The 72089-nt window shown below is 32.2% G+C and overlaps 1 long non-coding RNA gene across 1 annotated transcript; it reads left to right on the top strand.

Moving 5' to 3' along the window:
• The first annotated feature begins 44555 nt into the window (after nt 1–44555).
• Nucleotides 44556–49413, top strand: LOC143078230 (uncharacterized). Its single transcript, XR_012979119.1, has 3 exons — nt 44556–44679; nt 45600–45775; nt 48913–49413. It is a non-coding gene; the product is annotated as an uncharacterized LOC143078230 (long non-coding RNA).
• Nucleotides 49414–72089: the final 22676 nt, after the last annotated feature.

Genomic DNA, 72089 nt, shown 5'->3' with positions numbered 1-72089 from the left:
TTACATACTTCAGTATTTGATATATATTCTGATGAGATGCATTCAATACTTTACCACCGAATGGACCTTATTCCAACGAAGCGGAATATCTTTTGACACTTGAAAATATTTTTCTGGTGTACGGGAGACAACTCTAATAACAACAAACGTCAATTTAAGCGTTTTCCACTTGAGGCGTTCATTTATTTTATCACTGACCTTAAATGTGGCTGAAATGTTTACCACTTGAGAAAGCAACTGGTAGTACTGTAGTCTTTAGATTGCAATTTATATGATTTATTGGCAGCCATCAATTATAATTTTCAGCAGATAAACAATACCTAAGTACTTTGGTTTTCCTCTTATGCATTCACACTTTCTAACAAATTGTTACAAGTTCTTTATTTTATTTATGTCATAGATAAGCTTAATTAATTTGAAAATCAAATGTCTCTGTGCACGTGTTTTCATCAGATGTTTTGTTTACTCTCAGATTGGTAAATTTACCGGCATGATATATTTTATAACCCAACCAGTTTGGGTTTATACTGTGTCGTTTGGTTGCAAATGTATTTTTGTATGCCTCACATTAATTTAATTCATCAATCCCATCACAAAATGACATAAACGTTTTCTGGTTTAATCACTCTCATGAACATGCAAAGTGAACAAGGAACATATAGGTGCATTATACAGTAGTTTATCCGTCTGAAAAAATATTCACTCCACTTTGTGTATCAACTAAACATTTTTAATATTTTTCATAATTTGATAATTATTCATTACACAAGAACATGATGGAAGTATGAACTGCTGGTTCAAGAGTATAAATTATCGTGTGTTCTACACATTGATATGATAATCGAATTATATCAGTCGCGAGCAACAAGGTCAACCTTTTTTGCGAGTGAGCGCAGTGTGTCGAGTGACTGACATTTTAAGATATATGTACGAAAAAAAAACAATTAGCTTTTCCCACTCCCTGAGATAATCACTGGGGGAATGCAGCCTGTCATATCTTCCGTAACGGACTGCCCAATATGGCAGATGACCGTTCCGATTAGATTTTCTATTTCTTAAATACTTTTGAATAAAAGCATTATAGATTGAGAAAATTGATAATTGTCTGTATCATATGTAGGACAACACGAATACCAAGCTTAATGAAAATAAAATAACGAAAATTAAAATGGTTTATATGACGTGACTTTAAGAAAGAAAATTAAAAAGTTGTACGTAACGGATTTTATGACCGTGCGTAACTTACTTATAATTTCATTGATTTGTCAATGGTATACCGAAAACTGATTTAAATTAAACATTATTTATGCACATATCGTGCTGTTTCCTAAATACGGACAAAATCATGGAATACGGATATAAAATACAATAATATAGACCGAAATTTCCGGTCATTGATAGGATTAATGTCCGAGACAAAATAACTGTAAATGAATAAAATTTATACATATTTCTAATGAGCTGAATCTGCCTTTACAATCTATACACTTTTCTATTTATTTGTTTCTATTTGCCTTCCTAATGTCCAGCCCTTCTTCTAAGTTATTGACACTTTAATTGAAAATTTGCATATTTTTTTTTATCCTTTGGGGATTTTGTAATATTCTAGCAAATTAACCTGACGATATCGGGATATGGGTATTTAGTCGGATCTTAACACGTACTTGTGATTTGTTTAAAACCGGTTTTAACGAAGAAATGTCGAAATGTTCAGAACTTAATTAAATCTGTTTTTGGGTAAGATGGTGCAAGCATACGATTTTTATTGCGTCTTACACTTTGAGAAGCGAATAATCTTTAGCTACTTTATTTAAATATTGTGTAAAAACGTTAATTATGAGCTATGAAAGTCAAGTGGCTCAAGCATTTTACTGAGGAAGTTTTCAAAAAATGCAAAGAAATATTTTAACAGTGGGTTAGATTTCATTAGTCTTTACTATCTATAGATTAACAACTTTTGGTTATATTTATAATTTAGAATCATCATTGAAGGTGGAGCGCGATTGCACAGTTAATTAATTATATTGATGTGTCATCTGTATGCAAGAATGACATTCCGTTGTATTATGTGCCAATTCGAAAAAGTTATGCGAGTATTTTCTCCCTTTAACAGGTTCATTATTTTATAATTAAGTTTAGGTTTCTGATATAAATTTGAATAGTTACAAAATGTATCAATTCAATATATTTCAGTTTTTGTTATTGGTGTATCAAAAACATTGATGTACGAATATAATTTCATAAATTTGAAACGTTTAAAATGATTACATACCAATATAAAGAACCGTTCATCATTTTTGAAAAAGACTATGATTGAAAATCGTATTAATTATCTTCCCTTAATGATAGATTGATTGGGAAATGAACCAAAGTTCTCTACAGGTAATCACAGAGAGGGACTAGAAAGCAATGTTTAATTGTAGCTTATTTAAGGTTAAAACAACTTTCCACTATAAACAAATGTTATTTTATACAAATATAAGGACCTTGTTAGCTAAATCTACAAATTTTATTAGATATTATTAATTTTTATTACAATAGATTAATATGCTAAATAATCTTCTCTATTAATTTTCCCCAAATCCTCTTGACGAAATAGGATCGAAAATGTATTCTACAGACAAAATGCTAGATTATAAGCCATACGTTTTTCACTAGAAAAGATTGATAAAATAGTCTTAGATGCATGATTTTTAAATTTGTTGTTGTTGACTTTGCACTAGATGTCTTGAATATTTGTTTTTCGTTCATTTTTCTGTACATGAATTAGACCGGTAGTTTTCTCGTTTGTATTGTTTTACATTTGTCGTATTTGGGCCTTTTATAGTTTACTATACGGTATCAGCTTTCCTCGTTGCTGAAGGTCTTATGGTCGTCTATAGTTGTTAATTGGCAATCATATAACATCATCTATTTTAATCAAACATGAATGATACATGTACCATCATGGAAGCCACATATGCTGCGGTAAATATAGCTTTGTCTTGTAATAAGTAAAACTTTTATTCATATAATGTATATATTTAATAAAAATTCTGAACTTTTTTTTATAGATAAATGTTTTAATCTATCTGTTAAAATTTAAAATTGAAATAGGATCAGTTTCAGTTGTATTTTCATTTTTTTCACTCTGATGATATGATACTTATAATTTTAATATGTGAATATAAATAGATTACACTGTTTATATAAAATGTATCGTCTTTATTCCCTTTTTCAATAAGGACGTCTCACTGAACAGCATCCAGGGCCAATACCTAATGCTTAAATACGGCGTTTGTAACGCACTATATTAACTGAATGTTTGTTTAGAATTGAACTGTAGTCTTATTATTCACGGATTCTAAACATGCTATAGATATAAAAGAAGATCTAGTATGATTGTCAATGAGACAACCCTCCACAAGAGACGAAGTGACACAGACATTTACAATTATAGGTCACAATACGACCGTAAACAATGAGCAAAGCCCATACCACATAGTCAGCTTTAAAAGGCTCCGATATGACAAATATAAAACATTTCAAACCAGAAAAAAATGTTCAGTTTGTTTTATTTTTCAAAACGTATAAATTCAGTTCAGGTAGATCTAATTTCAAGGTCTCGCGTAAGGTTTAGAACGAATTGTCTACTCCTTGGTGGTTTTAAGAGCGATGTTTTCAGCTTGGCGGAGTCTTTTCTAGTCATCTGAATCTGATGCTAGTTCGTTATTCTCGTACTCACGAACTGTGGTCCAACCAGCAGGAGATTTATCGGCTATTCTGATGAGGTTATTTCTTTTGTTCGACTTAAAGATATGTCCAGAAAATTTATAGAAACAAAATCTTCCTTCGAAAAACGTGTTTGCAGCTAATGATGGTCAGCAAGGCCTTCGGAATTGAAAGTTAATTTGATTTGATTACCTCCACTCTTCAGTTTCATCGACGCTCCCTTTTTCAACTAAGTTGGTTAGGAGACGTTGACCGACACTAACTCGTTCTTCAGTGCAGATATTTTAGAATCGAATTACGACGTAAACATTTGAAAGGTGCTGTCAGTTATTTGTTGCTGTGGCGCTGTTTGCTGGGTTGCACTCGTCGATACTAGTACATGCAAACTAGAGAATGCAGATTCTCTGTTTAGAACTAAAGGAGCAGTAGACTCGTGTAGAAGTACTTCGTTTTCGGCACGTTGGTCGGTCAGGCAAGGAAAGTAGTACGGAGTATGCTACTCGACGTACGAAAGAACTGAGAATAATAACATTATAAATTTCATTTAATTAATATCAAACGGCAAGCACGAGAGAAACACGAGCCAAAATCATACAATAGACAAAATATCTGTTTTAAATTTGCAATACGACAATTTTATGCAATGGAATACATTGTAAACATTACAAGTATTCTAAAAAAATGTGTTAATGTAAACAACACACGTGTTTACCAGAACAATTACATGTACTTCCATACTATTATTAAGCACATTTTTTTGTTCATCCTAGGAAACCAACAAGTCAATAGCAAATAATTGATGTAAAATAGGCCGTCAATGCGTAAGTAATATTTTTTATCGAATGTTTGAACTGCTTATCAATCGCGATGTCAACAAATATCAAACGTGTTACTTGTGTTGTTTGAATTTTGTCATATTGTGTATTTTCAGGTTGAGTTGAAGAATCATTTTCACTAAAAAGTTACAGCCTTTGGCGAATCATCTTAATAGAATTCTTATGCGGTAAAGGCTTTGAAACTGATGCTTTGAAGTTTCGTAAAACAAATATATATCAAAGAATGGAAATTTGATATGGACCATTACTTAATTTAAATTTCGATGCGGCATTGTTAAACATACGAACTCCCCGAACGTCTAAGAATTTATACGTTCATTTTTTATACCCTTCCTTCAACGTTTGGTCTTCCACAGAATTCATTTTCATCCAAACCCATGTGAGTTTATACTGGTACCATTCCAAGTTATGTCTCTATAAGATGAAACATAGATATCAAATCTGGGAACCAGTACGTAAAGAAAACAAAATATATATGAATTTAATATAACTCCACACAAGAGGCATGGTTTTATTCTTTTACGATTATATAGATAAACGCAACAGTAGTATACCGCTGTTCAAAATTCACAAATCGATTGCGAAAAAAACAAATCCGCGTTTCAAACTAAACCTGATGGAAACACATCAAATATAAGAGAAGAACTACGAAACAACAGAAGCACAATACTTAAATGTAACACACACAGAAACGAACTATACACACAGAAAAAAAGTTAAGCACCCCCACGTTTTTTTCGAATTGACAAATATTACGATAAGGGACATGAGATCCTGGGATAATTGGTGCCATAATTAGTAATGTAGACTGTAAGGACATAACATAAGCTTTAAGAAATACACAACGAATTGCAATAAAAATGATGATTTAAGAATCGATTGTCTCAAAACCATAAGTCAAGTTTAAACACTAAAAAGTGTCAATTTTAAGTATGGACCTTCTGAGTTCGTTATGCATGATGCATATGTCATTTCACTTAGAAAACGTTTATTATAAGTCTGTTAACGTTATCCATAGTTCAGTATTCAATATCGGTTGAAACCACCACGTGATTGGATGCAGGCGTCAAACCTGCGTGTCATCCCTCTAGTTAGTCGTCGGATTTCCTGCTTTGGTATTTACCGCCATTCCCGGTGCAACGCTGCTTCCAACTGACGTGATTTTGTACAGGTGGTTCGGTTGTCTGTACGCGACGACCTTACGTGTTCCAAATATACTCTATCGGATTCAAATCCGGGCTCATGGTAGGTGATGGAAGAGCACTTACTGCTTCCCCTTGCAGAACTGCGGTAACCGCCCTTGAACGATGCGGCCTAGCGTTGTCGTCCATAAACACAGGTCTTGCAGCTAATTGGTAGTTATCAAAATGAGGTATAACTACGTCCCTGATGTATTAATCACCATTAAGGTTTCCTATATAGTGACCGAGTCCAATTTGCAGTTACGAGAGATACATCCCGATACCATCAGAGCTTCTACCGTTAGGGACAGTTGCTTTGATGTTCCTTGAGGTATATGCTGTGTTTCTGTGTCTCCAAACTCTCAATCTTCCATCTGTTACATGCAGAAGAAACCGGTTCTCGTCTGATCTATGAATCTTGCGCCAGTTCCTACCAAAACGAGCTAAGGACCATGCCAAACGCAATTGTTGATGTCGGTCAGTTAACATTGGCCGTTTTATTACCCTTCTTGACTTCAGTCCTGCTGATTTCAACCGGTTCTCAAGGTTCTGGTTAATATCTGTCTATGAGGTAACCGTTCTCTTTTAAGTTTCAAATTTGAAGCGCGGGGAAACTGCATTTTGTAATTTGCATGGGAGGCATGGTTCATGTGCATGACACGTCGATATCTTAGTAACCGGTCAAACCTGTATGATCACATATTTTTAAAGGAACATTGATCTTGTTAAAATCTATATTTATATTCAAATTAACATTTTGGTAAAAAAAAATATAATACAATATATCAGGGGGTGCTTTACTTTTTTCTTTGTGTATATAATATAACAATGTCCATTATGTGACGTATAAAATTATCTGACGTCAGACACTCAAATCAATGAATGTGTTTGTAGATAGATGTTTTTGTTTTCTGTTAAATAGTTCCTCTTAAAATTGTTGTACGATGATGACTGATAGTGGAATTAACTATTTGTGGACTGATGTACCCATATTTTGACTATTTATTTATTGTGTCTGTTTAGTTAACCCATCAATGTAAATATAACGGAATTTGATGAGACTGTCATCAAAGTGAGAGGGTTAAATCCACCATTTTCTACATTTGAAAATGCCTGTACCAAGTCAGGAATATAACAGTTCTTGTCCATTCGTTTTTGATGCGTTTTGTTATTTGAAATGTCCATGTGATTATGGACTTTCCAAATTGATTTTCCTCTAAGTTCAGTATTTTTGTGATTTTACTTTTTCCTGACTTGGTGGGTTAAACCTGGATTTGTGGGTAACTAAATCTCCAGTTTTATGGCAATGTTGAAATAACATTAAAATGACAACCTTACATAACAAGACTACAATACAAGTAAATGGTAGAACATAAGGGACAGAGAAACACACGCATAATAGCTATCAAAATGTACCAGGTTTATAATTTGATACGTCAGACGCGCGTTTCGTCCACACAAGACTAACCAATGCCGCTCAGATAAAAAAAAATCGAAAGTACAAAGTTAAAGAGCATTGAGTACCAAAAATTCCTAAAAGTTGTTCCTACTACGGCTAAGGTTTTTTTTTTTCAATCCAGCCTTTGCCTCCAGTCCACATCTTACAAATATACCATCCAATCATGAACGTCACAGATTTGTATTCCTATTACTATCTTCCTGGTGAAATGTAAACACATAATTGGACAATTGTTACCGTTAGAGCTATCAATAAGAAATATACAGTCCCTGATACATTCTTCCTGATGCGGGACTTTTCGTTTTCATAAAAGCAAATCTTAACTCCAATACATTTGGTATTTTATGCCATTACCTGATTATTGGCTAACGGAGTAAGTATTAACAGTAAATATAACTACCGACGAACGAAGCGAACTACCACAGTTTACTTTTAAATTCGCATTTTGATGTTAAAAAAACTTTTAATTGGCGTTATCTTTTAAAGAGAATTTGAACAATGCTTTTGTAGTAGGTTTATTTAATTATGTTTCAAAGGCGGACCTTGTTTGACGATTTAATCAATACCACCATTAAATGTTTCCTACCGCTCTTGCTATTTTTTAATATCTTGATCTTTTTCTTTACAGCAAACCCTTTTAGATGATAAGTACAACTTACCTTTTCTAGAATATCTCCTGAATTGAGGACAAACTGTTCTTGTATGAAATTGATGAAGAATAATAAATTTGACAGGGAAAAAATGTCAGTCATATTGTCATGTTAACAGTTGTTGCATTATGATTGGGCAACACATTTCCGAATGCCACGTGGATCTCTTAAATCTTTTGTTTGCAAAAGTTGTAAAACATAATGTAGGCGGTTAGCTATTCTCGGGCATATTAATCGATTCCTGGTTCATTGCAAGGTGACCATTTTTTCTTGACTGTGCATGTATGTGTTTGATCACATGCTCTTTGATTGTGTTCAATATTACCTTCTTTTGTATAATCACTGGTATCATCCCTCCACCCGCACCTGTTGTTTGATATTATAAATGTTTTTAGGGAGGTGTAAATTCCAAATTGTATCAAAGATGTTTTCATGCCGCAAATTCAATCTAATAGTTTACCTTTATTTGTTCTCTTTTTGCTCAACTTAATGTATTGTGATTTGAATATGTTGAAGTAGCTATTGATATGCATGACTTTAAATTTATAACTTTTGGTCTATGCTTAATATGACAGTCTTTAATGTCGACACATCATGTTTTATCAGTAAGCTTTGTTGTGATTGAAAGAGTTTTTTTTAAATCAAACTAGATATATACACACAAGAACAGTCCTTGAAACAGAAATGTTTAAATGTATGTATTTTAGATTATTACTTTTTTATATTTTAGAAATGTCAAATACAGAATAGTAACATCCGCTCTGACACTTAATTGTTTATTCTTTAGTTTGCTTTGTTGTGTCATGTGTACTATTGTTTGTCTGTTTGTCTTTTTCATTTTTAGCCATGGCGTTGTCAGTCTATTTTAGATTTATGAGTTTGACTTTCCCTTTGGTATATTTCGTCCCTCTTTAAATGATACGTATATTACAGAAGTAAAAAAAAGGTCAATTCAATTCCTAACATCTTATATATTGTCAATTAAAATCAATTCAACCAGATTTGCTGTATGCTAATTAATTTGTAAGTTTTTGAATGAAACGAGTCTAAACTGGATTTCATTATACATGTCTGTGAAAGATCTGTATACTGGATTGGTTCAGAGGCAATCGCCTAGGCTTTTATTGATAGGAACCAAGGCACTACTGATGAATTATGTATATATCTTGAAAAAAATGAAAACAAGACGTTTAATAATTTTATGCGTCCGAAGCTTTTTTTTATAACGTCACTAAGAACGTTCAAAGCCAAATACTTAAAAGCTAAGGGTGTTTAAGTACCGACACAGTTAAAATGTTTATTGATAAAACATACCTACAAAAAAAAGAGCCAAATTCAACTAATGTCAACTTTGCACGAGGGAGTAAAAAACCTTAGTTTCTTTATTCATTCATTCTTTTTTTAAACGAACAATCTTAGAAAGTTGTCTTATAATTCATGTCAGTACCGACGTCCTCATTACTTAAAACAGACGAGTGGGGTAATATTTGAGCACAAATGTGGAGGATTTGGAAAAAAATTTTATTTCACAATCAACACAAACGAATCCATATAGAAGGTTGTAGAAGTACCAGTGAAATTATTGAAAAGTCATTGAACTGTTTTCAATTTTGCAACGGAAATAACATACGGAAAACATGTACAGCTGGGCTTGTTAACTTGATATGTTTTATGTTGTACAATATATCAGAGAATAATATCGTTGATAATTAATTTGTAGATAAAGATTAATAGATGTAATTGTGTATTTAAAGTATGCATGCATTGTTATAATAAAAAGTGACATTTCACTGTTTTTATGTTTATAGATTTTGGTTTTTGATTGTTTATCCATGCAGGTGTTTCATCAGTAAATTCTTACTATCCTACTGCCTGTAGATATTTTTGGCATTGTAAAAGTTAGTTCTTTTTTATTGAAAATTGTGGATGAGTTTCAGTTAAGTTATGTCCCCGATGCATGATTTTAATTGTTCTTTATTTTTGCGTGTGCTTTTAACTAGCTTTCTGTAAATGAAAATTTTCAAATCGTACTTTCGTAACAACTTGACCTGTTTGACATAATTTGTAAGGCATTTTTGTTCTTCAATGTTTACTTATTTTGTGTTATATCTGTTCTCATTATTAAGTTAGTACCACCTTTTATAAGTATTTAGTATGGCGATACATTTTCACTTCTGTTCTCGTACTTTGAGCATGTTGATAAAAAAAATAACTGCTTTCTCCCTAAAATTTTTTTTTTATACTAGTAAATATTTACCTGTTATTTTATTTATCACCATATTGTCCAAGGATATAGTTGTCTTTTTAACATAGTTTTACTTCCCCTATTTCTTTTTTATTAATATTGTATTTGTTTTGTGTCACATATAAAATTTATTTGTTCAAAATAATGTTCACTTATTTTGGTAAATATGTCTTTTTTGATTGAGGTCAGTTATTTCAATTGATATTTTAAAGTGTATCTTTCTATGATATTACAGCTATTTCAATTATAGATATTTTAAAGTGTATCTTTCTATGATGTTACACTAATATTTCAGATACTGTTGAAGCTTTGCGCCTGTTATAACGCTTAAATCTGCTGCATTTGTTTACTTTATCATACGTCAGAAATCTGGTGTTCAGTGGTTATAATTTGTTGATGTGATTCATATGTGTTTCTCGGTTCTCGCTTTGTATAAAGATAAGACTGTTAGTTGTCCTGTTTGATTTTTTTTTTACACTCGTCATTTTGGGACACACTTAAATAAAATTTAAGAATAAGAAAGCAATAAATGAGGATTGTTGCATTTAATACATGCTTTTTTATAAAGAAACTAAGGGTACCTTGTGTAAAGTTGACCTTGAGCGTCTAGCCTTTGTTAGTCTTGTATGATTTTTAACATTAATTTCGTGTGTACAATTAGGAGTTAAGTATGGCGTTCATGTTCACTGAACTAATGAATATTTTTGTTAAGGGGCCAGCTGAAGGACGCCTCCAGGTGCGGGAATTTCTCGCCGTATTGAAGACCTGTTGATGATCTTCTGCTGTTGTCTTTTCTATGGTCTGTTTGTTGTTTCTTTGACACATTCTCCATTTCCATTCTCAATTTTATTTAGATATATTTTGCTTTTTCGTAAGGCATTTTTTTGTTATATAGTTCTTCAACTGTTTCGGTGCTAATACATCTTCGGCTTTTAAATATTTGCCTTTGAGCGTTCCTGATTAAAGGAGATCCAGAAAAGTGATTCGGACGCATAAAATTATCAAATGTGTTGTTTTCAATTTTTTTCAAGATATACAAAAATCCATCAGTAGTGCCTATAACGATCCTCCTTAAATACAGTATAATAAAAGATACACACACAATTCATTATTCAGGCTCTGAACGGTAAAGCACTGGGCAATTGTCTTGGAACTAATTCAGTATACAGGTCTTTGACACATAAGTATAATGAAATTGATTTCAGAAAAATGAATTAGCTTGTAACAAATCTGATTGAGTTGATTCTAATTGATAATAGAAAAGGTGTTAGGAACTGAAAGGGGCTTCTTTACTTCTGTGATAAACGTATCATTAAGTGTGAGAGAGAATGTAACTATTTGTCTATATTTGAAAATACTAAAAAAAACGAAAAAATTGAGAAAGGAAATGGGGAATGTGTCATACCGACAATAACCCGACCATAGAGCAGACAACAGCCGAAGTCCACCAATGGGTCTTCAATGTAGCGAGGAACTCTCGCACGCGTAGGTGTCCTTCAGTTGGTCCCTTAAAAAATATGTATACCAGTACAGCGACAAAAGGTATGAATTTAAATACATTTAAACATTACTGTTTCAAGGACATGTGTTCTAGTCTATTTGTACACATCAACTTTGATAAAAGAACTGTCAATCCCAACAAAGCTCTCCAATAAAACATCCTGTGTCGACAGAAGAACTGTCATATTAAGAATAAACCAAAAGTTATGTAATGCGTAGCTACTTCAAATCGCAATAAATGTAGTTCATCAGGAAAGAGGAAAGATAAAATTGAGAATGGAAATGGGGAATGTGTGAAAGAGACAACAACCCGACCATAGAAAAGACAACAACAGAAGGGCACCAACAGGTCTTCAATGTAGCTAGAAATGTCGGCACCCGGAGGCGTCCTTCAGCAGCCCCCTTAACAAATATATACTAGTTCAGTGATAATGAACGCCATACTAAACTCCCAATTGTACACAAGAAACTAAAATTAAAAATAATACAAGACTAACAAAGGCCTGTGGCTCCTGACTTGGGACAGTAAACTATCAGATGGAATTCGCCGCATCGAAACATCTTCAATACAATTTTGAAAATACCCTCTCCCCAACAAAAATTTAACTTTAACACTTATAAAATCAGCAAACAGGTGCGGGTGGTCAATAACTGAAAGAAGGATACCAGTGATTACACAAAGAAGGTTATATCAAACACAATCTAAGAGCAGGTGACCAAAAACATACATGCACAGTCAATCAAAAATGGTCATCTTTAAATGTTTCAAGTTATTCAACGATCAATATGACCAAGAATGCTTAATCACCTACATTATATGTTTTACAACGTTTGCAAACAAAGGTATTAAGAGATCAACGTGGCATTCGCAAATGTGTTGCCCGATCGTAATGCACTAACCGTAAATATAACATGATCATATAAAAGACTGTTCTTTCTTGTCAAATTTATTATTCGAGCTTAAAGGATAGAAGAACAGTTTTTCGACAATTCAGGAGATTTTCTAGAATAGGTAAGTTGTGTTCATCATCTTAAAGTGTTTTTTTGTATGAAAAATATCAAGATATTAAAAAATGGCATTTAAAAAAATGCAATGGTGGTATTGATTAAAACATCATACAAGGTTCGTCTTTGAAAAATAATTAATAAACCTACTTGATCAATGCACACTTACGTTGTAGGTATGTAGAATAATGATTTACAAACAGTGTGTTGATACACATGTACATGTATTCCTATAGATACAAACGCATTGTCCTCTATAAAAGATAACACCCATTAAAAATGTTTTATACATCAAAATGCAAATCAAAACGTAAACTATGGGTTGCTTGCTATATACGTCGTAAGCTGTGTTTACTGTTCATACTCACTCCAGTGGCCAATTTTCAAGTAATGGCATAAAATACCAAATGTTTGGAGTAAGGTTGTCTTTGAAATTCATGAAATCGTAAATTCTCACATCAGGGAGAGTGTATCAGAGAATATATATTCTAGACTTCTTCTGCTTGTGATTAAAATGACAATTTTATGGAATGTTTTAACTATGAACTAAGAATACAGACAAACAATTATACCAAAACACGGACAGAAAACCCTTGGTTACAACAATTTCGGTATTGGTACATCTACCAACATTTAAAATAAAAAAATGTATCTCTCTGCTTGAATGCTCTAACTGTTACAAGTGTAATTATATTAAGTTCCTAATTATTTGTTAACATTTCACCAGGAAAATAGTATTAGGAATACAAATATGTGACATTTATGATTGGATTGCCTGTAAAATGTGTATTGGAGGCAGAGGCAAGATTGGATATTTTTTCTTGTATTGAATGAATAAAACCACGCCTCTTTACGGGAGCTTTATTAAATGCATATGCATTTTGTTTTGTTTAAGTACTGGTTCCAAGATGTGATATCTATGTTTATCTTAAAGAGACATTACTTGGAATGTTACCAATATTAATTCACATAGGTTGTGGAGAAATTGAATTCTGAGATAGACCTTACGTGGGGGAGGGTATTCAAAATGTTAATATAAGTTTAAACTTTTCAGCACAAAAAGTCATATACATATTGAAATATGCCGCATTGCCATTTGAATTAGGTAGTGTGCATTTCAAATTTCCATTCTTCGATTTAATATTTTTACGAAACTTGAAAGTAAAAGTTGCACAGTTTTAGCCGCTAAAGGAATATCTATTAGAAATTGTCTAAATTTACAGATGTAACCTCTAGTTGTTAATACACGAATGTTTTCATTAGTCAAGTACAATCATACACAGCTACAAAACTATTTAATAGACTAATTTGCTTTTGAAAAATAGTGTTTGCATATATCCTGAATAAGATATAAGATTGTAAACTTTGAAAAAGAAATAAAATTCTTTACATAACCAAGTATTATCCTCTCCTATATCAGCTTCCTCAACATATCCGTCAAACTCGTATCTAGTTAGCACGTGCAAGTGAGGAGACAGTATCAAGTGAGCAACAATAATATCCGAAAATATTGCCTTCTATTGTAATGGTGATAATTCAAAACATAAATTATTTTAATAAAATAAATCACACTTGCAGTACATATTTTACGATTGACCATTTCTTGTTTCCTAAAGTAACTTTACATCGTAAAACGAGATGTTGATAAAACTGTGTCGACGGGAGTCTTTATAAGTTCTGTGTGGACTACTTTTTCAGCACGAAACTGTTTGACCTGATTCGAACTATTGATCCGACATGTATTGAGATCAATCTATCGATACAAATGTCAAAAATGCGGGGTTGGCAGTTTACATTATTACAAGAAATGTACAGTGAACATAATATTCACAGTCAAACTAGTATTAAAAATTGATTAATTAAATGCACATGTAGTATGCACTCTAGATTAAACGTTTTATTTTAAATAATAAAATAGCAAAAAAAAAAACACACAATACAACAACCCTGTTGCTGACTATGCTGACAAGTCTAAAGTACTGATTTTTTCTGCTCAAACAAAACAAAACAAACATGAAAAAGATGGCTACTGCCAAATGTAATGCTTTATAAGACCAATCAAACAGGCATTGTTGACTTCAATTCGGGGGAAATTCAGCAAATGCAAGTGTAAGTTAAACTGATGATGATGCAATATGGGAATTGGAAGATGACACAAATGAACTATGTTAAAGGGAAATGGATAGCCCATTTTGTAATTACTGGTTTTTTTTCAAATCTAGATCAATTGAGCGGTATAAAAATCTTCCTGTAAACATCCCATCCAATCAAATTACACAAAAACAGTAAGATGATAAAGTACCCTCAGTCAATCAAGTTGAAGATATCGCCACAAAAAAATCTAACAAAAAAAGCAAGCAATACTTCAGAATCAGAAGGATCAGAGATGTGACAGACGCTGAATTGGAATCATGCATAAAGGTACAAGAAAGCAAAGATACCTGCAGAAAAAACAAATCTGACCTTAACATCTTTCAATCATATTTGAAAACACTAAACATAATGAAACGAGAATCATTGATGAAATCCCTTCACATGAATCGGACTGCTTTTTATGTTTCCTTTTTATCAGTGCAAAAAAAGACAAACCAATTGCACTATGGAATACGAACCAACAATCCATTCAACAAAGCATCAGTCGGTATCTGAAACTACCAATGCAACATCATTAGCGATGACGACATTTATAAAAGCAGACAAACTTTGAGTGCAAAATTTGAAAATTTAATGTCTATAGGATTGGGAAATAAACCAAATGCTGCTGACCCATTATCAGATAACCCATGAACAAGTTCTACTCTAAAAATGAAATGGGTGCAACAAGTCCGCGCTCTCCAATAAATACGATATATATAGAATCATATTCGAAACAGTGTGGTTGTGGCCATTGATTGACGACCTTAATTATCCCATTGACTGGGACAGATTAGGTGAACGCTTGTCTGTAACGACCACTGCTCACAACTTACTTATTATAGAATTTAAACTGTGGGGTAACCAAAGGTTCTTAACGCCTTCAACAATAAAATAATTCGAAAAATTAATCAGGAATAACCTTTATGTTTTGATTTATATTATTGATATAAATCATAACATCGTGTTATACCTGATTAATTTTTCGAATAACTTCATTTAGGTGTTGAGAACCTTTAGTGACCCCACAGTTTAAGTGTCTTTAACAAGTACATAGTGAGCAGTGGTCGTTACAGACAAACGTTCACATAATCTGACCCAGTCAATGGGATAATTAAGGTCGTCAATCAATGGCCACAACCACACTGTTTTGAATATGATTCTAAATAACAAATACCACTTTGGTCTACGGGGGTTTACAGAACATTACAATTTATGTTCGGGGGATATACCAATGAAGGTGGACACAAATGGAGATGAATATTTCCAGTATTGTTGTGAACGACAAACAAAAAACAAGGCAGGGTGAAATATTTCCAACTTACGGAAGACAGAACCCGCTGCAATGGAGAATAAGAATGACCACGTGCACACTAGATGTCCAGTATTTGCATATAAACCTTTTACACAGAAAAGACCAGACACAATGGAAATGATTTTACTTTTTAAATGCAAGCACCAACATTTTAAGATGATAATTATGGTTCAAAGTTACTGTGGTACAAAGGTCAAAGACTAGGTACAAAATCAATATCTAAAATAATAAAAAAGTATGGCAACGGAAGCACTGTCTAACAACGACAAGTCTCACAGATCACAGTGCAAGGAAAGAGTCAATACAAAAACAAAGAGATGCAGTAATTCAGGACACCGAAAGCGTGCAAAGGACACGACATAAAAATGTCTAAACCTAGCTTTGAAAAGCAGAAAAAGACACCATTAATGCTATCAACAACAAGTAATCCAATAAATCATCAAAAATGTCAAACAGTAAAACAAATACTAGAACTTAACCTGTAGAAACAATAACACAGTCTCAGTGAACAGAAATTATTCGTAACGGTAACAGTAATCAGTCGATCTATCATGATAATCTTAATTTTCCTAACGTGCATACTGCAGTGAGTGGTCTTTTTATAAATGCAACCATTCATGGTTGAAATTTTGACTTTACTTTTAATAATGGAACATTATCCGATCAGCAACCTTCTGATAAAACAACAACTCGAACAAAGTGAACAAACGACAACGTACTTGCTTTATTGACAATGATAGTGGTAACTTAAACCTAATTCAATCATGAACAATGGGTTTTACTGTACTTTATATTTCAATTATGCATCAATATAAACACTGATAATTTAAAATACTTTGTTCAAATCTGAAATTAAAGTGGTATCAATACATTAATTTAATTTTCACCTTACTTGGTTTCTATGATTATCATTTTGCATATATACTTTGTCAGATTTTCTACATATATTGATATAAAATATCAGCTGCAAGAAACAATATGAACCTGTTTTTTGCCAAGTGAGTGCATCACTTTTTCAGTGTATATAGGTAAGGATTGGAACCTACAACTTTCGCGTTACATGCTGCTCTGGGCCCTGAACTATCTAGTTAAATACACTGATAGCATGTATCCCTAATATCAAATTATTTGTGCCTGAATTACACATATCAAGTTTTCTCAAATTGCTTGTAAACAATGAAAACTAATTGTTTCATAAAAAGAAGCACACATTACAACAATTTATTAGCATGTTCACTTCATATTGAGATATTGAAATATTTCACACAAAGTCATAATTTAATGTTTTTGTTGTGAAAACTGTTGTAAATCATAATTATATTAGCTATATGTACATTGATAATTCACATGAGATAGACTAAAGTAGGTCAAACAGTTAATGATTAATACATGTTGAACATGTAAAGATTCCATTTAGTATCTACTGTTTCAGTGTAACTAAGTTAGAATTTGAACCTAAGACCTTCTCATAAAGCGATGCTCCGACCCCTGAGCTACCTAGTTGAAACTACACTGAAAGAATACATTTTTTTAAACATGACGTACCTTATTATTTCAACTCAAAAGTTCCAAAAAGAATGATTCATCAATGAAAATGGACCAACAGTATGCAGCGAACCAATATTGAAATACATTTCTAAAATTCTGGTGATCTGGTTTCTGTTATTATTTAATAATTTAATTTTGGATGTTACGCGTCTTCTGATTGGCTGACGTTATTTTGTTATGAGCCCATAGACATAATTTAGTCATGTGACCGTGACGTCATCAACGTTTTTCATGGTTTTCTACGGTTTAAAATGAAATTTAAAATTAAATTATAAGAAATGACTGTAATATTTTTTCTGTCTATTCGAAATAACATAAAAAATGTAGTGCACACTGTTAAACAACCCGCTACGCGCGTTATTCAGTGTGCAACATTTTTTTTTATGTTATTTCTTCATAGACAGAAAAAAATATCACAGTCATTCCTTAAATAGAAAAGAAAATACCCGCAAAAAATACGTTTTTCCATAATGATAACATAAGGCAAAGCACTTATAGGAAATCGTTCCCCAATACAGCCCCAATGCAATTTGGTGGGGTAGTCGATACCTACCTTCCGTGTCTTCTCACGTACAAATAGCGGGTACAAGATGCGAGAGGTCGAGGTAATTACAAACAAAAAGGACAATTCATCAATATCTGTCTTTCTCAAATTAATTTCTTTACACATTACGACTACCAAATACAAATGTACTCTCAGACTAGAAAACAAACAGCATTTTGAAGCGATATTTCTAGAATTTTTTGTGAAGCGTATGCATAAAAGTTGTTCATCAGTCGGCGAGTAGAAGTTTTCGTTTTCTGGTGATATGCAATACTTCGATCTTTCATTATTTAATTATAGTCTTGTTTCTTTTTAGCTCATCTGGCATAAAAGGCCAAGTGAGCTTTTCCCATCGTCGTCGCCCGTCGTCATTTACTTTTACAAAAATTTTCTTCTCTGAAACTACTGAGCCAAATTTTACCAAACTTGGCCACAATCATCATTGGGGTATATAATTCAAAAATGTGTCCGGTGACCCGGCCAATCAACCAAGATGGCTGCCATGGCTAAAAATAGAACATAGAGGTAAAATTTAGATTTACGCTTATAACTCTGAAACCAAAGAATTTAGGGCAAATCTGACATGAGGTAAAATTGTATAACCGGTCAAATTCTATCTGCCCTGAAATTTTCAGATGAATTGGACAACCGGTTGTTGGATTCAATGCTGCCCCTGAATTGGTAATTTGAAGGAAATTTTGCCATTTTAGTTATTATGTTGAATTTTATTATAGATAGAGATATACTGTAAACAGCAATAATGTTCAGCAAAGTAAGATCTACATGACCAAAATGGTCAGTTTAACCCTTAAGGAGTTATTGCACTTTATAGTAATTTTTTACCATTTTTTTGGAAATTTTTGTAATCTTTTACAAAAATCTTCTCCTTTGAAACTACTGGGTTAAATTTAACCAAACTTCGCCACAACCATTATTAGGGTATATTGTTTTAAAAAAATTGTTTATTGATCCAGCCAACCAATCATGGTGGCCACCATGGCTAAAAATAGAACATAGGGGTAAAATGTAGATTTTGGCTTATAATTCTGACACCAAGGCATTTAGAGCAAATCTGACATGGGGTTAATTTGTTGATCAAGTCAATATCTATCTGCCCTGAAATTTTCAGAAGAATTGGATAACTGGTTGTTGGGTTGCTGCCCCCAAATTGGTAATTTTTAAAGACATTTTGCATTTTTTTGGTTATTATCTTGAATACTGATATAGCTTTATAGTCAATTTGTAACAATTTTCATTAATTTTGTAAATTTTTGTTAATTTTACAAATTATTTTCCTCTGTAACTAAAGGGCCAAGTTTATTATAGATAGAGAAAATAGTAAGAAAGCAAGAATGATCAGTAAAGTAAGATCTACAAACACATCACCACCATCATCAAAACACAATTTTGTCATGAATCCATCTGTGTCCTTTGTTTAATACATGTATGCACATCATCATCTTTAATGTTTAAATATTATACTCCCATATATGCATTATCATGTACACAAAACATTTCTCTTTATATAGGTTATGGGAATATTTAACACTGCGTTTTTTGGCCGTAGATGTATCCGCGGTTTAATATGTCAATGACGTTTGTTGCCTTGTAATAACAGCGACACTCCGGTAATAACACTTCCCGCAAAATTATTAAAAAAAAAGAATTTTTGATAAAAACAATGCTTTGAAAGATAATAAAAATATCTAAATGTGGATTTGATAGATCTTGAAAAATGTCAGCCCGCTCGCCAGAATATGAAGATAAACGGCTCGTTCGCTACGCTCACTCGAAATTTAGCTTCATATTCTGGTTCGCGATAACCAAATAACATGTACTTAATGACCCTTGAAGGTTTCAAATTTTATACAATGATTAAAATATTTTATAAGACAATGACATATTTGTACAATGTTTCTCTCGACGAAATGGTTCTTGCTTTCAGTCATGTTAAAGAAATATATATATCTTAATGAGTTTTTTTTTTTTTTGATTTGGCAGGAACGCTCATAAGCTGAAAAATAAAAGGATAATGACACTTGTTTTTACCTACACCTTGTTTGTTTTGGTCCCGCTCATCTTGAACCAGCTATACGTAGATGCCAGTTATGGACTTCAGTGTATTCAATGTGATAATGACCACAGGGAGCGATTCTGTCGTGAAAGTACTGGTAAGGTTGTATGAGAAACACTTTTGTAACTGACAAATATGTCAAAAAAATAATGCTTGTTTTTTAAAAAATGATGGTAATTCTCCCTTAAAAAAAACAACATTTTCTTTTGTTTTCAGCGTCAAAAGCATTTTCCTGAGTAACCTTCATCCGTAACGCTTAACTCGAAACATTTCAAATCCTATTCATTTTAAATAGGCATTCGCTGTCAAATTCATATCCGCCGTTTAAACTTAAAAACATAGTTTTATCAATAACATACTTAAACGTATATACAGTTTAGAACAATTTACGATACATTCTTGATAATATGTATCAATATGTCGTGCGTATCTTAGGTTAAGCGCCATCTAATATGTCATAACGGTGACCTCCCAAGACTGCTAACGGTTCTTTAAACCGATAGTACCATAGATATAGGTACAAATTGATATCGAATACGCAAAGGTCATTTTGGTTTCATACTATAGGTAAAATATATGTAATTCATCTTTTATGTTATACTTACAAGAATGAGTTTTTGTGGTTCGAAATAGTCAATCAATGATTTACCCTTGCTTCACTTACAATATAAAAAGGAGGCTTGGTATCATTGCCAATGAGACATCTCTCCACCAGAGACCAAAAGAGAGAATCATTAACAGCTTAATAACACCGTATGTCCTATGTATTTGGTTTTGAAGTTATATTTGTTATTCTCGTGGTGTTTTGTCTGTTGCTTGGTCCGTTTCTGTGTGTGTTGCGTTTCGGTGTTGTGTCGTTGTTCTCCTCTTATATTTAATGCGTTTCCCTCGGTTTTAGTTTGTTACCCCGATTTTGTTTTTTGTCCATGGATTTATGAGTTTTGAACAGCGGTATACTACTGTTGCCTTTATCTATGACAATTAGCAAAGCCTATACCGCATAGTCAGCTGTAACAGGCCCCACAATCGCAAATATATAACAAAACTTTAACAGGCTATATAATGTACACAAAATTAAGACAATCAGTGTAGCACAACAACAAATAAAACGACAACCAATGAACTACAGGTTCCTGACCTGGGACAGGCACATACATACAGAAAGTGGCGGTGTTCTCTAACCTGGGACAGTGGTGTAACAGTACATTAAAAGAACGAGCTACGTGTATCAAAGTAAAAGGTTAAACTCTTTAGATAGATATAATGTTTACATGGTATTTTTCTTCTCAATAGCTTCACATGCGTCGTTCAAGCGTGCCCCAACTCTAACTAAGCAGTCAAATTGACGGTCACATGAATACGGATTTAATTAAGGGGGCTCCTGGGTATAAATCAAAATTTTGTCTAATATAGGATTTCGCTATATTTTTTTTATAAATGAACTTTATCATATACTTAAAAGTAAAATGAAATGAAAAAATAGGGTCACAGTTCATTTAAGCTCACAATCTGCCTACGGCAGAAGCATACATTGTTGTTAATGTCCTTTTTTTCTGTTGAACTAATAGGAGAAATGGAGGTAATATCGAAATAAGAAAATAACCTAATTACAGAAATCGCTTAAATTTTACAATTATTTACTTTATGTACAGTTTATTTGAAACAATGATAGAAAATATAGGTCACCGATGAGTTAATAAAGATATTTCAATTGTAATGCCAAAAATGGCATTTTTTCTCCAAAGGGAGATAATTTGGAGCTTTTTCAATGATATAAACATTTTAAAAGTTATCTGGGGCCAAACGGAATCGATTTTTTGGGTTGATTTTTGTACCATATCATAAAGTAATAACTAATAGTGTAATTAATAAAATTTGTAATGAAAAAATAAAGGTTTAATTTTTTGCTGAAATTTTTGTACCCACGAGCCACCTTAAGTTGAATTATTCTCTTGCAAGTGAAAAGATCTTCAGCTGTGTTTCTTAACTTGTTGTGACAAATTAAATCTAACTGACTAAAAGCGTATTATTCTATTTCACTGTTTCGCTTGCATTAAGGATTAAACACAAATATAATCATATCTTGTAGCTCATGCAAAATTAAAACCAATACAACGAAACGTTATACCAAAATATAATCAAATTCATCGAAGGTCAACTTGTTCTTGGAGAATTTGAAACTAGTTTTCTAATTTTTTTTTTAATTCATTGACTGCATCGATAATTTAATAATTTTTTCATTAACATCATCGCTGTACCAAAGCAATGACTACTAATTTAGAGATACACCCAGGGACTTACAGACCACCACTAATGCTATTAATAACTAAGGCAAGCAATTCCAGTATATAAAAAAACACTAACGACGAATCATTTTCCTGGATTCTTTTCTCTCAGGAGCACACGCATTCAAAAATTTGAAAGCCAATGATGTATACGATCTGAACAGTTTAAAACAATCCGACCAAAAGAGACCCCAACCACCCAATAGCAAACTAAATAAGGGTCAACTTTGCATAAAGGCGGTTGAACATTAAATTGTTGTAGTTGCAAAAGAATTTAAAAACTCTTACCTTCGGGGGCCGTACTATTACGGCTGTAAACAAAAACACCGATATTAGGCTTTCATGGCTCTCCATACTGTTTGCGACAACTTTATGACATCAATTTCGAAGTGTATGCAAGTATTTTAAATATGCCACCATTTACTGGCATGTTTCTTTGTTTTAATTTTCATTTGAGCTCAAATACGGACTTCAAACATTCAAATCGTATAAAATTGTTTTTTTGGAGGGATGTGCTTCCCTTGACACACAAAATGCTGCGGCCTAAAACTGAAGCTACGTGCATTTAACTACTAATCTTGTTTATTATTGAAAAACGCTTAGGAAACGACTAATAATTGTATCCATCTGATGAACCTTTTTCCACTGATTTTCAAAGTTAAACTGTTACACAAATATCCAAGTTATTGGACGTTTCGCGCCTTCAAACTATTTTAATCTCGCTGAAGGATGTTCAAATTCCTGAGCCTATAATTTAAAGGTAGAAGTACATTAATTAGTTATTTTTTCTCGTTTTATCATTTCTCATTTTCGTTTCTTTTCTAGCTGACAATGCTGTTTGGGTTTTACTCATTGTTTAAGCCCATATGGTGATATATAGTTTGTTTTAATTTCTGTGTTATTTTGAACTTAAACATATTTTATTCATTAAGATATGAAACGGATTGAGCAACAGGCACAGCCTATAAAAGCTCCCTCCATATTACATGTACAAGGTATAATTCAATTATAACAACTGTATTTAAAATAATGCAATATAGTGGAACACGCATGCTACTTATGAGCACACACGAGCAAATATATGTTTGCTTGCATTTCCTATCCTGATTTTCTTGATAGAGGGTTTTTGCTCACAAGGAATCCCAAGAGTTCCAAATGGTGAAGTTTAAATCATCACTTCGTAAATTTTACGGACGCCATCACGAGTTGGTTGACCGTTAGGGAATAACCGTTTCACAAATGATATCGGATATGTTCCTTACGTCGTAACTACAATCCCCTTCCCTTTCATGAATGTGACCATCCGAATTAGACTATTTACCGGACTTGTTATCTTATAAGCAACACGACGGGTGCCACATGTGGAACAGGATCTGCTCACCCCTCTGGAGCACCTCAGATCACCCTTAGTTTTTGGTGGGGTTCGTGTTGTTTATTCTTTAGTTTTCTATGTTGTGTCATGTGTACTATTGTTTGTTTGTTTGTCCTTTTCATTTTTAGCCATGACGTTGTAACTTTATTTTCGATTTATGAGTTTGAATATCCCTCTGGTATCTTTCGTGCCTCTTTTACAGTGTTACTTACTAAATGAAAAGTATATTTAAGTATATAGGCAATTACTCATCATTTATTCAAGAACCTTGAAACATGCAAATATCAATTATAAGTCATTAGAAATAAATATTATATAAATATGGCTTAAAAGAGACACTTAGCTTGCTTAGTGGATTAGATGAACTATTGTGTTAATAGGTCTCTGGTGGAGGTCTCATTGGCAATCACACCTCCTTTTATTATTTCTAAATCAAAAACACGACGGATGTCACATGTGCGGCACAATCTGCTTACTTTTCCGTAGCAAATTACTGCACTACTTGTGATGGGGGTCATGTTGCTTAGACTTTAGTTTTTCATTAAGTGTTACATGTACAGTTGGGTTTTTTTTTTCTTTTTCTTTTTTTTTTGCCGTGGCATATATATTCTGTATGTATTCGACTAATGAATTTGAATATCCCTTTTGTATCTGTCAGCTCTCTATAAATAAGATTATACTCTATAAACAGTATATATAACAAGTGTTTGGTATATATAACGTCAGTAGCTTAGCTAGTATGTTTTTTTTGCAAACTGTATCCATCCAATAATCCGTACTATGTAAGGTACCACCAGTCTAGCAGCCAGTACTAGCAATAAATACAGCTTTTGTGTTATAAAACATTGTTGTCACAATTTTACGAAAACATTTCCTTCACGTAAAGCTCTGATTCCTTTCCTGACTTTTAAATGAACTTTTTGTCATTTAGGATTTATGAGCTTTTCATTTGTAATAAGCTCCGGTTACTCAAGTTTATCGATCTCGAGTATCAAAGTATGAAATTCATGATGTGTAAAGGGGGTTGCTGATTATGTAGATAAGCTGAGTTTATAATTCTATATCATTTTGGATTATTTAAACTAAAAATTGAAACATTTGAAAAAATGAAGCGATTAACCTTAAATTCAATACAAAAGTAATATTTGTACGAACAGAACGCACTAAAAATATTAACGATATAATTTGAAATTTACCTAATTGTGTACAAGTGTATGCATTCCTAAAAAAGGACCAATAAGTAAAGTTAGGTGACTCAGATTTTAACGTCAAAAATACACCGAGCTTGATATAGATTGTATTCTATAGAACGTTCAATTATGTATACATTATATATTTTAAGAAATATTTTTCAGATGATAATGGTCATGCTCCATTTACTGCATTTACAGTCACTTTAAATCAGAATAGTATAAAATGGAGAAGAGGTGAAATAGTAAAATATACCCGTGTCCTCACTAATATTGGTAACACTTACAATACCCACACGGGTATTTTTACTGTTGCAACGGATGGTGTTTACGCTGTGTCAGCTGCTATGATAGGAGGCAAAGGCCAATGCACTCATTATACTCTCAGGAAGAATGGACAAGAGATGGTGTGGTTTTACACTGGTCCTCAGTTCGATATGGCAGCCCAAACTATCAACCTTGCACTGAGGAAAGGAGACAGGCTTTGGATACAACTGGATTGGTTACCCGTTCACATTTTTCATATTGTACATCCTTATCATCAATTAAGTGCAATTCTGATAAAGCCAGGGAAATTTTGAAAAAATAATAAAAGCAGATTAGTTTGATTGGTAGTTACAACTCAATTATGTTCTAACTTCATTGTTTTAACGGGTTGTTCCCTAACATGCTCATTAAATCTGGTTTTTGTGTCTTATAATACTTGAATGTACCTTTTCATAACACTAACATCATTTTTACCTGTTGTTCATAAATTACAATTTGTTCTAAACAGAAAAATTAACCACAAATACAGAAAAAAAAATTTAACGAAATAAAATACAGAAAACTTGACCAAAAGTACAAATAAAAAATAACAAACAAAAAATACAGAATAATGAACCAAATGTACAGAAAATATCGACCAAAACATAAAGAATTGAAAAAATGGCGTACAACAAATATAAAAGATGTCTATATCATTTGAAGGATAGAACACAAAAAGCTTCAAATATAAAGGATAGACAAAAAAAAAAACGTAAGATTTTAAAGCATCCAGTAAATAACTTATTCATTCCCCGATTATTTAGTAACACAAATTTGTTGATCTCAGAAAAAATTCGGAGAGCGACATGAAAATGTTCATATCAACCAAGATGTTTTATTTAATTTTAATTGAACAGATTACCATTATTACGTACAATGTACTAGTGTGGTTGATTTATATTCTTACCCTTTGAAAAATATATGGCCAACAATTTTAAGCTGTTTAGATTGTTTACCATATTGGAGACTGATGATCTGTTATAATTTGCTACACCAAAAGATATAAACTGACTGTCTGCCTAATATCCGTTTTCTTTCTTGTTGCCTACTGCAATATATCAGAGAGAAAATAACACTATCTAAAATCAAAGTTTCAACAGGACAAGTGAGATGTGTCACATTTATCAGAGCTGAGCAGACATAGATATAAGAAGATGCGGTAGGAGTGCCGATGAGTCAACTCTCAATCCAAGTCACAATTTGTAAAAGAAATAAATTATAGTTCAAAGTACGGTCTTCAAGACGGAGCCATCAGACCAAACAGCAAGCTATAAAGGGCCCTAAACATGACGAGTGTCAAACAATTCAAACAGAAATTAAGGGTCTAATCTATATTAAAACAAACAAATGACGAGAAACACTAATGAACCACATCATCAAAGAAAACTACCGAACATCAGGTTCCTGACTTACACCCCGTATAACCCCGATACAAATGAATCCGAACGTCGACGCGTTCGAAGCGATAATCAGAACAACATTTTGGATGACAACAATTTCGAAAGCCTCTCTAGAACTTATTTGAGTATATAAAAATATGTCAATGTGCAAATAAGTTTATTTATTCAATTCTACAGTTGTTGTAAGATTTAGATATTGCAAATAACCTTTGATAAAACTGCAAGATGCAAAACGCACAGACATGGTGCAATTTCATACGTTTTATGAGATAAACAATGCTGAATATCTTTTCGTGCATACACTTTAGCGTATTAATACCTTAATTAATAATAAATAACTATACGTTGACCTACTACGTGCCTTCAAGTGTTCCCTAGAACTCAGAATAAACGCAATATCATACTTCATAAGTTTTCTCTTACTGTATAGTTCGTCTCACCAAATGTGTCGAGTTCTTTGTGCGTTTTTCAATAATCACTGTACAGTTCGTTGACAAAAACCGTCATAAATCACTTTCTTATTAAGGTATCAGAGATGGCATCGGCGACATTTTTTCTGTATTTAGTTGTAAATTTTTATCTGTTAACTTTGTCGAAGTAGTTGAACGTAACATATCAGTCACCCAAAGCCTAAATTACAATGTTTAACCAGTGTACATCTGATAGGAATGTTTCTATTGAAAATTGGGACTTTCGACGTTATTCCAGATGAAACAAACTGTTAATAAATATATTCCAGAAGAAATAAAGTTTTAAAAAGTATAGTACAGTAAAAAAACAAGTTTAATGACTCTTCCTTTTCACAATTTGATGTTCTTCCGAATGCCGATATTTGTCTTAATTCGCCTAAACTAAAGCAACCATAGGAGCTCGTTGAACTTAGTTTGCCGAGTACCTTAGACGGCATTCCAACTGGGTTTTTTGTTGTTGTTCTTTTTACATATAAAACTTTATATATTCGGTGTGTTGGCCAGTGAGACAACTTTCCACCAAAGTTTAAAAGAAGTAGGTGTATGAAGCAATTTTTATAGTCCAACGTACAACATTCAACAATGAAGTAAACCTATACCGTATCGTCGGCTATAAAAGGCTCCGATATATATATAAAAAAAACATTGAGAAATTTGAAACGAGAAAACTAAGCCAGGAGATTGCAATTCAGTGGTTGTCGTTTGTTGATGTGTTACATATTTGTTTTTCGTTCTTTTTTGTACATAAATAAGGCCGTTAGTTTTCTCATTTGAATAGTTTCACATGATCATTTCGGGGCCTTTTATACATGTTATAGCTGACTGCAGTATGGGTTTTGTTAAATTTTGAAAGCCGTACTGCCATCTATAGTTGTTAATTTCTGTCTCATTTGCAATCATACCACATCTTCTATTTTTATTACATATATAACGTTATATGAATTATTTATTACCGAAAAAATATATGACAGATCTATATTACCAATGTACTACGTTATATCTCGTGTAATTGTGTTTTCCTACCAATTTACACTTTCGTATACATAAGGATTTTTTTTAACATATACAAAATACCTCCAAGAGTGTTTCGACAATACAACAGATATTATGGATTTGCTGTCTGCATGTTATCTGAGACAACGTTGGGCCAAATAACAAACAAATATCAAGTAAGACATATTTTATTTGGCAATAGTACAAAATTGTACGGCCACGGCTTGGCAAGGAATTGGACTGCCGAGAAACATAAATGGCAAGTCCCTACACTACAAAAGTCAAAAAGTCTGAAAAGACCAGTTGTTGTCTTGATTTTCATGAACTTTTACTCGACATTCTCCCAAAGTATGACTTGTGTCTTAATTTTTCTTGACAAATTGTCATTTATATCAAAGGACAAGGTACGATTATGGTCCCCTATGTTCTCATTTTTTAAATTCTGTTTTGGAAAGCTACTTATCACGTTGAAATATTCCCTTGGATTTGAAGTTTGTTTGGCTGAACTTCAAAACATTTAATTTCACAAAATGAGTGAGGTTAGGGGGGTTAAAGGCCACTAAAAACGCCAAAAGAAGGAAAAATAACGATTTTTGGTCATTGTTTCTTAAAATTTAATAGGGTGCGCCTATGTGACCCAGAGAAAATTATGTCGATTTAGACTGCAAAAACAGTGCTAATGACATTGGAATGAAAAAGTTCCTGCGTCACGTTGGCGCAGGCACATAAAAACTAAAAAAAATGTTGTACAAAACACCTGAAAAGTCAATAATAATTACAATATTTGAATAATAACAGAAAGTTTACCCCCCCCCCCCTCACCTCACCCAGTTGCTATAATTAGTGGTTTTGAAATTCATCCTAACAAACTTCAAGCATTTAGGAATATTTTAACATATAACAAAAAACAGAATTTGAAAAATGAGAAAATAGGGGGGCCAAAACAGGCCTTATCGTACTTTGTCCTTTGTATGAAATTTACTCGACATATTCTCGACATTCTGAATATGGTCTTAAAATTTCTTGACAAATACTCGACATTCTGAATACTGTCTTGAAATTTCTCGACATATTCTCGACATTCTTATTTTTTCTCAGTATGACTTGACATATTCTGAACATTTTATCTTTAGATAATATACTGTTGTTTCAAGTTAAACTTCTAAAAACAAATATGAAAGTTGGGCATTTAAAATAATTTAAATATTAACATGAATATCAATAATGGGGTCTTTTTTCAAATTTCCTGTTTACAAAACTTTGAATTTTTCGAAAAACTAAGGATTTTCTTATCCCAGGCATAGATTACCTAAGCGGTATTTGGTACAACTTTGGAATTTTGGATCCTCAATGCTCTTCAACTTTTTACTTGTTTGGTTTAATAAATATTTTGATATGTGCGTCACTGATGAGTCTTGTGTAGACGAAAAGCGCGTCTGGCGTAATAAATTATAATCCTGATACCTTTTGAAACCTTGGTTCTTTTATAAAAATATATATATCAAATGTAACAATCCCCATTTATTGCTTTCTTATTTTTAAATTTTATTTTAGTGTGTCCCAGAATGACGAATGTAAAACAATCAAACAGGCAACTTACTTTACTACATTGGTTAGAGGTATAGGGGGAGGGTTGAGATCTCACAAACATGTTTATCCCCGCCGCATTTTTGCGCCTGTCCCAAGTCAGGAGCCTCTGGCCTTTGTTAGTCTTGTATTATTTTAATTTTAGTTTCTTGTGTACAATTTGGAAATTAGTATGGCGTTCATTATCACTGGACTAGTATATATTTGTTTAGGGGCCAGCTGAAGGACGCCTCCGGGTGCGGGAATTTCTCGCTACATTGAAGACCTGTTGGTAACCCTCTGCTGTTGTTTTTTATTTGGGCGGGTTGTTGTCTCTTTGACACATTCCCCATTTCCATTCTCAATTTTATCTTTATACATAGCGAGAACCGAGAAACACATATAAATCACATCAACAAACGATAACCACTGAACACCAGATTTCTGACGTATGACAAAGTAAACAAATGCAGCAGATTTAAGCGTTATAACAGACACAAACCTTCAACATAACCTGAAATATTGGTGTAACATCATAGAAAGATACACCTTAAAATATAAATAAAATAGCTGTAACATCATAGAAAGATACACTTTAAAATATCAATTCAAATAACTAACCTCATTCAAAAAAGACATACTTACCAAAATAAGTGATCATACATTAAAGAAATAAATTTGATGTGTGACACAAACAAATACAATATTAATAAGAAAAAAGGGTACGTAAAACCATGTCAAAAAGACCACTTTAACCTTGGACAAAATGTCGTTAAATAAAATAACGTAAACAGGTAAATCTAGATAAAGTAATTTGGTTGTAGGGAAAAAGGAGTTATTTTTTATCAAATACATAAATCTGTTGTTCAACATGTTCAAAGTACGAGAGCAGAAGTGAAAATGAATCGTCATACTAAATACTTATAAAGAGTGGTCCAAACCTAATAATGTGAACAGATATGACACAAAATAAGCAAAAATTGAATAACAAACTTGCCTTACATTAATTATGTCAAACAGGTCAAGTTGTTACTAAAGTACGATTTGATATTATTTTCAGTTACTGAAAGCTAGTTAAAAGGACATAATAACAAAACATTACAAATCATGCATCGGGGACTTATCTCAACTGAAACTCATCCACAAGTGTCAATAAAAAAAGAACTGACTTGTGCAATGCCAAAAATATCTACAGACAGTAGGATAGAAAGGATTTACGGATGAATCACCTTCATTGATAAACATCAAAAACCAAAATCTATAAACATTATAACAGTACAATGTCTCTTTTTATTATAACAATGCATGCATAGTTCAAATAAACCATTACATCTATTAATCTTTATCTACAAATTAATTATCAACGATATTATTCTCTGATATATTGTACAACATAAAAACATACCACAGCTGTACGTATTCATGGTATTTGTCGTATGGTATTTCCGTAGCAAAATTGAAAATCGTTGTAGGTTTTCATTGGTACTAGATAACCTTTTATATGGATTCGTTTGGGTTGATTGTGAAATGTCATTTTTTTTCAAATCCTTCACAATTATGGTTTGTTGCCACTCAAATATTATCCCACTCGTCTGTTTTAATTAATGAGAATGTCACTACTGACATGATTTATGACATAAAAACAATGCCCGTTTAAAAATTTTGAAAGTATAAATTAATAAACTTAGGTTTCAACCCCCTTGTGCAAAGTTTACCTTAGATGGATTTGGCTTTTCTTTAGGTATGTTTTGTCATAAAGCTCTTAAACTGTTTCGGTACATCCGTGGATTTCAAATATATTGCTTTGAACGTTCCTAATGAAGTTAAATCTAAAAACGCGCTTCAGACGCGTAAAATTATAAAACGTGTTGTTTTAAATTTTTCTCAAGATATTCAAAATTCATCAGTGGTGCCTCGGCTCATATCCATAAAAGCCTGGGCGATTGCTTTTGAACTTATCCAGTATGTAAATATTCCACATATAATGAAATCCATTTCAGACTCGTTTCGTTTAAAACTTTACAAATGAATTAGCTTATAACAAATCTGATTGAATTGATTTGAATAGACAATATAAAAGATGTTAGAAACTGAAGGGATCTTAACTTCTATGATATACGTATTATTAAGTGTGAGCGAGAATGTATCCATTCATCTATATTGGAAATTACTAAAATATAAAAACAATACATAAATTTAAACATTCTTTTTTCATGGACATGTGTTCTGGTCTATTTATTATTTGTGTATTTGATAAAAGAACTTTATCAATCACAACAAAGCTCTCCAATAAAACATGCTGTGTCGAAAGAAAGGACTGTCATATTAAGAATAAATCAAAAGTTATGCATATGTGTAGCTACATCAAATCATAAAACATTTTGTTCATCAAGGAGAAAAGGATTTATGATAAAATATCAGATGGAATTTGCAGCATGGAAACATCTTCAATACATTTTGAAAATGCCCCCCACCCCCCCCCCCCCCACCCCAAAAAAAAAATAAATAATAAAATAAAATAAAATAAATAAAAACATAGTTTAAACATTTATAGTATTCTAGCTCCCCCTTTCAAAACATTTAGTGCCTAAAAGATCATTCTGAAAATAAATCCCCAAAGAAATCGTCTAAAAGGATTTAACTTGTCTGTAGGACATTTAACATTCAAATTATTAGTATGGGTGACTACCGGAACATCAAAAACGTCATTTTCTGAAAATTAAATATCTTAGCAGAGGTGATGCTTTTATCAACTTATCAAGTTCATTTGATGACACTCCCGTTAAAATTTTTATACCTCCCTATTTTGATAAGATAGAGAACCACCAATAATTTTATACACATACAAAAAAACTAGTAGAAGTTTTAATTTTTAACTATACGTCGGTTTCATCAGACGTGAATGTAGATAATTATACTCCCTAAACTTGAAACTGTGAATCACCGAAGTTTAGATGTGTTTTCTATGGCCATGTTATTACAGGGGACCTCAATATCGGCCAGGATAGAGAGGTTAACAGCTTTTTGGAAAAGGACCAAAATATTGTCCTCCAACTACAATAGATAGGAAAGAGTGTCCTGACGTCACCAAATATGCTATTTCCTCATTTTGTAAAAAGTGGTGTAAACGGGAAAAGTCTGATAAATATATGAATGTGGTAGATACAATAATATCACATTTTGAAAATAATTTGGAAGTAAATACTATAGTACATAATACACCTATTTCCAGAATACGAAATAAACTTCAAGAACTTTCAAAGCGGTTTGTGTTGTTACCGGCCGACAACGCAGCCAACAGTGTGGTGGTTGAATGCCGTAAAACCTACATGGAAGTTCTTAAGAATGAAATTTTAAATCCATCTACATTGAAGTCCATGCGCTCCACAGAGAGGCATGTAGAACACAAATATCTCATAACCATATCAAAGCTTAAGGCGTCCTCTGAAGATTTGGATGTCAACGCTATGTATTGACTACCTAAACTACACAAAAAACATTTACATATCGTTTCATCTCAGCCTCTAGTAAGTATTCTACAACTAATCTTTCAGTGCTTTTAACTAGTTCATTAACTGCTATACAATAGCTTATCATAAACTAGTGTAATAAAATATATGAATATGACAGAATAAACTATTTTGGGATTGTAAACAAACTCTTTGGATGTTTTAGATAAATTTCGTGCTTCTAGGGTCCTTTTGATTCTGTTGACAATTTGGATTTTTCGACTCTTTTCACTACACTTCCACATTATCTTTCCTATTTAATTAAACAGTCGTTTGATAAATCTGGATGCAAATACATTTGTTTGCTGCAAATCATTTAAAGCCTTATTCTCTGATGAGAAAGGTAAATATGCTAGACATACTTACTGGAGGGGTGATGAGATGATTGAAGCTGTTAAGTTTCTCCTTGATACTATTTGCGGGTAGGCTAATGCTGTATTTTTAAAGAAATGAAAAATTGATACTAAAATTTCAACTTTAAACAAAAAGACTTTTTGACTAATTTATAGTGTAATTTGTTATATTTTTTTAGTTTTGCTAGTATGTTGACAATATGAATTTTCGTTTTCAAAAACAACATTCTAAAATTATCACGTGGTTATCACGTGACACTCAAAATCTATTTATAACCGTGAAAACAGTAAACTCAAAAGTACTATCGTGTAGACAGTGTTGTTTTTCTAAGTTTTGTAATCTGTGGATAGGTTATGTATCAAAGTATTAGAAACGTGCTTCTTGGCTCTTTGATTAAAAAGATTAATTAAATAAACTGAGATTTTCTAAATTGCGCCAAAGATACCATGACCTTTAGATATTATAACGTCTGATACTTAAACAGTATAAACAACATGAACCGAGTAGCAGTTTTCGTAAAATATTAATATTCAGCTTTCTGTACGTTAATTTGACTCGAAAATTCATCATTTCTACACGCTAGCACTTTTGAGTCAAAGTTAACATTGTCTACAAACGCACAAGTGACTTTCAAAGGGAAGTAATTCTGTGAACAGAAATAAAAAATTCACACATCGGCTAATTGTTGCTGATCTTTATTTAAATGTACTTTTTGTTGCATCCTCACCATAATCAATTGATTAAATTAAAAAAAAAACTGTTTTTAGAAATATTTTACTCCGGGAATAATTCAGAATGATTATTACACATCGGCTTGGGGTATGAAGCCCCTTTTCTTTCTGTTTGTTGTTTATTTTTTTTTTACAATAAAATCATTATTTTTTTTTCTACAGACACTGTACAGCTTTATCTACTATTAGACCTTTTCAACATCTCTCGACACCTACAGTTGAGAACGACTACGACAGGTAAAATGTGAAGGGTCGTCTCAAAAATAAAAATAAATGAAATCATTACTGATTTTACTACTTTTATTGACAATGATACAACTTTCCTACCTAGTGCAAATAACATGATTTTTTTATGGTTTATCTTTTGATATGTTGACGTTCTAGCTGTCCTGGTGGAATTTGGAAAATGAAAAGAACAAAGCATGCTTAATTGTGGTTAAAATTCAATTAAACAATGTATTATGTCTGTTGACAAAGGCGGCACATGTTTCCAAAGTGTCTGTTAGTTTTGGCCTTGGGTGCCTCCATAATGTACTCAATACTTTGTATATTTTTAATTCACCAATTTGGTGTTCCACTCTAATTATTCTGTATTCACCAATCACGCTATTAAATTTGCTGGTTTTTTTTATCAAATGTTATGGCTTACGACTAATTTGAGGTGTTGTAAAGGGTGTAACTAAAGGATGACGATTTGGATAAACTTTGTCTCTAAGGAGAACACAGTCCTCCGGGAAATGCATTTCTCCTTATTTTGATCCAAAACATCCCTTCTGTATGGTCATGGATGAGATAAAAAAAAAATATAAAGTACGAAAAAAAAAGAACTGAAAAAGGTACAAAACTTTGTTCCGCAAATTGGATATAGAGAAACACATTCTGACCCGATGAAAATAAAACAAAATACAGCAATGACAGTGTATCAACTTTTTTTACGAATCCAAAAGGTCATTTTCAGGAACAGGGGAAGCACACTATGACGAAGGGACAAGGTATGTTGTTTTTGGGACATCAGCCGTTGGTCTCCAAGCCCCTGCTTAGCACTGACCATATTGATTTTGCAATGTTAACGAGCTTTATAGTGTTAACTAACAACTTGAAATATAAATTCCATATACGCATGTATGTAAAAAAAAATATGTACTGCTTAGATGTTGTAACATTAAAACGAGAAGTCAATTATATTTTTTTTCTTCAAAATGAATCATGAAAACATCAACTCTAATAAAATATCTTGAGGCGGAGAAGTCCGCCGTTGATAAAAAAAATCAAAATAGATGAGATATTTTCCTTAGACCTTCAAAATCTATACGTGATTATCCATCCAGAAATTGAATATGTACATCAACCAAGGTGAAGACCGGTTGAAAAATACCAATTTGGTCGTGTTCACAAGTGTTGTACGGACATACGGACAGTCCAGTATTTACTTCTTTTTTTTTTATAAATTTTGGAAAATTTCATCAAAGCTTTAAATTTTACACCAACAAATTAATCGTTATTTACTTGCGGCAAATATTTGGTAAAAGGCTCACATAATCATAAAATTGAAGAGAAGCGGACCAGGATGCAGAATGGTTGCTGTACGTATTTGTTTTAATCAATTCAACATGAAAGGTCGTGTAAATACATACAAAATAAGAAAACTATATGACAGATACATATATTTTTTTATCTATTTGGTTGACATGTATTATGAAGCTATATAGTCAAGACAGTATATTACCGCGGCGGGCGCCAATCCAATATATAACGTATTGATAATCATGAAGGTTTTTTGTCTTTGAGACGACCTATCCATTTTACCTGTAAACTGTAGGTGTCATTAGTCGGTGTCGAGAGATGTTGAAAAGGTCTAATAAAACATGACCTCCGTAAATTCGCACAACATGCAATAAATCAATTCTTTGAATAGTGTTTTCAATTTTGTCAGATGGAGTGCCTCTCATGTTTTGGTTTTGCTTATTGTTTGCAAATCATACAGAGCCGTACACGTTACAGCATTCGGTCGTTAGTCACAGTGGCAATCACACCATATATAATTCCCTGCTTATTTTTCTCTCAATACACTACCACATACTGTTAGAAAACATATTTTGACATGTATAAGAAAAATAGATGCTGATCTCATAAAAAAGACTTTTGATGGTCAGTAAGTATGGGACTATTAAATCAATGTATACCAAATATGATAGTCCAAGAGCAATTGAAAATGTAAATAATATTTCAAATCCTACAACCTTGTTTTTTTTCATACATACCCTTACACCATGTACACATTCAATGAACAGTCTGTGTCACATTAAAGCACACTTACAAGTCCAGAATATTTTTGTTTTAATCTGTGCCTTCTTTTTAAGGTACAAGAGACGTGTATATATAGGGTGTATAGTTTATTTTTAAAGGATATATCATAATTATTTTGCAGATTAAAGGGTAAAGAAAAGATGCTATTTGAATAAAAAGAATATAGAAAAATTCTCTAAACAATTCATTGACCCCTCCCCAGGTCATACCCCCCATTTATGAACCGGGACAAATGTTTTGATTATCTATATTTATTAATATTAATAATATAATATCTTTTATGTGTCGTTGTTCTCCTCTTATATTTAATGCGTTTCCCTCGGTTTTAGTTTGTTACCCCGATTTTGTTTTTCGGCCATGGATTTATGAGTTTTGAACAGCGGTATACTACTGTTGCCTTTATTTATAATTGCAATGCTAACCATCAATGAGGTGTTTATTTTTAAGGATAAACAGCATAAAATTAGCAGACATCATTTATACACATGTTGAATTGAATAATAAAAGTGATAATGTATCCCATCCTTTTAAGCTTCATATAATTGGATTAAAAGGGGGAGTGAATGTTTTTGTAAGGGAGTATATGACAGAAAAACTACTTCGGCAATCTCAAAAGTGATTCATTTAACCCAAGTAATTTAAAGTACCCATTCACTGATTGATTGATTTGATATTGTGTATTTAATGGAGCAAATATGACCTTTTTCCTTTATGTGGTATGACTTTCAATGAGTCACAACTCACCATCAGAATCAATTAACATAGAAATGTTTGTTTTTGTTACAAAAACATGGTTCACAATCATTGAAATTAGGGATTGGGTGATCCTATTGATGAATCTATGTGTATGTGCACACATTTCATCATTCTGACACTTTTGCTTTTGTTTCACATTTATATTAACATGATTAATAAAGAATATTGATAATTTTAATTTAATATTCCATAGAGCACAGCTAAATATAATTTATCAGACTGATGAAATCCCAATTTGTGCACACATTTATGAAGTGAAAGGTTAAACATCCTCTTTTCAGTGATCACAATTAGGACACAATATCATATATCATATATATGTATTCCAACTTTTCCTAATTTTGGTCATGTATTAACACATGTTCCAGAATCATTTTTTTTAAATACAATTAGCTTCTAATTAACTTTAACGAAACTTTAACGAAATTTCTCAAAAAAGTACGCAACATGTTGAAATGATATTAGGTACCAAGTATCGGTTGACCAAAAGCTACCTTGTGGTAAGGGTACGACCCCGTAACATTTCCTTTATAGCGGTTATCTCCCCTAACGCTGAAAACCTTGTTATCATTCTAACTCCATATCCATTATAGGTAGAAAAAAAAACAAAGGGTGGAATTTGTTTAGGAACAAACCCTGGTTCTTTGTTACATTTGGATCGAAAAGATCGAAAACGACTCATTGGTAGGGTTATGCCCCTTTGAAAATTAATCAATGTCGGTTGTCCACCTAGGATCATCATCAATGATCATCAATTCACGTGATCATGAAAATTTACCTAAGGTCTAAGGTCAAGGTCATGACCTAGATTTTGACCTTAGCTTGTTACAGGATTTATTAAATAACCGTAAAAAATGGCTGATACCATGTAACGGTGAAAATGTGTCTTGTCGAGATCTACATTTGTTACGTTGGGTTCAAAATTATTGGACCAACTGTTATGGAACTAGGGCGGCATAACTGTTTTGGGGGTGCGAAATGATGATTGTTTGCTTATAACTCAAAAGTGGTTACAGATAGAAAGAAACTTTGTATTTCAAAAATGTTCAGCATAATAAGTTCTACAGTTAGGTCAAGGTCAGAGGTCAAGTCCGAAGCAACGACATAAAACACCTTAGCAACCATATTTTTGAACTTAGAAGGCTATGAATAATATAAATATGAAATTTTTAATACTGGAAATGACATTTTTTACCCTAGCAACGACATATAAGTCCTTAGCAATCACTTATTTTTTTAACTTTAAATACTATGAATAGTACATATGACATTTTTAATACTGGTGGTAATATTTTTATCCTTAAGAATGATTTTTGTCCTTAGCAACTACTTTTTATGAACATAACAGTCCTTAGAAAGCATATTTTAAACTAAGAAGGCAATTAATGAAAGAAAAAAGGAAAGACCTTTCAATTGTTCATGAACAATTGACTTTTTAATTTGTATTCCATTTAGCACATTTAAAACAGTCGTGATTCCTTTCATTTTGTCACACATTTGTATAAGTAAACAGTTGTCTTTCCAGGAACATTTTTTTCTCTTATATCTCATGTAAAGGAATCTGACATGACAATATCCTTGTTTGGGTTTCATTTGTTGATCTTACATAGAATGGGAAGTGCAGTCCTTGTGTCTTATTCATTTTATTAAATGTGCCATTGTATTTGAAGTCGCCATTGTTTCTCATTCATCTTAAAATCCTGCAAAAAACAATTATTATATTCATTATAATAATAAGCCACATTGCTATATATATATACAATGGCTGTACTTATATATGCTCTTTATGGGGCATGTTATTAATATTTTGAACATTAAAATAATCTTATTCTTATTCTGACATAAAAAGAGAATTTCAATTATAAATATAATCAAATTTGAGTAAGCTTAATAGCCTATAAACAGTGATAAGTAAAACCAATAGTAAACTTACATGTTTGTAATAAAATAATTGCCATATTTGTTTACTTTCTTAACAAATAGTTTAATCTAAACTCATTACCAATTAATTTTTAATTGACTTAAATATCAATACATGTGACTATAAAATAAGTTTTTAATAATATTATAATATTTGAATGCTTACATTATGCAGCTTCCTACATGTCAAGTCACTTGGAAGCAGTAGAAACATCCAGTGAATAAAAATTCTGCAAAAGACGAACATAAATTTGCATAATCAAAACTTTTAAAGCAATAAACATATCAATAGTTTTTAAAACATGTAAGACATGGGCAATGAAGAAGATACTGTTTAAAAAAACAAATACTATTAAGTGTTTAATTATGTATGATATTGAAATATTTACATCAATGTAGATTGACAACTTTTAAAGAAAATTTAATGATCACTTATTTGGATGATTACATTTTAATAGTTATCAAGCAAATCCTATATAAGTAATCTTTATGTCATTTGAATGAAAGTGGTGATCAATTTAATATTTGCATGTTTAAACATTAAATATATTATATTTTTACTAAGATTAGCAAATTTTGTCATTTTATAAAATATCATGCAGTAGCCTGTTAACTAAAATATGACATTTAATTTGTTTGTATATGCATTTATAAATTCTTTGTCTTTGTGTGACTGGTATATTCTCATTTACTTTGAAAATAACTATGGATATAATGCAATTGGTGTAACAAATCCAAGTTTTATATTCATAAATTCATGCTCAAATCACAATGAAAAAAAAATGTTCTGAATTGAAACAATGTCTTTCTCTGTTTAAAAAAACACCAACACTTCATTTGTGTGGATGGTGTATAAAAACATACTAAGCCTATAAAGGAGAGGTAGACTGGGTGGATATAAAGGGGTGCACTCCTTACTATCCAAGTTAAGGAGCTATACATTATAAAGGACAGTTTTAGTTTATTGCATACACTTACACAAGGGGGAATTAAGGGGGTGGGGTGGAATTTTATTATCATGTAATAGTTAGCTTGGAAAAAATCAAGTCTATTACAACTAACATTATAACGATCTTTCTCTTAGCATTGTTTTCATTTAGCTAACATTTTTGATTCATTGATTGATTCATAAGATCAACGGTTTCCGTCGTCGTTTATCGAAATAAATGAAGAATTATAAATGATTTGAGTCGCTTTCAACAAATTCAATAAACAGAAGTGGGTACCGGTGATAAAGAGTTACAGTTTACAACGTATTTACCTCAAAATGAATGTAAAATCCGTCTTTCCATCGTGATTTCCATTTGTCGACTTCTGTGACAAGGTGCTCAACAGCTGATGATAATTAGTCCCTTTATTAGCAGAACTTTTTTATACTGTTACGAATCACAGTTCATGACTAAACTCAGTAAAGATCCTTTGAAATTGCATTTATTTGATAAATTCAACAACATTCACCGTTATCTTGATGATATGTTTTCATAAGATAATCAAAAATTTTCTAAATATACTGCTGTAGTTTACCCCAAGGAACTTACTTTAAATAAATCAAATTTAAACGACAATAACTGACCTTTTCTACATATTTCGGTTTTAAACGGGAAACTCAACACTAAAATTAACGACAAACGGGGAGATTGTTCGTTCTTTTTTTGGTAATTTTTCATTTTAGATGCTGATGTCCCTTTGTCGCCATTTTACGGTGTTTATATTTCACAGCTCGTTCGCTATGCCCGCGTCTCTTGTGACGTTTTTTTTTTATTTTTTTTTTATTTTAACAAACGTAATCTATGTATTACTGGTAAATTATTCAACAAGGGATATCGTTAACATAGATTACTTCAAACTTTTACTATTTTTTTTCATAGATTTGGTTTTGAAGTTTAGTTGTACCTGTAGAACACTTATTTCAAACGGGATAGTATTCCTTTCTACGGAAATGTTGTTGACCGTGCCCGAAAATTTAGATAACTTATCCCTCCTTTGAATAAACTTAGTATAAAAGGTTACCAATTCAATACTGTAATAAGATCATTGAATATTGCTTTATTAGTATAAATATTGATTATTTTATCAGTAAAATAAAAGCAAATTAAATATTACTAGTATGTTGTATACATATACACATTCATGGATCTACAATCTGTCAATTTCTGTATCTTGGCATTTCCCAAGGTCATGTTTTTCGCTGACTGTTTATGACGTCTTTACACTAAAACCATTGGATGATGTTGGATGTGTACATATTGATAATTTAGTCTTAAATGCATGATTTTTTATTAGTTGCTAGTGACTCTGAACTATCTGTCAGTTAACTGCGAATGTTCCTAGTGTCGTTTTTGTTGTTGGGATGTACATGAACCCGGCCACGTTCACTTGCATGTTTGTCCACCTGATGAGTTAAGTCTTTTTTAACTTATCTGTATATTTCGTTCTTATGTTGTACTTTCAAACCACTGTCCCAGGTTAAGGGGGGTTGGGATCCCGCTAACATGTTTAACCACAACACATTATGTATGTATGTATGTGCCCGTCCTAAGTCATGAGCCTGTATTTTAGTTATTGCCGTTTGTTTATGTGTTACATTTCTTTTTTCGTTCATTTTTTTTTATATATATATAAAATGGGCGTTAGTTTTCTCGTTTGAATTGTTTTACATAGTCATTTTTTGGGCCTTTTATAGCTAGCTATGCGGTATGGGCTTCGCTCATTGTTCGAGGCCGTACGGTTACCTATAATTGTCAATTTCTGTGTCATTTTGGTCTCTTGTGGAGAGTTGTCTCTTTTCAATAAAATGTTGAATACATGTATTTCGAAATTTGACTTTTGTATGGTTTCAAATGACATGAAACAATTCAATACTAATACTTGTTGCTATAAAATATTAAAACTGTATATATCAGGAAATCATTTTAGAAGTGATTCCCTCTTCAAACGGCTGGAAAAGACTATGTTCTTTTTTTTTGGTCACTACACGTCTGTACAACCTGTTTTCCACGTGAATTTTTAATTTGTTTACATTTTTTCAACAAGTCATCTGACTTTTTGATGGATAGCACCTGACCATGGCAAGAAATATATTTCAAATTTTAGATACATTTTCAGGAATCTTCAATCAATCATCTGCCAGATGAGTCCAAATTGGCCTTTGTATGAGCTTTGTAATGAAATGCACAATTATTCGTGTAGAAAATGTTAACGGGTTGTCCTTTACTGCTGTTTTTCGTTTATTGCTTAAGCATAAATAAGGCCGTTGATAGATTTGTTTTAAATGTTTTTCAATATTTTAAATGTTATGACTCCCACACTATGTCATACTAAATACTTATCAAAGGTTATAAATATACTTAATATAATGAGAATATATATAATATCAGAAAACAAATAAACACTGAATAATAAAATTGCCTTACAAATTATTTGAAACAGGTCAAGTTGTGACAACGTACGGTTTGAGAGTATTGTCATCAATATCAATGAAGAGAACAATTAAAAATTATGCATCAGGGACTCAACTCAACTGATACTTATCCTTTGAACTAAGTGTAAATTAAATATAGGACTGATGTGCGATGCCAAACGCATCTACAGGCAGAAGGATAGTTAGAATGTGCTGATAAATCACCTGCATTGATCAACAAGAAAACACAAAAATCTATAAACACAATAATAGTACAATGTCACTTTTATGATGATTATTATACATTGTTCAAATAAACCATTACATCTCTTAATCCCTATCTACACATTAATTATCAACGATATTATTCTCTGATATATTGTTCAACATAAAACATAACACGTTAACAAGCCCAGCTGTACGTGTTTTACGTAATGTTATTTCCGTGGCAAAATTGAAATAGTTCAATGTATTTTCAAATATTTCACTGGTACTTTTATAACCCACTATATGGATTCGTTTGCGTTGATTGTGAAATGTCGATTTTTTTTTCAAATCCTCGACATTAGTGTTTAATTTCCACTCAAATATTTGAGCCACTCCTCTGTTTTAAGTCATGAGAATGTCGTTTCTAACATAATTTATAACAAAACTTTCTAAAATTATTCGGTTAAACATTCTGAAAGTAAAAAGAAACGAAGGTTTCAACTCCCTGGTGCAAAGTTGACCTCAGATAAATTTGTTTGTTTTAGGTATGTTTTGTGAAGCTCTTAAACTGTTTCGGTACTTATACATCCTGGGTTTTCAAATTTTTGGTTTTGAGAGTTCCTGGTGAAGGTAAATCCAGAAAAGGTCATCAGACGCATAAACTTCTTAAACGTGTTGACGTTTGATTTTTTTTTAAGATACACAAAAGTCATCAGTATTGCCTATGCCCTTATCCATAAAAGTATGGCTATTGCCTACGAACCAATCCAGTAAACAGATCGTTTAATTATAATGAAATCCATTTCAGACTCATTTCGTTCAAAACATTACAAATTAATAAGCATTGACAATTGAAAAGATGATAGGAATTGAACGGGCTTCTTTGAATATATGATATACGTATCATTAATTGTGAGAGATAATGTAACTTTTCGTCTATATTTGAAATGATTTAAATATAAATCAAAAGGGATAAATTTAAAATACAAACATTTAAACATTCCTGTTTCAATGAAATGTGTTCTAGGCTATGTGAATACATCATTTTTGATAAAAAAACTATATTAAACATAACAAAGCTCTCCAATAAAACAAAACATGTTGTTTCGACAGTAATTACTGTCATATTAAGAATAAACCGAAAGTTATGCATACATATGCATAGCTACATAAAATCACAAGAAATTTAGTTCATGAAGGAGAAAAAGATTAAAGGTAAAATATCAGATGGAATTTGCAGCATGGAAACATCTTCAATACATTTTGGAAAATGCCCCCTCCCCCAAACATATAAATAAAAACATAGCTTAAACACTTATATCATGTATATCAAACAACAGTTGCGGGTATGTAATACCTAAAGGGATTATACCAGTAATTATACAAAAAGGCAATATTTAACACATTCCAAATACAGGCGACCAAACACATACAAGCAGTCAATCAAAAACGGTCATCTTTCAATGTATCGAGTAATTCAACGATCAATATGCCCGAGAATAACTAACCGCATACATTATATGTTTTACAACTTTTGCAAACAAACGATTTAAGAGATCAACGTGGCATTTGCAAATATGTTGCCCAATCGTAATGAACTAACTCTTAACAAGACACTATAAAGCATTGATCTTCCTTGTCAAATTTATTATTCGGGATCAAAAGCATACAAGAATAGGTTTTCCTCAATTCAGGAGATATTCTAGAATAAGGTAAGTTATACTTATCATCTTCAAGATGATGTTTTAATGGAAAAGATCAAGATATAAAAAAGCAATTGCGATAGGAAAAGTGCAATGTTGGTATTGATTAAATCATCATACAAAGTCCTTCTTTGATACATAATAATAGAAGTACTTGATCAATACACACATGACACATTTACAGTGTACGAATGTAGGTTTATGATTGACAAACATTGTGCTGATACACATGTACATATATTCTTTTAACAAGATAAAAAAAAACATCGTTCTAACTCTCTTTAAAAGATAACGCCCACCAAACGTAAACTTGGGTAGTTGGGATGTTACCAGTATAAATTCACATGGGTTGTGGGACATTGAATTCTGAGGAACACCTTACGTGGATGGAAGGGTTTACAAAATTTTAATATCAGTTTTAACTTTTGGACGTTTGGGTCATATATTGAGAAATATTCGCATTGATATTTTAATTTAGTAGTATTGCATTTCAAATTTCCATTCGTGGATATATTTTTTTGACGAAACCTAAAAGTAAAAGTTGCACAATTTTGACCGCAAACGGAATTTCTATGGAACATTGTCTATATTTACAGTAGTGCAACCTCTAGTTGCAGTCACATGGATGTGTTCAGTAGTCTATTACCAGCACACACCGCTTAAATATTACTTACTATTATTTACCATCGAAAAAAAGTGTTGTTATATCTCTTGAATAAGATATAAGATTTTAAACCTTGAGAATGAAACAAAAAAGCTTTATATAGCTAATTATTGACCCTAGAATGTTTAAACTTTCTTACAATAATCATGATATATCATACATGTTATCAGACAATGACTATTTGCACGAAGCTTCTCCTGACGATCCATGATTTCAGTCATAATAAAGAAATACATATCTTATTGAATTATTTTTGTTTTGACAGGAACGCTAATAAACTGAAAATTGAAAGGATAATGCCACTTGTTTTTACCAACATCTTGTTTGTTTTGGTGCCGGTGATCTTGAACCAGGTATACGTAGATGCCAGTTACGGACTTCAGTGTATTCAATGTGATAATGACCACAGGGAGCGATTCTGTCGTGAAAGTATTGGTACACGTAAGAGTTTATGTTTAACAAATGTGTGATAAAAACATATATCAAATATCAAAAAAGTAATGCTTGTTTTTTAAGGTGGCTCGGTGTCTTCCTCAAACTTGGATTTAGAAAAAGCATATAACTTTGGTCTAGATATTTGATGAAATGTGCAAATTTTGAGAGTTGTACGTAATTTATGTAAAAGACTTTTGATATAAATATAGAAAATTGTGTGTTTATCATAATAACAGCTGTAATTTCTCAAAAACACCTTGTTTGTGTTTGATTAGATTTTTTTCAACTTTACCAAATAAGGAGAGATAACTCAGATAAAGTAGTTTTTATAATAGAAAGTGTTATGAATTTCCCTTTTTTGATATGTAGCAAGAAAACAAAATCGGTGATCCCATTTTTTTCTTTTCTTATTTGAAAGCATGTTATAAGAGCACATTTTATCTTAAAGTTCTGATAGTAATTTTTGTTTTTTTTTCACACAAAATTTTATTTTTCATGAAAAATCTATAAAAATCTGAAAAATTTGCACAAACTGTAGCGTGAAAAAAGTCGGATTAACCATACTTTTTAATATATTTTTGAAAAAAGCATTAAAAACATTTCATTTTGACATTTATAAATTATAACAATTGTAATTAAGACACTCTAGCCACCTTAATGAATGATGATAATTCTGCATTTATCAAATTACAACAGTTAATAATGTCAAAAGCACCTTTGTGGATAATCTTCATCCGTAGCGCTGAACTCTAAACATTTCAAAGCCTATCCATTATAAATAGGCATTCGCTGTCAAATTCATGTTCGCCTTCTAGACTCAAAACATTATTTTGATGAATAACATACTTAAACGTATATCCAAATTATAAAACGTTGAAAATAAACAATTTACGATACATGCTCGATAATATGTATCAAAGTTTGTGTATATCTTAGTTTAGGCAACTTCTAATTAGTCATCACAGTGACCTCCAAAGACTGCTAACGGTCTTTTAAACCGATAGTGCTATAAATATAGATACAAATTGATATCTTTTGAAGGACGTTTGATTTCATATTATAGATTTAAAAAATATGTGAATCATCTTTGTTTTACCCTATACGAGAATGAGGTGTGTGGTTAGAAATGCCAACCAATGATTTACCCTTGTTTCACTTACAATATAAACAAGAAGACCCGGTATGATTGCCAATGAGACAGCTCCCTGCCAGGGACCGAAAGACACAGACATTAAAAGCTACCTGTCACCGTATGTCCTCAATAAGCAACCCCTATCCCGTATAGTAAGCTATAAAAGATCCAGCAATCGCAAATGTAATACAATTCAAACAGGAAATTTAACAGTCTAATTAATCTACCAAAAAAAACGAAAATCAATGTTACACAACAACAAATGACAACCACTGAATTACAGGTTCCTGACTTGGGACAAGCGCATACATACAGAAAGTTGTATTATCCGCTATCATGTGACAGTGGTGTAATAGTAAAACATAAGAGCGAACTGTAAAAGTGAAAGACTTAGTTGAAGGCCGTACGGTGACCTATGGTTGTAAATGTCTGTGTCATTTTGTCTCTTGTGGACAGTTGTCTCATTGGCAATCATCTTCTTTTTTATATGAACTGATCAAATAAATACAACGTTAGCATTTTTTTTTTCTTTTTGATAGCTGGACATGCCTTGTTCAAGTGTAACACAACTATCACTAAGGAGTTAAATTGAAGGTTCTATGAATACGGATTTACTGAAGTGGAATTATTCTCTTGCAAATGAAAAGATTTCAGCGATGTTTATACTATTAGGCATATTGTGACAAAAGTTTATCTTAACTGGCTGCTGAAAGCGTATTATTATTTCACTGTTTAGGGAATGAACACAAATATAATCATATCTAGTAGTTAATCTTGATGCCAATTTAAAATCAATTTGACGAACAAGTATAGCAACAAATAATTAAAGTCGTCTAACGCGAACTTGGTCTTGGAGAATTTGAAACCCGCTATAGTTTTCTTTATAATTTCTGAAGTAATTTAATGAATCGATAAAATAAATAACCGTCTCATTAATATCATCGAAGTTCCAAAGCAATGACTACTGATATAGTGATACATTAAGGAACTTAGACCACAACTGATGGTACTGAGACAAGCAATTTGTTAATTATAGTTTTTTTTCTCATTTCGTTTTTTTTTTTTGTCTCTTGTGGATGTCTCATTTTTTTATTTTTAAATCAGAAACACGACGGGTGTCACATATGTAGCAAAACCTCCTCACTCTTCCGTAGCAAATAATTGCATTATTTATGTCGGGTTCGTGTTGCCCAATCTTTAGTTTTCCATGTACAGTTGGTTTTGCTTTCCTTTGTGTTTTTTTTTTTTTTTTTGTGTTTTTTTTTTTTTTGTGCCATGACATATCCATTATGTTTTATGTTTTCAGGTAATGAGTTTGAATATCCTTTTTGTATCCTTCATCTCTCTCTAAATAAGTGTTTGCTCTATCAACACATAACCTAACAAATGTTTGGTATATATAATGGCAGTACCTTAGCTAGTATGTTTCTTTTGCAAACTGTATCCAATAACCCTTACTATGTAAAATATCACCAGTCGAGCAGCCAGTACTGGCATGAAATACGGATTGTGTGTTATAAGAATTTGCTGTCACACATTTTACGAAAAAAATTCCTTCGGATTCCGTTCCCGACTTTTAATTTACCTTTTGTCATTTAACGTAGATGAGCTCTATATTCATTTGTAATAAACTTAGGTTATTCAAGTTTATAGGTCTCAAGCATGAAAGAATAAAATTCCTGATGTGTAAAAGGAGTTGCTGATTATGTAGATAAGCTGAGATTATAATTATATATCATTTTGAATTATATAAACTAAAAATTGAAACATTTGAAAAAAATGAAGGGGTTACCATAAATTTGATATAAAAGTAGTATGAACAGAACACACTTAAAATATTAAAGATATAATTAAAATTTTACTTAATTGTGAATGCATTCTACAAAATGACCGAATAATAAAGTTAGATGACTCAGGATTAAACATCAAAGATACACCGAGCTTGATATAGATTGTATTCTCTGGAACGTTCAATTATGTATACATTGTATATTTAAAGATTTTTTTTCAGATGATAATGGTCATGGTTCATTTACTGCTTTTACAGTCACTTTAAATTCGAATAGTATAAAATGGAGAAGAGGAGATATAGTGAAATACACCCGTGTCCTCACTAATATTGGTAACACTTACAATACCCACACGGGTATTTTCACTGTAGTAACGGATGGTGTTTACGCTGTGTCAGCTGCTATGATAGGAGGCCCACATCATCAAGCCACTCATTATTCTATCAGGAAGAATGGACACGAGATGGTGTGGCTATTCACTGGTCCGAAATTCGACATGGCAGCCCAAACCATCAACCTTGCACTGAGGAAAGGAGACAGGCTTTGGATAGTACTGGAATGGCTCCCTGTTTTTATTACTCATATTGTACATCCTTATCATCAATTTAGTGCAGTTCTGATAAAGCCAGGAAAATTTTGAAAAAAAACAAGCAGATTTATTAAATTGATAGTAAAACCTTGAGTATGTTCAAACTTCTTGGTTTTACGGGTTATACCCATTAGATCTGGTTTCTGTGTTTTATTATACTTGAATGTGCCTTTCCATAACACTAACATTAGTTTTACCTTTTGTCCATAATACAACATTTCTTCTAAACTGATATGTTAGTCAAAAGTTTTAAGCCTGTTTACGAGGTATTTGTTTATCAACACATGTGTCAATATCATTAAGAAAAAGAGGTATGAGTGCCAATGAGACAGGTCTCGATCTAAGTAACAATGTATATAAAGTTTACGACAAAAGGTTAAAGTATGGCCTTCAAAGAAGTATGGAAAGAAATATCCGCAATAATTATACAATTCTTAATTTGTGAAATGCAATTTCTTAATTCGTAACATGTAATTTCTTAATTTGTAACATGTATTATCTCCATCCTTTACATCAATTTCTACATTCTTGATTTGTAAAATGTAAATTCTTAATGTGTAAACACAATTTCTTAATTTGTTAACGTATTTTCGTCATTCATTAAATGAATTTCTAAATTTCGTAATTTGTGAAATGTAGTTCCTTTGTTTGAGTCATGTTGGTGAGATCGCGTCTGTAGATGTTACCGCTTGCAGTCAATGTGAAGTTCCGTTTCTAAAGAAAAACTACAAGTTACAAATCAACATGTTACAAATCAAGAAGGTTGACAAGTCTAGAATGAAATAATTTTACAATATTCCACACGAGGTTGTTGAGGAGCCATATCAACTCTCACCATCACAAACTGGTACCCAATATTTACCAACGCGTATTTCTACCAACTCGCGCCAAATATTTTATGATTTATATCCATTAAGTTTGTTATATTCTTTTCTATAATGTAAAAAAATACACATAACATTAAGTGCAACTGCATTTACTGGTAATCTGATACAATTGGTTTTCAAATCAGAATTGTCTAAAGTTAACCATGTCAAGTGTCTTAAACAATCAGAACTATATTCCGGACACTGCATAAGACGAATCTAGAGTAAACTGAGCGTACTAGCTCTTCGTCACATATTTTGACACGACCCATAAAAGCACGAGACAGTGACAGGGTGTTCACCGAACGCATTTGCTCAACCAACTTAATTCTTGTAGATAGCGGGTGGTGCAAGTGGACTTTCTAAAAAGAAATCGACCAGTAATAGAACGGTAAATAACGAAAGTTTAATGTTTAAATGTTTGTGGGCTAACCAAATAAATATGCTGTTTTTGGATTTTATTTATATCTTTCTTGGACATCATATCTGAATATTTGATGAAACGATGGTAACTAACATAGATACTTTTAAACTACTAGACAATTATATTTATTTTAATTTATTTAATTCTTGTTCTAACTTTGTCGCTTCATAAATAGACGGGTTGCCAGTTTCCCTATCAAAGGTCTACGGTTTTCTCCGGACACTCGGGCTTCCTCCACTATTAAAAATTAGCCGACACGAAATAGCAAAAAAGCGGCGCTTAAAAGTGGTGTTTAAACACTAACAATCAATCAATCGATTTTAAAGTAACGAAAAACTTTCATACATCAACTAAATAGAAAAATCTCCTTGAACACATGTGCAACACAAAGATCAGTGAAAACAAGTTTCATAGGATGTTTTATCTTATCTTTTTGAAGCGAAAAAGGCAAGTACAAGCATTTACCATAGTTAAAATTCAAAAAAATGTACATCTCGCTCTTTTTTAACCCTATCGTTTTTACAAAGTCCATTAGTAAAACTCAATGGAGTGTGGTGTTCAAAGTGCAGTACTGATTCTGGAACAATTCTACAGACGCGATTTCACCAACCCTGACTCAAACAAAGTAACTACATTTCACAAATTAAAAATTTTAGGAATTAATGTAATTAATGAAGAAAATACGTGAACAAATTAAGAAATTGTGTTTACACACTAAGAATTTACATTTCACATTTCACAAAAATACATGTTACAAATTAAGAAATAAGATTTTACAAATTAAGAAATTGCATGTTACGAATTAAGAAATTGCATTTCACAAATTGAGAATTGAATAATTAAGAGCCTTGACTTTAAGCCAACAAGACTTTCTAACTTAAAGAAGTTGGCATTTCTAAACTATGGTAATATTTAGGTGTTAACTCGATAAAATTGAAAACAGAATTGAGGAATCTAAACTTACTTTTCTGGTGTGTTTGTGTTGTTGCTGCAAAAATCCTGAATTGAGTCACTGTTAATATTCGGGAAAATAACTGGCAAAACAGCTTTTTCCTTCATTCTTTTTATTAACTTTTCCATCGTTGTATTGGTTTTTACATGTAAGTACCATTACTTAATTTATAGATAGTAACCAAAGCATATATACAGGAGGGTCTTAGTGGTTTTTTAAGAAAAGATAATATTTGACCATAAATACAGAAAAAATGAAGAATACAGAATAATGGACCAACAATACAGAAACATGGACCTTAACATAAATAATCATGCGTTTTGTCTTAGATGCATGATATTTTTTTTTGTATTAGTTTTCAGTGGCTTTGAGGTAGCTGTCAGTACCTGCAAGTACTCTCAGATCTGTACTTAGCGTCTTTTCTGTTGTTGGGATTCACAAGTACCCGACCACGTCCAATTGTATTTGTAGTATTTGTTTTTTATCCATCTGATGAATTAAGGCTTTTTCAAATGATTTTTACAGTTTGTTCTTATGATGTACTGTTACTGTTCCATGTTAGAGGTGGGGTTGGGGTCCCTCTTCTTTTTTCTTGTAAACTACACTATTAAATTTGATCTACTAGTATGACATAAAGTGTAACAAAACAATGAAATAAGGGGCGGGATAGATAAAGTCAACAGTAGTACCAGTATACCGAATTCGCCCTGTGTACCCCTTGTGTCGAAGTGGATTAAGTCAAATATACCGAATCTCCGTGATTAACACACAATTTATGACATAATCATCATGTGTCAATAATTGGGGACCATAACGTCATTTATTCGAACACGTCATCATTCACCATTATCAAAAACAGAAAATGTACTAAATAAAAAGTAATAAGTAGTGAGTATTGAAATATAATGCATTGTTGCTTCGAGTAACGCTTTAAGAAAACGAACAAAGATCGAGCGGAATCGAACAAAAATAATGGCTTTCAAGAAGAGCAGGTCCAAGTGTTTTCCAAATCCTCAAAGAATTGTCAAATAAATTCGAAGACAGCGATACTTTTATGAATATTCTTCGATGCATTCTTCAGCAGTTGCATACCTTTTTTATATGGTGAAAGACAGTATTACTAAAATCAGTACTAATATACCTTCGTGTATATAAAAAAGAAGATGTGGTATGATTGCCAATGAGACAACTCTTCACAAGAGACCAAAATGACAGACCAATTACCAACAATAGGTCACCGGACGGCCTTCAACAATGAGCAAAGCTTATATCTTATAGTAAGCTTTAAAAGCCCCAAAAATGACAATGTAAACCATGTACCCGTATCACATCGGAGGAAAGATTATCACTAATTTTAAGATACTTGCAACTGTTGTTTTTAAATTTGAATTATTATATAATCGTGCATCCATTGCTAATCGTTTGTTGATTTTAAAGGGTTTTTTTTATATATTTTTATCATATACATAGCATTAATATGATAGTTTTTGTAAATGTGTAATGAACAGGAGTAAACAAGCCATAATTTCACGCACGGGCTGAAGACCCATTTCGAAGGCAAAATTGTGTAAAAAAACTCAAAACAGTGTCTCTCGTGCAAGTTACTTCCCGAATCGTCTGTTTACAAAATTAAAGTTCTGCTTAAAATAGCTGCCAAACAAGGACATGATAGCGGAAGATCGGTTGCTAAATGTGAGAGAAGGAGATACAGCTGAGTTTATTTACTCGATGGAGAGTGATGATGCCAATAGGAGAACACAATGTAGCATTAGCCGGATTCAAACTTGGCTTTTAACAACACACGGTGAATTTCGATGTCCGTTTTCAAGTATTTGACCTATATCTTGCCAGATTTTTTTCTATCTGTGAGAAATAAAAAAAAGTGGAGAGTATAAACCGTACACATTAAAGTCCATACAGTCTTCAATTAATAGACATTTAAGTGAAAAATTCGATGTGAACATTTAAACTGATAAAGACTTTCAGCCCTCGAAGGACGTTATGTCAGCTAAAAAAATAATAATATTCAGAGCAAATGTTTTCGGAAAAGAAAACGAAAGGCATATGATTTCATACAGGAGGAACTTGATCATATTTATAGCAGTAATTTTCTCGGAACAAGTAAGTAAAATAACACATGAACTAACATTGAAAATATTATTTTAAAATGATTAAAACAAAGTGTTGCTATAGATGTTGTTCACATGTGCTTGTTTCTATTGTTTGGTATTGGATCGTTAAAACATTGTATCTACTTTTCTATTTAGGATACACATATACATTTAATGATCCTCAATGTACAGTAGGAATTATAATGAAATGGATGATATTGGTATCGAGGTACATAGATATAGGAAGATGTGGTGTGAGTGCCAATGAGACAACTCTCCATCCAAATAACAATTTAAAAAAAGTACCCCATTATAGGTCAATGTACGGCCTTCAACACGGAGCCTTTGCTCACACCGAACAACAAGCTATAAAGGGCCCCAAAATTACTAGTGTAAAACTATTCAAACGGGAAAACCAACGGTCTAATCAATATAAAAATTTTAAAAAAAACGAGAAACGAGAAACACGTATAAATTACATATTAAACAAACGACAACTACTGTACATCAGATTCCTGACTTAGAACAGGTGCAAACATTTGCATCGAGATTCAACGTTTTAATGGATCCAAACCTTCTCCCTTTTTCTGAAACAATAGCATAACACCACAACATAGAAAAACACATGGTAAAATATCAATTGGCAGGCTTAACTCAATCAAAAAACGTACATTAATACACTATAAACGAATAAATTTGATCTGTGATATCTGAATGCAAATGCATAGTTAATAAAATATTAGGGACAAACATTCAAGGCCGAAAAGCAAAAACAAACAAGTCCAAACAAAGCCATGGCAAGTCACCACTGCGAAATATTTAACCCTTCGAAAATATTCACTTTAGAAAAAAAAATACTCAAAGTCTGGTAAATCTTGAAGTTTATACAAATGTAGTAAGAAGAAGTGAAACTTAGAATATATTCCAAATAATAAAAGCTGATATAGAAACAAGATCCATATAAATATAAAATAACAAAAAAGCATTATAAACAGTATCAACAGGTCGAATTAACAAGCGAAAACGATTTGAGAGTACTCGCAGTTACTGACAGCTAGTTAAAAGCCAAAAACAATCAATAATAAAAAAAAAAATCATGCATCAGAGACTAAAATCAAGTAAAACACATCCAAGGGATTTAGTATTTTAACGTCATAAACAGTCAGAGAAGACATGACTTGTGCAATGCCAAAAATAAATGAATCGACAGGTAGTAGGATAGTGAGGAGCTACTTCTATAGAGATAAAAATTAACGTGTCTGTGTCTCTATACATCCCGCCTCAAAAGAAAACACAATTTAGTTATGTTTTAATTTGCTAATGACAAAGTCGATATTAGTGCAAATGTAAACTATATTCAGAGATCTAATTACCATATTGGTACGATAACCTTTACTTATAAGTTTGTTTAAAGGTTCGATGAGTTTACACGGATCACATAGTGATTTCCTCGCTTTAAGTGCAATATTACCATAAAATTTAGGATGTGTAATACCATTTTTAATAAGTTTTCTACAGGTATAGCCAAATTTACTAATCAAATCTTTGTATCTATGAAAGAATTTAGTAAAAGTTTTAAGTAATTTTAGGTATCGAAATCCCTGACACAGCAATTTCCCAGTGATGCATTGGTTACGTTCGAGGTACATGACTTTTTGTATACTTGCATTTCCCTAACAAAATGAAGTTTTAACTTGCTTTGTATTCAATCTATGAGTCCAGCACATGTATCCTGGATTTACTGAGCGTGAAACGAAAACAAGAAAGTAAGAGAGAAGTACAAGACCATTTGCAGCAAAAATGTTTGCAACACCAGGTAATTATTTTAAATAAAAGTATATTATTATTGTTAGTATTGATAGAACCGGTATACGTTATATACTATGAATACAAAAAGAAAATATTATCAATAGTTAAGGTGATACCTAACACTACAGGGAGATAACTCTGTAAAATCAGCTGAACGTTTTAACTACGTTCCGTTGTTAAGAGAATATTAAGCTTCTCAATGATCAAAATTAGTGTTTGTCAAACTGCTATACAACCACTGTAATTTTTCCGATAAAATGGTTGGTTCAAATTTTTTGAAATTTTTATATTTTTGTCAAAGGGCCAAAGTAAATACTTTGTCAAAATTTTATGAAAATTAAACGAGCCAAATTGATTTTAGTGAAAGTGTTAGGTACCACCTTAAGTATATTATGTATCAAAATAATTCCTAAACAAATTCATGTAGATATCAGATAATGTTTAATCAAAACTGGTGAAACTCACTCCGCTGCGAATATCACACATATCTTACAGACTAACTGGAAAAATGTGTAAAAAAAAAACTGTGATGTTTATTTATTAATAAAATTGAGAATGGAAATGGGGAATGTGTCAAAGAGACAACAACCCGACCATAGAAAAAACAACAGCAGAAGGTCACCAACAGGTCTTCAATGTAGCGAGACATTCCCGCACCCGGAGGCGTCCTTCAGCTGGCCCCTAAACAAATATATACTAGTTCAGTGATAATGAACGCCATACTAATTTCCAAATTGTACACAAGAAACTAGTCCGAGATTACTCTGACGTCCAACGGCTGTTTTGCCAAACAAGCTGGGGCCGTGGGACGTCAGAGCTCGTCCCATATCAAAAAGTGGATATTTGCCCACCCTAAATAGATGCGCTGCTTCGTCGCTTCTGGTGCCGATTGGGAGCCTTGGAATTATATAAATCGGGCATCAATCTGTTCATTTTTCATTTATCTCTTCATTTATGTAAGTTTCACCTACCTGCCAACCTTTATTTTTCCATATTTTAACAGTTTTCACAGAGACCCATCGATTTCTGCATTTTGACTTTCACTTTCAAATGGACGTCAAGTTACGAGAGAGTTCGTGGCCTCGAGACTCAAATATGCAAATATTTATATGTTTTCACCTCCTTTATAGGAGATCGATGTTTAACATTTAGAAGCCAACCACGACTTTTCACCTCCTTTACAGGAGATCGGTATTTAGCATTTAGCTCCGACCACGATAACATTCGGAAGCTCTCGGACATTTAGATAACTTGCATCGTAAATGAACGAGCCTGTGTTACATTATGGTCATTTGCACTGTTTTCTCGTGGTCACGTGATAATCTTTGAAAATAAAAGTCAAAATGCAGAAATCGATGGGTCTCTGTGAAAACTGTTAAAATATGGAAAAATAAAGGTTGGCAGGTAGGTGAAACTTACATAAATGAAGAGATAAATGAAAAATGAACAGATTGATGCCCGATTTATATAATTCCAAGGCCCCCAATCGGCACCAGAAGCGACGAAGCAGCGCATCTATTTTGGGTGGGCAAATATCCACTTTTTAATATGGGACGAGCTCTGACGTCCCACGGCCCCAGCTTGTCTGGCAAAACAACCGTTGGACGTCAGAGTAATCTCGGACTAACAAGAAACTAAAATTAAAAAAATACAAGACTAACAAAGGCCAGAGGCTCCTGACTTGGGACAGGCGCAAAAATGCGGCGGGGTTAAACATGTTTATGAGATCTCAACCCTCCCCCTATACCTCTAGCCAATGTAGAAAAGTAAATGCATAATAACATTGTTATTCATATACCTTAATTGAATACGTATTGTTTTTTCTATAAAATGACAACTTTGTATACATGTACATCATTATATATTTTTCAGATAATCCAAAATGTACAGTGACAAAATTCAAGACTTATATCAAACGAATGCCAGACAGTAAATTGTATTTGTCAAATCTTTCTCGTTACCTTAGTAACATAACAAGGATCATGATGGTTTGACACAAAGAACACACATATATGGTATACTCTGCAGCCAAAAGGAAGATTACTTTGTGACCTAGTAAAAGTAATATTAGAGAAAGGAGGATTAACAGGTCTAAAAGTTGATCATTCAGCAAGAAAAAACAACATCAACATCATTTTTGCATTCGCACACAAAAATACGCAGCATCTTTAAACGATTATTGTTCCGCATCTTTCCAACATATTGTCTAATATTGGATCTGGTGGTTTTTTTTTTTTTTTTGTACAGAACATGCTGTTATTCAAAAACAGACTTTGGAAATTGTTAAAATCAAAATTATGATAATTTAGTACTTGCTGATTTGGATCTACAGGAAGTAGCAAATGCCATTGACAATTATGAATCATCTCATAGTTTCAAAATGTATAAGAATAGAAATGTTACCATAAATATATATATGAAGGTATGCATTTCTCGTTTCAAGGCTTTTATAGTTATTGTTTTCGGGGTATTTTTGGTATTGGTTTTGCTCATTATTGAATGCTGAACGATGACGTATAATTTGTAAACTTTTATTTTATTTGGTTTCTGGTGAAGAATTTTAACATTGACTATCATACCACATCTTTTTATTTTTACAGTAAAATGTCATGCTTTGGTATTGCTTTAATAAGTGTGAAATGAACGAGAAAAGATGTACAAATGTAGGTGCGCAATTAGAATGAAATTCAAAACAGTGTGGCTGTGGCCATTGATTGACACATTAAATTCATCCATTGACTGGGACAATTTACGTGAACGTTTGTCTGTAACGACCACTGTTCACGACGTACCTACGATAGACATTTAAACTATGGGGTCACCAAAGGTTTCTTAACGCCTTTAATTATAAAATAATTCGAAAAAATAATCAGGAATAACCTTAATGTTTTGATTTATATAATTGATATAAATCAAAACATCGTGTTATTTCTGATTAATTTTTTCGAATTACTTTATTGAGGTGTTGAGAACCTTTGGTGACCCCATAGTTTAAGTGTCTTTAAAAAGTACATAGTGAGCAGTGGTCGTTACATACAAACGTTCACCTAAATTGTCCCAGTCAATGGATGAATTTAATGTGTCAATCAATGGCCACAGCCACACTGTTTTGAATTTCATTCTATTACTCTAATTTGTATTTTTATAACTTTTAGAGAAAATTCCTTAACACGGTCTTTATCAAACCATTGTGTTGCATATGATAAAAAAAACATTCGGGAACAAATATCGAAAATGCATTTATTTGGACTGCCAATTTATTTTGAAATGTGTTCAACTGTCATCTTTCAACTTAGAAAGTTGTAAACGGTTTGGACGTTGTTATGAAGTAACTTTTCTTACTCGAGAAGCGCTTTGTATCGTCGTAATTACAATCTCCTTCCCTTTCATGAATGTGACCTACCGAATTAGACTATTTACCGGATTTGTTATCACATATGCAAAACGACGGGTGGCACATGTGGAGCAGGATCTGTTTACCCTTCCGGAGCACCCGAGGGCACCCCTAGTTTTTGGTGGGGTTCGTGTTGTTAATTCTTTAGTTGTCTATGTTGTGGCATGTTTACTATTGTTTGTCTGTTTGTCTTTTTCATTTTTAGCCATGGCGTTGTCAGTTTATTTTCGATTTATGAGTTTGACTGTCCCTTTGGTATCTTTCGTCCCTCTTTTGTTTAAAATTTAGAATGGAAATGGGGAATACACCCAAGAGCAAAAACATCCGATAGACATTAATGGGCCTTCAACACAGCGTATCCCGCACGGGGAGGCGTGCTTCAGTTGGCCCCTAAACAAAATTGTGTACTAGTTCAGAGATGATGGCCGACCTAACTCTGAAATTTATATTAGTGAACTAATAAAAAATAAAAATCATTTAGGTGTAAAACCACCAAATCATAGTGCGTGACATTCGGTTGTATACGAAAGTAGGTCGAAAAAAATATTCCCTTGATTTTGACGGTTATAGTTAAAAATAATCCTACATTTCATTGCAGTATAACATATCTAGGTCATAAACAGATATCTCGGGTATTTCAAAGCACCATCGGGGTTTTTTTTGGGGGGTGTCTATAGAATATTTTGTGAACTTGAGGTTACATGGTTACTAAAGCTTGTACACATGTTAAATGATGGCATTACACCTACAAAGCTGCCAAAGGCCAGAGGCTCCAGACTTGGGACAAGCACAAAAATGCGGCGGCAATAAACATATTTTGTGAGATATCATCCTCTCCCGCTATACCGCTAGCCAATGTAGAAAAAACAAACACACACGACAAAAGCACAATAAAACTCAGTTTAAAAGAACTTAGAGTTTAATGTCAGAATAGGTAATAAAACAACTAAGCAAAATGCCAATGATACATAAAAAAAAAAATAAGCAAAGGACTACTAGCAGCTTCTGACATGCCAGCTCGAGACATCAATTATACTGATTGAAAGATAAATATCTTCATCATATTAATATCAAGCACAATTCCTTCCGTTAGGGGTTTAGTATCATACCGTCTGATAATATATGAAAAGAACATAACCCGTATAATGCGAACTATTTTTTTTTTTTTAGAATACACTTGTTTAGTATAGTTATTTTTATAAATGAAATAGTTGACAAGCAGATTCCCGTCATTAGAACCTGAAAATATAACTAAAATACTGAATGACAGAGACTCTATAAATACAAAAAAATAATTGGAGTAGCAAAACGGATAATCGGAGGTTATTTACTCCTTTTTGGGAACCACGTAATAGGATCAATATATGATCTGTATTTTTCTCCATTGTTGAAGCATATGATAAATAGATCATAACATGTCATATTGCATGTATTATCAGCCCTCGAGCTAATAATAATCTGATAGTATCATAAGTTATTTCGATGGGTCTTTTTTGATTTCAGTCATAAAGTGTAACTCGACATACAGGAACAGGTCTTTAATAAGTGGTGCACAGTTAGTACCAATTGGAATTCCGAAAACTTGACAATATACGAAATCTCCAAAACGAAATAAAAATTTATTGAGTAAAGTTTAAGGGCAGTTATAGTATCAATTGACATAGTTCTTGTGTATGTTATTACTTAAAAATTACCCAGTTCGTTGATACTAAAAAGGACAAAAAAAAGGGTTTGGACATGTATATATTCGCATTCTGACTTTTTAAAGGGAGTTCGCTTCTCAGTTTCAAAGTAATTAACTTTTCAAAACACTAGTTTATATAGATAGGGGGTTATTAAAGGAATCCAAAGAGCAAACAAAATATATAGGTCGCCGTGCTTGTTTTCGAGATATATGCCATTGAAATTTTGGCGGGAAAATATTCTCTCTTGACTTTTCATTGCTTTATCATTGACAAGTTGACGTTCACCAAAACTGTTAAAAAGTAATTAAAATTTTATAAGACTTTTACAGATTGCTTATCATTATACATGTAAAAGATTTATAAAAAGAAAAACGGGGGTCACCGGGTAAATTTTTTCCAGGCATTCAAATGGATAAAATCAGAGGATTCCGAAAATCTGTCAAAAATCCAAAACATGGCAAGCCAGCTTCCTTAACAATAACCCATCTGATTAATGATACCGAATGACGTTACGCCACGAGTTATCGTTCCTGACGTTATCGAATAAGGTTCACACATATAACCCAATGCAGCAGGTTCTGCAGTCACAATAATACAAAAATATTTTTGGTAACTATATATATGTGACATTTTTAACGGAAACCATTTCTAGATGCAGAGTGCCGAGAGTTTTGATGCAATACGTAATCAGTTTTGGTTAACTTATTTGACATAGATTGCTTTATCGTTTACCGACAATTCTTCTGCTCATTGTTAACTTTAAAAAATGTATTACTTTACTTTTAGATATTCTGTTTCTATAATATTTAAGCATCTGCACGATTTATCTATATATGTTCTTATGCATAATAGAATTAGTTTTATCACTTTATTTATTCTTGGTTTATTTTTGCAATAAATACATATTCATGCATGTGTATTCCAATGAAATTTTGTTTTGAAAGTAGAAATCTAATCTATATTAACTTAGGATGATAAGTGAAAAAAACGGGGAATCGTACAACTATTAATTCGTGTTAAAATGGTCGTCAAAAACACCGCTCGGGCAAAATACAAAAAGAAATTTATCTGGATGAGAATAGGAATAGAATTAGGCGAAAAAGCACAATACAAGCAAACTTTGAAACTCAAACAGAAAATAGTTTGTTAGTATGGAATGCAAACAGTGGTTTAACTTGGTTATTTTGCCGAATAACTTTCTCTATGTTCCAAGTGTAATCAGTCTCTGAAATTCATTGGTCTGTACAGAGTAAATCCGATATAGTTTTGGAAACATTTCAAATATAAAGTGCTAGCTTTGTAATCTTATAGACCAATTTTACACAGGACAGACTGCAACATCTGAATGAGACCTGAGAAAGTTAACGTAGGCAGCAAAATACATGGAAACTTGATTCGGCAAAAACAAAAAAAATAAAAATTCAGGTCCCGTTACAGTCTGATTAAAACCAGTCCCAATTATCCACTTGCGTCTATACACGCAAGTTGATAGTTGGCCAACTGGCTCTAGTCAGACTGGTTCCGTTACAATTTTTTTTCTCGAAATTAACAAGAAAACAACTGCCTTATTATTATTCAAACGGCAGAAAGAGACTGAAATAGCAAGATCTTAAAATCATTTAGATTTTATATTCGTGTTAAATGACGCTTGCATGGGTATTCGGTGGAAGTGTGTTTTTTTTTTTTTTTTTTTTTTTTTTTTTTTTTATTATGATTTGAGTTGGAAATAATGTACATGTACAGTCGGAGACAAAACTACTGAAAGAGAATTAACATAGTTGCCTCTTTATGCCCTGATGGGTATATTGCTCACATACTAGGCTTCAGGAAAAGCCCTAGGAGTTTCACAGTCTTAAAAGGGGTTTTTAGAACAAGTATATAAGTATATCTATATACATATTGTCTGCTTTATGGTCAGGTTGTTGTCACTTTGACACATTCCCATTTCCAGTCGCAATTGTACATGTAAAATGAAGTGTTTGTATTTCTTTGTGTGGATAAATATACTGCATATATATATATGTGTGTACATTGTGATATCAAATGTATTTGTACGAGCTTTAGAAACACGTTGAAAAGCAAGACTCGCCGAGCTTTCCACGGTTTCGTAGAGAGCACTTAATACATTTGATATTTCTGACTATGAACGTTAATTTTTATATTTTGTTTTTATTCTACAATTAACACCCCAAGGGTGACTAGGGAATACAAATATGATCACTTGGTTTTCTTCCGACCGACAGTAAATTGCTTCCAAAGTGGGGCGTCCATTTGGCTGTGCGGGATGTATCAAGTTTGTAGCCACGTCCGGTCAGAATGGGGACATGAAGTCCGATGCCTCGAATAAAAAGAGTGCTACGCTCTTTGAAAATTAAGAACCCTTGCAACAACTCTTTGAGGAGTCGTAGGTGACCTGTTGCAAGACAAAATTTCTATCCCTATCCAATTTACCCTCATTTTCCAGTGTCAGTCCAAATTTTCTCGACCATTATCCCGGATGTCCTCTATTATAAAACCTACCTATTGTATTTATTGTTAACTTGTTCACGTCCTGAACATGCATGACATATTTGCCACTGGACGTTAAGCAACCAACAATCAATCCTTCAATTTACACCCGTTACTTGAAACTTTAGTTGTTAAAATTTAAATCATTGCCTCTAATTTTTTCAAAGAAATCGACAAAGTTTACGAACATTTACGCAAAAAGAAATATCTACGTTACCGCTTGCACATTATGGAAGTGGGGTAACATGAGACTTTAATTATTTGTAAAAGTACAAGTACAAATAAAACAAAAAAATATATGTAACATGTAACAGTTATTTGTACAACAGTTGGCTGTACTAGAATGATAAATGGAGATATGGGATATGCAATTTATAAGATAGCAACATCTGGACATTTAACGACATCAAAACAAAAGACATCAAGAAAATTGTGACTAATGCTTATTGGACGAGTATCTTTATTTTTAATTTATAGTTTTAGTAAACGTCGGTCCCCTTAATTGGAAAGTTTTGATAAGTATGTGCAGTATAATCATTACAGTAACATTTCAGTCTCTTCGTACATATTTGTTTAAGTCTTAAAACGTTTGTTCTTCTGAAGAAAATTCAAACCATAATGAAATTAGGAGGTGCGGTAAAGTTGCCAATTAATGACGGAAATGTTATCTTGCTTACATTGCTACATTTGTACTTCGTTTTAGATCTTCAAATTACCATTCCGTTATATGGACTGCATATTCAAAAACCACTAAAATCCTAATAGAGCAAGTATCATCATATTGTATTACCCGTGTCCGTTCGACCTTCAATCCCGCGATTGGTATATATAGTTTCTATACGGCTAATTATTTAGGACTACAGTCTTTTTGTTTCAGGTTTAAATTATGTACCTGGCGTTACTACTCATATTAAAGGTGCGCATATCGTCTGGATTTTCTTTCTTTTTTGTTCATGACAGGTTTCTGGATTAGGCATTTTGATAAAATATAAAAGACACACAGAGTACAGACTCCGGCTTACATCTCTTACAGAATGTTAAACCTTTTTTGACTGGTTCATCAAATGTGTCTTTTGAAAACAACAGTTACTGTTTTCAAAATTGTATTGTATCGTCCCGAACATGCATGAACTATTTGCCACAGAACGTTCAACAAACATCAAAAACAGAGCAAATGTAAAACTGTTAACTGAATCAATTTTTTATTTTTTATAAAGTTCTCTATTTCTGCATGGATGAAGCAATGACACCACCATTGTCTTAAATGAGGGAGTTAAAATCTCAGTAATTTAATGAATCACACGTGAAATTTTTCATGTTATTTTCACGTGAACCTTACAAAAATATGAAGGTATTTTTCATGATTTGAATCTAATTTTAGAATACAGATATTATTTGAATAATCTTATTTTAAATATTTCCGTTAATTTAACGTGTACCAAATTCCGGTGATATAAATTATAAATCATGAACTATTATCATAAGATTCACTTGGAACCAACTATTTCAAGCAAGTGTCAAGTATATGCTCGTTTGGTAAGAAAATCAGACAAGATTAATTTTAATTCATGTGAGTGAAATTTTCAAGTGCAGGACGAAATAAATTATATCATTAGAATTTCATATTGAATTACTAGGAAATTTACGAAACCCGACAGGGGAAATGAATTTCAAAATAAAATAAACACCATTCAGATCCCGACACATATTTTGTTTTCCATATCTCTTTAAAAGTAGGAATAACATTATATTCTGTATACTATAACGTCACACGTTTTCGGTCAAATTCTAGGCGTATCGATCAACTTTGAAGTCATTTATCTCAAAAACAAGGATTGTTTCATATTAGTTTCTATGCGTGTATGGATTCAGTATGCAATCCATGATCTTAATATGTTAGTTTTTTTGTTTTTCTCCGTATATACGTCTATCTTTAGACCCATAAGGGTCAAGCAATACAAACAAACATTTATACATTTTAAACACAATGCAATACAATAACATACAATACAATATAATAGAACATATTTTAAGAGTTCAAATTATAAATTGATGTATCAAACACAATCATGAGCTTGTCTGACATGGGTCTGACCCCATCAGTTCTAAAGACTGCTTAATGAAGACGGGGTTAAGAATGCGTTTTAGTTTATTAAATGTATCAAGATGTTGAAATAATGGTACAAATTCTTTTAGATAAGCAAACAGATTAGAACGCAATGATAGGTTAATGTCACAATACACAAAGAAATGAAATTCGTCATCTAAGACTCCACATTTTTTACATAATCTTTGTGCTCTTGGAATGTTTCTGTACCTTCCCAATTCAATGCCTAGAGAATGATCACTCAGTCTAAATTTTGAGAGTAACTGTCTATGTATAAAATTATTGCAATTTAAATATTCCTCAGACTGACAATTAGTTTTTAATTTCCGATAAAGACAAAGTTTGGATGATGAATCCAATTTTGAAAGTTTATTTAAAGTAGTGTTTTCATATTCCTCTGAAACACACTTTTTAATATTACATTTTAACACGTTTTTTGATTGTTTAAAAGGTTACCGTACATTAATATTAGAGTAATTTTCAGGGTTTATTTTCATATCTTTAAAAATTTTATCTGCAAATGAGTACCAAGAATAATTTCCTGCAGAATGTAAATTTATGTGTGTCTGTAAAGATTCTTTAACCAGGGGATTAATATCATTACAGTTTATTCTATAAAAATACAGGAGTTTTTGAGTTTTTATATAAGAGTTCAAAGTAAATCTACCTAATTCTGATCTAGCACCTATGTTAGTGGCTGTCTTTTTCAATCCTAATACTGCTTTACAAAATTTAGAATGAACCTTCTCAAAAGGATATTTTTCTGCTAATGCAAGAGTGTCACAAAAAGTATTATTTACAGCAGCTCTATTTGATGCCCTAAAAAGTTGACTGAAAATTATCCATAAACCAAATTTCAGAGTTGTATGTCAAAATAGGTCTTATAAGAGAATCAAATAATTTACATGACAAATTAGTGGGAACAAAATTGAAATTTGACATATATTTTCTCAATAAAAATAAAACTTTAACACCTTTTTTAGACAGTAGTTTTTGTAAAATTTCCCCTATAGTTAATAAAATTCCCTAGAAATTTAAAGTCCTTAACTTCAGTCAAAAATTTATCATTGAACAAGAGGGGTGGGTAAATATTCTGAAAAACTAGAATTTTAGTCTTGATTGTATTAAGAACATAGCCATCCATTGGAAAATCTAAAAAAGTAAGCCGAAAAAAGGGTATTTCCCCTATATACCTATGTAAATTAGTCGCCAAAATTGACGTTTTCCTATGAAAAAGTCAAGAAAACAAAAATAGTGACCCCCATTTTTTATTCAATATTCCGATGTAACTCGATTCAAGGAACAAAAAGTTTGGAAATCGGGAGATATGTCATTCGGTATCGTGTTACCTTAATAAGAATATGAGGCAAAGTGGTATAAAAATCGAAAATAGAAGCATGCAGTTTATCAAGTATTTCCAAGAAATTTGTGACACTCCAAAAGTAATTAATTCCGCATATTTTCAAAGATCTTACTTAACAATTTATTATCAGGTGTTTAATTGTACAAATAGTTACCAAAGGTACCAGTCTTATTATTTTTAAAATACGCCAGACGCGCGTTTCGTCTACATAAGACTTATCAGACAGTGGCGTAGCTAGGTCATGTTTACGTGTACGCCCGAACCTTGTTGAGGGGCCTGAAGGCCCAAGCGGATCCAGGCCAAAGAACCTGTTGGTAGTAGATTAGCGGGGGTGAAGACTCCGGAAGTTTATGCGTTATCGAGAATGACATATTACCATTCCTGTCAATAAAAACTCATCAATAACAACATTCTTTAGATTAAAAATTGTTTCTTTTTGATGTTTTATCTATTCATTGTGTTTATTTAAAATTTAATGACGGTCATTGGCATATACCAGTTACTTTCAAATATGATTAAAGCACTCAATCAACGAAAACACATTTTCATGTGCGTAAATGAGTTGTTCAGGTGAAATATTAAAATTTGTAAAGGGTTCTCTATGGAACCCTGGTTCTCGCCTGGGATTTCTCCCCGCGAAAAATAATTTATCAGTCCATTACAGGATTTAAAGAAATCAAATATTTTCATTAGATATTTTGTCTTGGTCAGGAATATTAATTTCTGCACAAGTTTCATGACAAACTATGGAGGTTTATATATTTATCACGAAAATTAACTCATCATAGATACCAACTTTGAAATTTTGTACTTGCGCCAGATGCTCGTATCGTCTACAAAGGACACATCAATGTCGCTCGAAACAAACGTGACAAAAATACCAGATCGTCTGATTTAAATTGTGTAAAGATATTAAAGTCTGTCTGTCATTATAACAGTTACACGGAAAATTGAACGAAAAAAAGGTTGCTTCTGAAATTAACCATAAAAAAACCTTCAATAAAGTTTCATTAAATTCGACGAATGTTTAACAAAGTAATTGACATGTAACACATTTTAACCTCAGACTGTAAATGCAAAAAGAAATTCCTTTTATCCATAAATTACGGGAAAACTCATCATATATAATTTCGTCATTATACTCTGGATACTCTTTTGACCATCAACAGTTTTTGTCCAGCTACCGTAAAATTTTACGAAGGTTTGACAATTAAAGTTATTAATATCTTAAAACTTTCACAACATACTGAACCTAAGTGTACATAGTTATAATATTGGCACCGCTGACGAAATTTAGGATCGAAATGTCTCGCTTTTGCGACATAAATGGCAATGGCTCGACAAAAAATGAAAACCGCATATCGAATCTTAGCACATAATGAATTGCTTTGAAAAAAAGAAAAGGAAAGTGAGTATAGAATTCACGGTATATTAAGACTTTGACAGAAAATGAACAAATATATCATATGATAAAAATGTTCGTCTCTTTTATTCGCAATTACAAGCCATTGAAGAAAGACATAGAAGGTTGATGTACTATTATTTAATTCTTTTAATTTTATTGAGATGATTTTTTTTTTGCCAAATTCAAGTGTACGCCCGGGCGTTTTGACGTAAACGTAGCTACGCGCATGTCAGTGACGCTCAGATCAAAATGGTAATAGAGCCAAGTGTACTTAGTTAGTAGAATAGACAATTTTAAAAGTAATGGAACAATAATTATGGGTTGACGAGCAAATGAATATTTACTGAGGTATTTTTTGCAGCTTACATAATTGGAACGTTCATTGTATTTGGTTCTGCCTGTATATAAGTAGATACAAGTTTGTTGCAGATGTCATTTCGCGAAAATTGAATCAGTTTGAATGTTGGTATAATGTTGTCAAAACCCTTGATATCATGAAAATAAATTGTACATTTGGGAAAATCTAGTCCCGATTTATGCAATTTACGACAATCGCCTGGGATTTGAAACAATTGCGATTTCCGTTTAATAGTATTGGAAAAATCGGAAAGTGGTTAAGGTTTTGGTTTGAATGTTAAAAAATGTATTCAATGAATAATTATTGATTTGCTTTTTAAAGGGAACACTTGGTTAAAATAATAATATTTGAAGTTTTTATAGTTAAGGATAGTCCCTTTAAAATTCTGAAACTGTTAGAAGTGGATAATCTGTCTTGATATCTGTTTTATCTGAAGATTTACACACTTTGTCATTCTAGTTCATGTTGCGGAAATTTATTCTTCATTCTAAAAGGCTTTGCAATTAAACACTTATGTTAAAATTAAATCACTATTATAATAGCGGAAACTGTATCTTTCTTTCTTCCTACAGGCTATGACAGTAAACACTTGAACATTATAAGGATTTTTTTAGTGCAATATATGCATTTGCAAATTGAAATGGGCAACACTCTAGGTGTAAGTGTCTAAGTCAGGTGACGATAAGCTGTTTAATGTATAGCAGAAATAGATATTGCACCTGATAGACATTCGATTTACATATAAGGAGTCAGTTTTATTTCTTCTGCTTCTGAGTGGCCTTGTAAAAGGTATTTTACAACAAACAAAAAATACAGTCTTTTTTTTAGAAATGATTAATGAGACTACAAAAAATATGAAACAGAAGGAATTATATGCGTGTGAAATATGTTTGCTTTTAATGTAGGTAACATTGTTTGTGAAAACGGGTGTCAAGATTTTACCTATGAAATGTATTGAAATGCCAGTAAAATAACCGTATGAAATAAACATGACAAATGTAAATTAACTGTTTATTATGACTACAGCATCACACGGCATTCATCGCAAAGCCATAACACATCTTTAACTGTCCATACAACTATACTCCTGACTACACACATACGTGTACGCTGTACATGAAAAGTGCAAAAAGCAAAGTCAACGTTCTTAGATATAGGAAGATGTGGTGTGAGTGTCTTATTGAATTAATTACAACAAAAAATACAAGTATAGTCTATCAATATTCAAATGTTAAACTTGTTATATGAATTGAAATAATTACCTCTTTGGGTAATTTGTACTATACAAAGCATTTTTACGCACATTGACATCTTTCGATTATGGTTACAAGAGCGCAATTTATTTGTTTGCATTTTACCGGCAAGTATTCAGAATAAAATCCTATACGGCTTTTAATTGGATGATACAGGATTGGAATTACATTTGATCAAAAATCATATTTACATTTTACAAGGTAGAGAAAAAATATCTTCAATTTCTGGTCCTTGCGGCCTTTTAATATATGTCATTTTCATTAAGCGAAAAAAAATCTTTTTCAACTGCATTAATTTTTAAGTAAATGTTTGCCGCATGACCATATATATATTTTTTAGTTGTAATGCAACAGTGGCACTTCTAGTAACAGAAACTGCTACCCGTTTTATCCTAGTCTGTGTAGTCTTCGAGCAAAAATAAGGAACGCCAGTGGTATCCTATGGAAAATGCATTACGAATAATTGCGCTCTTGATAATGAATCGTGAATCAAATTATAAAAGGGGAAAGAAACGAAGGAGAATAAACCGTATTATTGTAGACGTTAGTTCCATGTTAGTTCCTTCTAATGTACGACGGTAACATGTATAGAGTTGAACTTCTTGTTAATACGCAAAAATGATTAGCGACTATACATTAGGCCTAATTAAAGTTTTTAAGAGAATATATGAATCAGAATTTGTTTTAAAACAAAAAGGTTTACAATATATAATGCAAAGTTAGAACTGTTCTCAAATTAACCAGCAAGGAAACAACTTTAAGATAGAACTAAAATGTTCAAGCATGGGACAGACACAACTCAATCAGTGGGGTAACAGATTGTACAGAAAAGAAAATACAGTCCAATCATCTCATAGTAACACTTTAAAACATAATACTGATGTACAATAAACAACAATAATCACAGTTATGAGATAACAGCGTACATTTAAGTTATGTTTTGGGTCAAGTAGGACTTTATACAAATTGAAAAAATTAAGATTGTTCATGAAATCATGTCCCAATATCCTTCCGCTTACAAAAAATATGTTTAATATTACACATTAGATACTTGATGTGATATATGTATGAATTATACTGCATTTCGTTAAAATGTCCGCGGTTTTAGTAGTAAGATTTATGAAAAAGAAAATATTCTTTGCAAATCAGATACATTATATCTTTTCTTTAGGTTGCATTCCTGTAAATATTGACAATTCATTTTCCCATAGGAACTCCCTTTACGGCTTAAACTATTAATACCACTTTTACTATAAAGTTCTGAAAAAAATCATATCCTAGAATGGAAAGTTCAAATGCATTGCTATTTCTGTCAAAGGTCAAAATATAGGGCTGTGCGGCATATTTTCATCGTTAATACATGAATGCCCCGAACTTCTAAAAGTTTAAACTAACACTAAATTTCTGAACTACCCCTACCTCGACTGTAGGGTTAATACAGATTACAATATAAACAATATACACAGCTACTTAAATCTGTTGCATACAATGTAGGTACTATTTCTGTACCAAAAATCTGTAGTGCTGAAAATTTACTTTTAACATTCCGAACTATTTTGTTACTTTTGCCTAGTACATTTAGTTTCAGAGGAGAAGATTTTTTATCAAATTTAACGGACGACGACGACGATGACAACGACGGACGCAAAATGATGAGAACATTGGCAATATGGGTAACACAAACCTTCCGAAATACCTTAATAAACTCATGTGGACCGTAAGGAGTGGAATTTAAATTGTTGTTCAACAAACTGATTTAAGAGAGATGTTCTACAAAGCCGATTACATGGAATGCCGACATAAAACGGTTGGTTAATAGTTTACACGTCGAGTACTGTGTTCTCATATTTATTTTCTCTCTATGCGTTCGTTATACTATGTTGCAAAATATGCGGTCAATATTGTAATGTAGGTGTTATTTTTCTCGTTTAACGTGTTTTATATCTAGACTGAGTGTCATGTTTGTCTGTATGGTAAAGTATTATCTAATTAAGTTATCATGTTGAAATAAATTCATAAAAATCTCCATTTCGTCCAAACAGTATTAGATTTGTGCATCAATAACTTTCGATCGAATATTAAGTATTTTCTTAAACAAAGATTCTGAATTTCAATTCACTAGAACCCATTATAGGCTCGTTGTGTTAGAAAGGGGGGAGCGACGGATGCAAAACCAGACCTGCGCATTACATGAATAAAATTAAACTGATTGATATTAGTTGTTGTGTGGACATTTAAAGATATGAAATATATCATGATTACATATTTCTAATACTAGGTTATTTATCAGGTAAATTTAACAAAAGACCTGTAATAATACTAGTTGTGATCCCTTTTAACTGCCATTTAAATCTTTACCACATAAATTCACAGTCATATATGTTGACAAATTTTTGAATAGATGAAGTAAAATATATTTTAATATAATATATTTTGTTCATATACATCAAATACACAAGATTTAAATACTATGAAAGAGCCACACACCTATGCTATGTACCCTAAGATACTATGTGTAAAGAGCACGCATGTCTTGCACCATGCATTATTGTGCACTTTGAATAACCTTCAATA

The sequence above is a fragment of the Mytilus galloprovincialis genome, chromosome 6 (genome assembly GCF_965363235.1).
Source record: "Mytilus galloprovincialis chromosome 6, xbMytGall1.hap1.1, whole genome shotgun sequence".
Lineage (NCBI taxonomy): Eukaryota > Metazoa > Mollusca > Bivalvia > Mytilida > Mytilidae > Mytilus > Mytilus galloprovincialis.
This window is presented reverse-complemented; position numbering and strand designations above follow the sequence as displayed.